Here is a 72089-nt window from a genome sequence, read left to right as displayed (position 1 = left end):
GTCCCTTCTCTGCAGATGAGTTACTAGGTCTTTTCTCGCGATCTTCTCCATCACTTTGCATGGTATACAAGCTAAGGACACTGGCCTGTAGTTCAGTGCCTCTTGTCTGTCGCCCTTTTTGTATATTGGGACTACATTAGCCGTCTTCCCTATTTCTGGTGTGTGTGTGTGTATTCACCTAACTTTACTAACGACTTCTCGCCCCTTACCGTAACTCTTTGACTCCTTCCTGTTAGGTATGTCCTTATCCATGCTAGGACCCTTTCCCCCCACCCCCGCCTGCCTCTCGAGCTTGAACAGCAGTCTCATGTGCGGTACTGTATCAAAGGTTTTTTGGCAGTCCAGAAATATGCAGTCTGCCCAACCATCTCTGTCCGGTCTCATCCTCGTTATTTTATCATAGAATTCCAGAAGGTTTTGTTAGGCACGATTTCCCTGTCCAGAACCCATGTTGATGTTTGTTCACAAACCTAATGTTCTCCAGGTGTGCAACAGTCGTAGCCTAATTATTCTTTCCAGTATTTTACAGGGGATGCTTGTCAGTGATACAGGTCTATAGTTAAGTGCCTCCTCCCTATCACCTTTCTTCAAGATCGGTACGACATTTGCCTTCTTCCAGCAACTGGGCAATTCTCCTGACATTAAGTGACTCATTAAAGATCATTGCCAGAGGCACGCTGAGGGGCTGTGCTGCTTCTTTTAGTATACACGGTGATAATTTGTCTGGTCCAACTGCTTTAGTTGCACCCTGTGTTGTCAACTGTTTCATTACCTCCTCTGCTGTCACCTCTATATCTGATAGTCTTTCATCTAGGATAATCCCTTCAAACAATGAGAGCTGCTCAGGCTTGGTAGTAAACACTCCATGAAAACTGGCATTCAGTGCCTCACAGATTTCCCTTGTCACTTTCAGTATATTCCCCCCTCTGTTTTCCTTGGCCTTGTCACTTGGTCGTTTACCGACATTTTTCTTCTTATATGGCTGTGGCAAAGCAACTTAGGTTGCTTTTCGCTTTGATCGCGATGTCGTTCTCATAGTCCCTTTCCGATATTCGTTTTATGGTAATGTAATTGTTCCTAGCTCTGTTGCATCTGATCCTGTTGTCCTCTTTCCTTTGTCTTCTGTACTTCCTCCACTCCCGCCTGCTGGCCATTTTTGCTTCCTGACACTGTCTATTAAACCATGGGTTATTATATTCCCTCTTTTTTTTCCCTTTACTGTTGCTATAAATCTCTCTTCGGCCTTCTGGCATTTCTGTATGACTAGGTCCATCATATCTTGGACTGTTTTTCCTCGAATTTCTTCCTCCTACTGCACCTCTCTCAGATAGTCCCTTATCCTCCTATAGTCCCCTTTCCTGTAGTCAACTCTCCTTTCCCAGACCTCTTGTCCCATGGTCACAAGTTTGAATTCCATTTTGTAGTCAAAGACTAGGACACAATGGTCGCTGGCCCCTAGAGGTATTTCATGTTCCAAATTCTCGATGTCTTCTACGTTCTGGGTGAAAATCAGGTCTAATAGGCTCAGTGCATTTCCTCCTCTTTCCCTTGTGTCTTCCTTTACATGTTGTGTTAGGAAATTCCTGTCTATAGCATCTACTAACTTTGCTCCCCACGTTTCGTCCCCTTCATGAGGATTTCTTGATTCCCAATTTATCTCTCCATGATTTAGGTCCCCCATGACCAGCAGCTTCGCTCTCATTCTGTGGGCTAGTGTTGCAATAGCACGCTCCTCACCAGATTTAACAGATCATTTTGCTATAACCCCCTTTGAATTGACATCAGCATTAGGGAAACCTAAACAAACTGCCCCTGGTGAGGATGATATAACTTATAACACCTTGAGCTTACTGAATGATGTCCCTAGCCACCCTCTGCTTGACCTCTATCAAATGAGTCTCTCGCAAGGTAACTTGCCCAAAGAAATGGACTCAAAGTCTCATAGTACCAATTCCTAAACCTAACTCTCAAAGATTCAGACCCATTTCCCTTACATCTTGCATGTGTAAAGTTTTGGAAAGAAATGTTCTCAATCGTGTCATGTTTCAGGTCAAAGAAAAACTGGCCCCAAACCTATATGGGTTCATGCCCAAGTGTAGCACACAAACATTCTTTGCTGAATATTTTGTAAACTCCCAGGATGGGACACAGGCAGCCTTTATTGACCTAAAGTCAGCTTTCGATGTAGCGAATGGCGAAATATATTAGAGCAACTTGCTGAATTTGGAATCAAAGGTAATCTTCCGAGTTGGATAAAGAGCTACCTATCCAACAGGCGTGCTAGTGTCCTATTTAAAGGAGTTAAAAGTACAAGAACAGATGCATTCGAACTAGGCACACCTCAAAGTGGTGTCCCTAAGCCCTATGCTCTTCAACATACTTATGCACAAACTTATCCATGACATACTCTGTACAACCTACGGAAACTGTTATATGTTATGCTGATGATATTTGTATTATGGCACACAGTAAACCAAGGCTACAAGTGTTACTTGATGCATTCTCCAAGAAAGTAGTAGAATGTGGCCCTCAAAATTTCTGTTGATAAAACAAGAGTTCTTGTTCCCCATTTTCTTCATGTTAACTATACTATTAATGGAGTGCCCATGGAGACGTGCGAGTCTTATAAATATCTTGGAGTCGAGGTTAATGATACAAATCTCGTCAGCAACCTGCGCAAAAAACTTGTTGAGCGTCTTAAACCTCTCAAAACTCTTGTTGGCAAAGGATTTGGCATTAACATAAAATATGCTCGTAGTTTTTATATTGCCTTTATATGATCTGTTGTTGATTATTATGCCCTGCATCTTCTTAATTTTTCTCCTAAACAATTACAAGGCCTAGATGTAGTACAGAATGATGCCATGCGCATCATCCTGGGTTGTCCTAGAACTGTCAGAATTGTTAACATGAGAAAGGAACTAAACTTACTTTCCATTTACGAAACAATAGTTCTACTTAGTACTATGTTTTGCGCCAAAACATTCAAAAATAATGGTCCCCCCCAGCTCTATTCAAATTAAATTGAGATCCATTCTAAACAATTCTGACTGTTCCCTCAATCCGCCGCAAAAAGCTCCCTACAGTGTGTGGCTCAGTTGTTGTGCCTATAATCTTGTTGTTGTTATCATACTCCTGCCTGGGTCTTTTACTGTTTGTAGGGGATTGTAGATTACCACGATCACAATCTTCCTCCCATCTGCTGTCAGAGTTCCATGTATGAAGCTTATGTTCTCATTGTTAACCCGATTTCTCAGGTCTTCAACTTCCATTTCTGCTTTATTAAGAGTGCCACTCCCCCTCCCTGTCTCTGTGTCCTCTCTTTTCTTATCACCTGGTACCCCTCTGGAAGGATTGCTTCTGAGATCATGTCATTTATTTTAGTTTCCACAATTGCAACTATGTCACGATCTGCCTCACTCACTCTTTCTTTTATCTCTTCTGCTTTATTAGATACCCCATCAGCATTGGTGTACCAAACCTTGAGATTCATCATGGAAACTCTTGTACTAGAGTTCGCCCTTATTCTGGGGGTCTGGGGGATCTGGGGATGTCTAGGGGGGAGTGAATGGGGGCTGGGGTGATCCGGGGGGTGTCTGGGGAATCCGGGCGGTGTTTGGGGTGATGCTGGGGGTGTCTGGGGGGTTTCCGGTGGGTGAAAGGTGTCGGGAGGGGTGCTTGGGGGCGAATTGGAACTGGGCATCTAGGAAGGTAGGTAGGAAGGTCTGGGATAGAGCCTGGGTAGGTAGGGTCTGAAGTAGGAAGGGCATACTGAGTCTGAAGATTAGGGAGGGTCTGATAGGCATAGAGGGGTTGGGAGGTAGCGTAAGGTTAGGAGTCAGTTAGAGGTTGAGAGGTTGCGGGGGAGAAGGATAGAGGGGGGTGGGGGGAAGAGGGGCAGATGGAACATGGATAATGAGAATGGGAGGGAGGTTGTATTAGTCAGAGGGAACTCAGGGATAGGTGTGAGCATTGGGGCAGAAGTGGGGAAGAGGGAAATGGAGGAAGGGGTAGGGGGGTCCCCCAGTCCTCCACGGGGGGTCCATGTGCCCCCCCCCCTCGCAAGGTGTGTGTGTGTGTGTGTGTGTGTGTGTGTGTATGTGCCCATCTAGTTGTACTCACCTAGTTGTGTCTGCAGGATCGAGCATTGACTCTTGGATCCCGCCTTTCGAGCATCGGTTGTTTACAGCAATGACTCCTGTCCCATTTCCCTATCATACCTGATTTTAAAATTATGAATAGTATTTGCTTCCACAACCTGTTCCTGAAGTGCATTCCATTTCCCACTACTCTCACGCTAAAAGAAAACTTCCTAACATCTCTGTGACTCATCTGAGTTTCAAGCTTCCATCCATGTCCCCTCGTTCTGTTACTATTCCGTGTGAACATTTCGTCTATGTCCACTCTGTCAATCCCTCTGAGTATTTTATACGTTCCTATCATGTCCCCCATCACCCTTCTTTTTTCTAGTGTCGTAAGGCACAGTTCCCTCAGGCGCTCCTCTTACCCCATCCCTCGGAACTCTGGGACGAGTCTCGTTGCAAACCTCTGAACCTTTTCCAGTTTCATTATATGCTTCTTCAGATGGGGACTCCATGATGAGGCGGCATACTCTAAGACTGGCCTCACGTAGGCAGTGTAAAGCGCCCTAAATGCCTCCTTACTTAGGTTTCTGAATGATGTTCTAACTTTTGCCAGTGTAGAGTACGCTGCTGTCGTTATCCTATTTATATGTGCCTCAGAAGATATATTAGGTGTTACGTCCACACCCAGGTCTCTTTCGCGCGTCGTCACAGGTAGGCTGTTCCCCTTCATTGTGTACTGTCCCTTTGGTCTCCTATCTCCTAGTCTCATTTCCATAACTTTACATTTGCTCGTGTTGAATTCCAGTAGCCATTTCTCTGACCATCTCTGCAACCTGTTCAGGTCTTCTTGGAGGATCCTGCAATCCTCATCTGTCACAACTCTTCTCATCAACTTTGCGTCATCCGCAAACATCGACGTGTGCGTGTGTGTGTACTCACCTATTCACCTATTTGTACTCACCTATTTGTGCTTGCAGGATCGAGCATTGACTCTTGGATCCCGCCTTTCCAGCTATCGGTTGTTTACAGCAATAACTCCTGTCCCATTTCCCTATCATACCTAGTTTTAAAAGTATGAATAGAGTTTGCTTCCACAACCTGTTCCCAAGTGCATTCCATTTTTCCACTACTCTCACGCTAAAAGAAAACTTCCTAACATCTCTGTGACTCATCTGAGTTTTCAGTTTCCACCAATGTCCCCTCGTTCTGTTACTATTACGTGTGAACATTTCATCTATTTCCACTTTGTCAATTCCCCTGAATATTTTATATGTCCCTATCATATTTCCTCTCTCCCTTCTTTTCTCTAGTGTCGTAAGGTTCAGTTCCTTCAGACGCTCTTCATATCCCATCCCTCGTAACTCTGGGACAAGCCTCGGTGCAAACCTCTGAACCTTCTCCAGTTTCTTTATGTGTTTCTTCAGGCGGGGGCTCCATGATGGCGCGGCATACTCTAAGACGGGTCTCACGTAGGCAGTGTAAAGCGCCCTAAAAGCCTCATCATTTAGGTTTCTGAATGAAGTTCTAATTTTCGCCAGTGTAGAGTACGCTGCTGTCGTTATCCTATTTATATGTGCCTCAGGAGTTAGATTAGGTGTCACATCCACTCTCAGGTCTCTTTCTCGAATCGTTACAGGTAGGCAGTTCCCCTTCATTGTGTACTGTCCCTTTGGTCTCCTATCACCTGATCCCATTTCCATAACCTTACATTTACTGGTGTTAAACTCCAGTAGCCATTTCCCTGACCATCTCTGCAACCTGTTTAAGTCCTCTTAGAGGATCCTACAGTCCTCGTCTGTCACAACTCTTCTCATTAATTTTGCGTCATCCGCAAACATTGACATGTATGATTCCACTCCTGTAAACATATCATTTACGTAAATTAGAAAGAGGATTGGTCCCAGCACCGATCCTTGAGGTACTCCACTTGTTACTGTTCGCCAGTCCGACTTTTCGCCCCTTATCATTACCCTCTGGCTCCTTCCTGTTAGGTAGTTCTTCACCCATACTAGGGCCTTTCCACTTACTCCTGCCTGCCTCTCAAGTTTGTATAGCAGTCTCATGTGCGGTACTGTATCAAAGGCCTTTCGGCAGTCGTGTGTGTGTGTGTGTGTGTGTGTGTGTGTGTGTGTGTGTGTGTGTGTGTGTGTGTGTGTGTGTGTGTGTGTGTGTGTGTGTGTGTCTGTGTGTGTGTGTGTGTGTGTGTGTGTGTGTGTGTGTGTGTGTGTGTGTGTGTGTGTGTGTGTGTGTGTGTGTGTGTGTCTGTGTGTGTGTGTGTGTGTGTGTGTCTGTGTGTGTGTGTGTGTGTGTGTTGTTAAGGCTTGCATGGTTGGCAAATTCTATTTGTTCAACAGAATACATGACGGTATACATCGCTCATTAATGTACATTCTCAAGATGTCTGATCTCTAAATGCAGTAAATATAATACTTAAGAAATTATCCTTATTTCACAATTTTATTACAATATTTGTAATAAGAAAATTTTTAAATTAAATTTATTTAAAAGTTTTTAAAATTATGACTTTTTTTCTATTTCATCCTCGGTTAAGACTGGCGGGACAAGGGGAAATTGCTATTCCTTCACACTGCGGCCAGATGGAGCGCCAGTCCTCTTCACATGATAAGTCTGCTGATGGACCACAGTGTTGAGATTAACACTGTTGACCCCGAAGGTTAGTGTTCCAGTAATGTTCATATTATCTCTAAATTGTGGGTTCAGCAGGAGACCCCCAAACATCTCTTTAATTAATCCACTGACAAAGTTAACACTAATGCTATTGGCTATTATAAGTGGATGTAGCTCGATCATTTTGGTCAATTTGTCTTGGTCATTTGTTATAATTTATCCTAGTTACCTGTTATTCTTGTGGCACTTTGCCGAGGAGATAGTTTGACAATTAATGGATGTTCGGGGCAAACTTGAGATTAATATATTGGAAAGAAAATATATAAATTTGGCAAAACGTGGCCGATATTGATTGAATATTGACCTATATGTGGGGAAAATCTTCCAACATATAGCTTACTATAATCATAAATTAATCAATAAATCTAGATAAATATTTGACATAAGGGGACTGTATCAATTGAATATAATTAGTTAGATTATTCCACTTCTACACTTTTTGGGGGTAGATCTAAAACTGCTAGATCTACCTAATAAACATTATATTGCATAATTTCAATAATAAAATTTATCAGGAAAAAAGGGTTATGGTGTTAGTAAACAAACTACAATATCATAAAAAAGTAATGATCAACACAGCTGTCAAGTAGATAATGACAAGTGCATCTAACAGTCTTCCTATATCAGTACAATCCTGTCTCAGTGTAAAGGTGTCTTGGGCATATGGTTCTCCAGTCAAGATGATCCGCTCTCGTCACCTTTATTCCACGCTGTGAAAGGCATAAAATGTAATTTCTATTGAACTACAGTTACAATAACTAATATCCATTGAAGGAATTAACCGCTTCACGGAATTATACTTACTAGGTTTATTTAATAATCCTACGTCCTAACGATTGGATAATCTATCACTGTAATTATGGCCATAGAGAATGATAAGATTGCTCATCCAACCGGACGTGGTGTCCTTGGTGCTAGGTGAAGCAGGCAGCAACGTCTGGGACTCGTTAATGCACGGATGATCCCTATATTTTGCGATGCTAAATGGCGAGTTTCTCGGAACACCAGCAGAGGTGACGCGCGCATTCCCTAGCTTCCTATCTGTGAATAATCTCGACATACAAGTCACGATATTTTACTCTGTCTTACTATTTAATAAGACATTGGCGACGTTATTTTACCTCGTAATAATGCACTTCAGGTATAAACAGACAGTTTTCCGCTGTTTATATTAATGAACCAAAGTGTCGTTATATGAACAACACATATGCATAGATGATATTCAGTTCGTGACTTTATCCTGCCAGAATCAGCTGATGGCGGCTGTGGAAAATTCTACCTAGAAAAAGGAGGTATAATTTCTTTTAATGTATTAAATAAATTTCCAGTCTAAATTACCTAGTAAATTAAACAAAGATTAGACTGGGTTTAATTCGATTTATAAAAATAGTTTGTTCTCATAGGAACTGGGTGGCCGATGCAATCGTGGCCATGAATAATAGGAAGAATTTGGCGGCACTATGCTTCTTGTTAGTAATGTTAGTCAATTTAATTTCCTAGCACAATAAATTTATCTTATCGTACTAGGGGCTAGTATTTGGGGTGTCGGAAATGTGGGACAATATAAGCATGGGAGTAAACTATCTGTTTAGTGGAGGTAACAAGTATCAACCAGTTGAGCAAGAGCTTGGGAGCCGCTAATAAGCTTCATGTGATTGTAAATCTTTGCATTTGAAAAGTTGTGGTCGCGTCAACACAGGTTTGGTAGCATGTGAAGAATGCTGTGCTAATAACAATTAATGAATAAAGTATTCTGCACTAAACAGTAATACGAAAATATAAATTTTTAGGTAAAATTTTTATTTTACCTTACGTTTGTTAGGTAAAACGTGAGGTGTTAAGATAGTGATTACTTGTGGCAGTCATGTTCACTAACTCACATTGCTATTTAAATCGAGGCAGACACCCCTATGTCCAGTGCCAAATAAATTGAGTTATCCTCAGCAGAAGCGGTGAGCTTTACTTAGGTCAAGCTGCCGCGCTGTTGCCGCGGCTGCCCTGATGACTTCATTCCTCCAACACCTGATATGTGACATGGGCCATGTTCTTAGTCTCCTGTCTCTCACTAATAATAACCTTGACGTCGCACTCACTCACTAAGGCTCCTCTGCAATGAAGTCTTCAAGTACTCTCGTTTCTATCATAGTAGTAAGAGCTGTATCCTCAGGCTGCTCCACTACCGCCAAATGTGTTGTATTCTCATAAGAGTACGTTGCCCCGCGGGACCTCCACCTTCCTCCGTAGTCTCTGAATTGTATAGCCTGCACTGTTAAACTATGCCAACATGTCCACTGTCTCCACTGGTTGTGTCAACAATTATCATATATAGTGTCACTGGAGATTAACGTGATTTCGGATTGTCTGATAAAATAATCGCAGCAATCACTGGTCTGGCTCTCGTGCTAAAAGGGTATTTGGCACTACACTTACCCGTCGTCCTGTTGAATGCTATAAATCTCTTCTTACCTTCATTTCCTTCTGTACAGCAACATATATGGCCACGACCCACTGGTTTATGGGTTGCGTCGGGACTGCCTCAAATACTTGACGGACGATCCTCACTCTTCGCGTTATACACAAACATCTAAAGGGGATGTAATCACATCCCTATTCTGACCAAGGGTGCCCTCTTGAGTTCCACTAACGACAGTCGCTCCACCTTATCACTTTTTGCTTTTCCACCCTGTCAAAAATGTTGTCAGCCTCTCCTGTTATGGTCAAAGTACTCTTAATGCTCCCTCTGGTAATGTTCAACTTCCCACACTATCACAAAACTGGCGATCTTCTCCTGGAGTGCTGGCGCCTACGTCTGCCCTTGTCCTCAGCTGTGAGACCAGTGATTCAATTCGCAAATCTGTTGTCCCGTCTTGGTGCTCGCTGATGACGTCACTGCATCACTATTGCTGATTGGCTGCTACTAGCTGCTTTACCCACTTTTGCCTCTCATTGTATAGCGACTAAGTCGGTGTCACAGCACTCGACGAAATCTCGTCCTCTTCCTCTGATCCTCGGTGCTATTTTGTGTGGCCATTCACCCGTTGCCAGTACTTTAAAACTACATTTACCCCACAGGTGTGCCTTGTGCACTTTTATTATAATTTTAAACTTTCTTTGCGCCGTCTAGTAGTTCATTCGGTGGGAATAAATCACTCTTGATGAATGTAAGGCCTTAATTTAGACGGTGATCATAATACAATATTTTCATAGTGGAAATATTTAGTCACAGTGGAACTGTGACTAAATATGACTAGTGTTTAATCTACCATACGGATAAATAGCTTATTCTCCTGTTTAGACAGTATTTATAGTAATGATGAGGACCATCATTCATATATTGAGGTAATGGACAATAAGAAAGCTGAATTTGCATACTTAATATGGGCAAACAGGGTAAATTTTGTATGTATGTTGATAACAAAACTTAAAGCCGAGTTTTCCTTAATTTATAAATTTTCATTTCTTCTATGAAATGATTAAAGCTTTCCATAACATTATATGTGATTTTGAGTTTTCTTAATTTGAGTTAAAATAACATAGAAATATGACAAAACCTAACCTACCTAACCTAACCTGAATTAGCATAACTAAGTCAGTAATTCATGCTCTTAATAATATAATATTAACACTCTAGTCACTGAGAAACAAACTGTAATTAATCATCAACTATCACTTAAACTGATAAAATAACAATGTAATCACATATCACTGAGTCACCATAATAACGAGTACTCACCCAAAAAACTTTTGTGTCATTAAGTCACAGTCACTCACACAGGCCACTTGGACACCGTTACTGGACTAGATGGTTACAATCTTAAACTGACTAGTGTATAATCTACCACACTTGAGTGGTGTGACATGCTTGAAGTGTCATGTCTGCCCCTCACTTTCTCAGCGGATCCACACACACACAGAGCTCGTTGCGAGTGTTACTCTGTTTAATCTGAGAATGGATGATTGTTGTTAATTACTAAAACATGTACGAACCATGAAAGAATCAGGATCTTGTAAGGGTTAAGGGAATGATGTTCTCAAACTTCCTCAAACTCTATCTCTCTCTCTTTTTGACATAATGTACATGATAAATGCTCCAAATTTTCCTAATGGATCAACGTCTCATATGGATCTCTAATGGATCAACGTCTCATATATATATATATATATATATATATATATATATATATATATATATATATATATATATATATATATGTCGTACCTAGTAGCCAGAACGCACTTCTCAGCCTACTATGCAAAGCCCGATTTGCCTAATAAGCCAAGTTTTCCTGAATTAATATATTTACTATAATTTTTTTCTTATGAAATGATAAAGCTACCCTTTTCACTATGTATGAGGTCAATTTATTTTTATTGGAGTTAAAATTAACGTAGATATATGACCGAACCTAACCAACCCTACCTAACCTAACCTAACCTATATATATAGGTAAGGTTAGGTTAGGTAGCCAAAAAAAGCTAGGTTAGGTTAGGTTAGGTAGGTTAGGTAGACGAAAAAACATTAATTCATGAAAACTTGGCTTATTAGGCAAATCGGGCTTTGCATAGTAGGCTGAGAAGTGAGTTCTGGCTACTAGGTACGACATATATATATATATATATATATATATATATATATATATATATATATATATATATATATATATATATATATGTCGTACCTAGTAGCCAGAACGCACTTCTCAGCCTACTATGCAAGGCCCGATTTGCCTAATAAGCCAAGTTTTCCTGAATTAATATATTTTCTCTAATTTTTTTCTTATGAAATGATAAAGCTACCCATTTCATTATGTATGAAGTCAATTTTTTTTTATTGGAGTTAAAATTAACGTAGATATATGACCGAACCTAACCAACCCTACCTAACCTAACCTAACCTATCTTTATAGGTAAGGTTAGGTTAGGTAGCCGAAAAAGGTAGGTTAGGTTAGGTTAGGTTGTCGAAAAACAATTAATTCATGAAAACTTGGCTTATTAGGCAAATCGGGCCTTGAATAGTAGGCATAGAAGTGCGTTCTGGCTATTAGGTACGACATATATATATATATATATATATATATATATATATATATATATATATATATATATATATATATATGTCGTACCTAATAGCCAGAACGCACTTCTATGCCTACTATTCAAGGCCCGATTTGCCTAATAAGCCAAGTTTTCATGAATTAATTGTTTTTCGACAACCTAACCTAACCTAACCTACCTTTTTCGGCTACCTAACCTAACCTTACCTATAAAGATAGGTTAGGTTAGGTTAGGTAGGGTTGGTTAGGTTCGGTCATATATCTACGTTATTTTTAACTCCAATAAAAAAAAATTGACCTCATACATAATGAAATGGGTAGCTTTATCATTTCATAAGAAAAAAATTAGAGAAAATATATTAATTCATGAAAACTTGGCTTATTAGGCAAATCGGGCCTTGAATAGTAGGCATAGAAGTGCGTTCTGGCTATTAGGTACGACATATATATATATATATATATATATATATATATATATATATATATATATATATGTGTGTGTGTATATCACGAAAATAAACACGTGATTAAATATGTGACAATGTCAGACCACGGAGGAAAATGAAACAGGAATTTCCTTAAGTACTTTCGTATTTTAATACATCTTCAGAAGGAGTGATTTTACAGATCGAGTGATGGGTATAAATAGGCAGGAGATAATGGTGGAGTGAGGTGAGATACGATACGTGGACACTGCAGACGGCCCATTATCCCATCTGATGCAGCCAATTGGCTCATCTGACTCGGCTCAATGGCCCATCTGATGCAGCAACCACACACAGGCACAACACATAGATAATTATAGCATAAAATAGTAAATATATACAATGAATTAGTGAGACAAATGTGTTACAATGATCCTACTTAAATCGCCCTTTAACTGATCTAATAAAAATGGATCTAAGTTATATAGACCACTGCTAATATTCAAATTACTTTCTTTTGTGATCTGTATCAAAGCGGATTCAATTATGTTTCTGTTATAAGTGCTTTTACAATTTGTTATTGAAGAAGCACTCTCCCAATCAATTTGGTGAGCATCTTCTGACAAATGAACAAACAAAGCATTAGACAATTGGCCCTGTCTTACAGAATATTTATGTTGCGATATTCTACATTTCAAATCTTTAGATCCACCATTCTCTCCTGCCTATTTATACCCATCCCTCGATCTGTAAAATCACTCCTGAAGATGTATTAATATACGAAAGTACTTAAGGAAATTCCTGTTTCATTTTCCTCCGTGGTCTGACATTGTCATATATATATATATATATATATATATATATATATATATATATATATATATATATATATATATATATATATATATATATATATATATATATATATATATGTATATATATATATATATATATATATATATATATATATATATATATCGTACCTAGTGGCCAGAACGCACTTCTCAGCCTACTATGCAAGGCCCGATTTGCCTAATAAGCCAAGTTTTCATGAATTAATATATTTTCTCTACATTTTTTCTTGTGAAATGATAAAGCTACTCATTTCATTATGTATGAGGTCAATGTTTTTTCATTGGAGTTAAAATTAACGTAGATATATGACCGAACCTAACCAACCCTACCTAACCTAACCTAACCTATCTTTATAGGTTAGGTTGGGTTATGTAGCCGAAAAAGTTAGGTTAGGTTAGGTTAGGTAGGTTAGGTAGTCGAAAAACAATTAATTCATGAAAACTTGGCTTATTAGGCAAATCGGGCCTTGCATAGTAGGCTGAGAAGTGCGTTCTTGCTACTAGGTACGGCATATATATATATATGCAAACAAGCCTGAATGGTCCCCAGGACTATATACAACTGAAAACTCACACCCCAGAAGTGACTCGAACCCATACAGCCAGGAGCAACGCAACTGATATGTACAGGGACGCCTTAATCCGCTTGACCATCACGACCGGACATAAGGAAGTGATAGCCGAAGCTATTTGAACCACTTACCCGCCGGCACTCGGATGGTGATCTTGGGCATAGCATTTTATCAAATCACCTCATTCTTTGGGGCACACGTGAGGAACACAAATGCAAACAAGCCTGAATGGTCCCCAGGACTATATACAACTGAAAACTCACACCCCAGAAGTGACTCGAACCCATACTGCCAGGAGCAGTATGGGTTCGAGTCACTTCTTTATATATATATATATATATATATATATATATATATATATATATATATATATATATATATTGTCACGTGGAGGTGGTTGTGGGCCGGGGCTCTGCTAACACTCGGCTGCTAGGGGCTCAAAAGGCCCAAATACTCAGCCCCTCCGACTCCCGGGATTCACCGGAGACTCCTTGGTCACACAGGAGAGGACCAACAATGCCCACCTCCGCAGGTCTTTGCTTCCACCACAAAAGGGGGTGCCATTGATTCACCCTGGAAGCCCTTCAGTCAAACACGGGGAAACTGCTGTTAACAGTTCCGGCCTAGACCCGTGGAGGAGTGAAGGAAGACTCAGGCTTACCTTATAACAATACCCTCCCTGAGTCTTGCCTGCCAGACAAAAAGGTTGCAGGAACTCCTTTCCTGCCTGTCTTCTCTATCTTCTCCTTAACAAGGTCGCCAGCTGGGTTATTATATCTGCACCCCAGCAATGCAGTTCAGTGGGTGTATTATATATTGTTTGTAGCCAGAAGATTGCTACTCCCATAGATCTGCTACTAGACTGTTGGCCCAGGGTACTCTCCCAGGAAGGTCTGTGTGGCTTTACCTCTCTAGCCACTACGTTAATAGTTGCCACCATTCAGGCACTGATACTGATCGGATGGCTAAGGGTACACTTTTATGTAAGTCTGTGCTGTCTTCACCACTGTCCAGGCAATAGGAAGTGCTATAGAGAACGTAGTGTTCCCTAGGTGGTACTATGACAACCTTCGTGTATGCTCATAGAGAAATATCATAAATGGAGGCACACTTAAACACAGTGATAAAATGTGCGAATTTACTGATGCAAATTACATGAACACACACACAATCACAAGTAATACATGAATATGGAAATATGGATACTAAGTCTGGAGATCGTCAGCCTCTTCTTCCACGACCTCCAACACTCCTTCAACTGGGCAGAAAGACAGGAGTCCCACACTCTCACAGGAGGGCCTCTTCACCACGTCGGCGCCTCTTCTTCACTGTCCTGCCATCAATACACACTGTCCCCTCTGACAGTCCTGGACACAAGCTGCCTTGCAGCCTATTCTACTACTAAAGTATTAACGTCCTGTTGCCACATACATAAGCAAATATTGTGGCCTAACTAGCCTACTCACACAAGGGGTAATGGGAGGGAAAATGATCTACCTTACATTCCTGGCTCACGACGCCTGTCCCTCGATGGTGTGAGGTTCCCACGCTTCCTTGGGTCGATCCTTGACGATCCAGGACGTTCCACAGGTCCTCAGGTGTCGTGGAGCCTTCGCGTCGTCGCCGTTCCAATCCCTGAGATTCAGCTGCCCCAATCCTGGTTCATCGATGGGCGCTGAGCTAATCACTATTTTTCCCACACTCGCCCCTTCCACAAGGCATTGCTCCTCGTCCTAGGCACGGTGTCGTCCTTCCAAGACCCTCAGTGGATGTGACCCGGTCACAGCTAGGCTTGCTCGCCACACCTTTTCTGACCCTCAACGTCCAGCGTCGCCGCCGAATATTTTCCAAGTTTGGCCCTCTTTCGCTCAATAATCTTGGTTCCTTTTGCTTCCCAGAAGCGCGGGGTCTCCAATATATCCGATGGGCTGCAATAGCCAGCACTAATCCACTAAGAAAGGCTTGTAGAGCCTCTAATCCTGGAGAGCAGACCGAGGTGCGTCCTATCGCTTCCAAGGTCGGGTCACTTCTGACGTTGGCGCCGCCCGGGGCACTCGGTGACGTCATGGCAGGCCCTGATTTGTCGCCCGTGACCTAAGTCAGCCAATCCGCGATCGGCTAGTGTCCCTTCCAAAAGGTCATATCTGCCTTAGGGAATACTCTTTCATTTTATAACAGGAAGCCAATTTCCATTTATTTACACCTTATAATGTAACTTCCTTCCTTTAACTGGCAGCCAGTCTGGTCGCCACATATATCGTAAGACTCCCTGAACCTCAGAGAATCAGTAGGGAGAGCTGATATGACTCTTTAAGCCGGCAAACGAAAGAAATAGGAGAGGGCACCGTAACAATATATATATATATATATATATATATATATATATATATAAATATATATATATATATATACGGAATGTGACACGAAATGGGGTGCCATGACAGACCCAGCACTCAGACCAGCCATGCCGAAAGCCAAGAAACAATCCAGTTGGGACAGCCCCATTGTAGACAAAGAAGCCACAGCTTTGCTGGAGGCAGCAACAACCCCCAGTGATCGTGCACGCCTCACAGCTGTGCAGGCTCCCCATGCAGGGGACTTCCTTCTGGCAGTCCCTATGTCTGCGACAGGCACACGTCTTGATCCGCAGGAGCTCCGTATTGCAGTCGCTCTGCGCCTTGCTGCCCCTATCCACACTGTTCACAGGTGTATTTGCGGCGAGGCAGATGCTGACGAATATGGATTGCATGGCCTGCACTGTGGAAAATCGGGTGGTTGGCACACTAGACACGACGAAGTCAACGACATCATTAAAAGAAGCCTTGCCTCTGCTCAGTGTCCAGCGGAGAGAGAGCCCCGCAACCTACTGAACCGTGACTCTGTTAGCTTTGCCGGCCGACCAGACGGAATCACACTGCGTCCGTGGAAGGGTGGCAGGCAGTTAGCATGGGACTATACTTGCGTATCCACCCTGGCAACGACATACATCACCCTCTCTGCCGGCACGGCAGGAGCCGCAGCGACACACAGAGAAAAACAAAAGTCAGTCAAGTACAGGCAATTAGATCAAAGGTACAATTTCGTTCCAATAGGGTCTGAGACCCTAGGCCCATGGGGTGAGAGTGCAAGAAGGTTTCTTAAGGATCTTGGTTCCAAGCTCATTGACACCACAAGAGACCCTAGAGCAGCAAGTTTTCTCTTTCAGCGCCTCAGTGTCGCGATCCAGAGGGGAAATGCCCGCTGCATCCTCGGTTCCTGCCCGGCGTCGGAGGAGTTCGAGGAAATCTACAGCCTCTAGGAAGCGAACTTTTTCTTGTGTCCTCTTAATGTTCATTTTTTGTATGAAATCAGATATGTAACTGTATAACCTTGCATAATAAAGTGTACATCATAATAAAAAAAAAAAGGGGGTGGTAGGAGAAGTGAACACTCTTTCGCATTCAGAGTTAAATGTCAAGTTTTTCCCTGAGTGCTCTGTGTTCCCTTCTCTGAGGCTGTGGGTCCCTATAATTACACCAGTGGTGGTACCCCCCTATATATATATATATATATATATATATATATATATATAAATATATATATATATATATATATATATATATATATAACTGAAAACTCACACCCCAGAAGTGACTCGAACCCATACTCCCAGATGCCACGCAACTGGTATGTACAAGACGCCTTAATCCACTTGACCATCACGACCGGACAAAATGAGGTGATAGCCGAGGCTATTTGAACCACCCCACCGCCGGCACTCGGATAGTAATCTTGGGCATAGCATTTTACCAAATCACCTCATTCTTTGGGGCACACGTGAGGAACACAAATGCGAACAAGCCTGAATGGTCCCCAGGACAATATGCAACTGAAAACTCACACCCCAGAAGTGACTCGAACCCATACTCCCAGATGCCACGCAACTGGTATGTACAAGACGCCTTAATCCACTTGACCATCACGACCGGACAAAATGAGGTGATAGCCGAGGCTATTTGAACCACCCCACCGCCGGCACTCGGATAGTAATCTTGGGCATAGCATTTTACCAAATCACCTCATTCTTTGGGGCACACGTGAGGAACACAAATGCGAACAAGCCTGAATGGTCCCCAGGACAATATGCAACTGAAAACTCACACCCCAGAAGTGACTCGAACCCATACTCCCAGATGCCACGCAACTGGTATGTACAAGACGCCTTAATAATGGTCAAGTGGATTAAGGCGTCTTGTACATACCAGTTGCGTGGCATCTGGGAGTATGGGTTCGAGTCACTTCTGGGGTGTGAGTTTTCAGTTGCATATTGTCCTGGGGACCATTCAGGCTTATTCGCATTTGTGTTCCTCACGTGTGCCCCAAAGAATGAGGTGATTTGGTAAAATGCTATGCCCAAGATTACTATCCGAGTGCCGGCGGTGGGGTGGTTCAAATAGCCTCGGCTATCACCTCATTTTGTCCGGTCGTGATGGTCAAGTGGATTAAGGCGTCTTGTACATACCAGTTGCGTGGCATCTGGGAGTATGGGTTCGAGTCACTTCTGGGGTGTGAGTTTTCAGTTGCATATTGTCCTGGGGACCATTCAGGCTTGTTCGCATTTGTGTTCCTCACGTGTGCCCCAAAGAATGAGGTGATTTGGTAAAATGCTATGCCCAAGATTACTATCCGAGTGCCGGCGGTGGGGTGGTTCAAATAGCCTCGGCTATCACCTCATTTTGTCCGGTCGTGATGGTCAAGTGGATTAAGGCGTCTTGTACATACCAGTTGCGTGGCATCTGGGAGTATGGGTTCGAGTCACTTCTGGGGTGTGAGTTTTCAGTTGCATATTGTCCTGGGGACCATTCAGGCTTGTTCGCATATATATATATATATATATATATATATATTTATGATCGATGTTCCCTTCGGGAATCTTAATTTTAAGATGAATAGGAAAACCAGGGATATACTGAACATCTTGTTTCAGATTCTTTACTTTAAAATGCATAACGTTTCGAATACTTCTCGTATTCATTATCAGATCTAAAAGAAAAAACAGAAATCACAATCAAATAACTGGTAAACAAACAACTCATACTGAATATAATTGCCTATCAAAGAAAGGAAAATGCTTAAAAAAACAAAACACTTAAGCGCACTTAAAGTGATCAATACAAATAAAACTTATTAACTGTCACATGTATTAAAGCTAATTTAAAAATCCATCAAACTACAAGATGAACTTTATAACTATTAAAACAAACCATTCTATCAAACTTACGTGAAGTGATCAGAAGTGAATCTTGATACCTAACACAGATACTAAACACTATAACAAATATTTATATAATGACTACAAATCTACAAAAAATGTATGTAAAATACAAACAGAATAAACGACAATTATAAAGTACTAACCAAAATCTTATAAAAACTCAAAAATTAAATAAAATTAAATACCAAAAAATTTATTATATGTCCTAAATAAAAGATTATATTAATGTACAATATCAAGACTTGAAATCAGTAAGAAAGGGCAAAGACATGGTAAACTAAACAAAATTATAATAAAATTAAACTACCAAAATGAACTAAAAATCAAATTACAGGGCCTACTGTGCACTATACAGTGTACAATTGAACAGCTGAAAGGTTGCTATTTAACAGAGGCCGCAGCTCCTTTATATATAAGGATTCCATTACTCTCAAATCTGACTGGCCATTCATACAAGTGTCCAGAATTTTAAAATCAGATTCCAGCAGAGAATGATCAAACTCATAACAATGGTTTCTAATCTCCGAAAATGCTGGTTTAGACAATGGTAATCCAGTCCTAAAAGATAATCCCCGGTGCTCAAGTATCCTAATCTTAAAGTTCCGAATGGAACTCCCGATATATCCAGCATTACAGCTGGAACAATTATACATATATACGACATTTGAGCACAAGGGGGTAGGCACTTTATCTTTAAATTTAAAATAAGAGCCTATGGTATTTGTGTTGACAAAAATAAATCTAAAGTCTACTTGTGGATAACACTGCTGCAACAGTCTCCTCAAACGACTCCTTATAGAAAAGCTAATACTGCCATAAAATGGTAATTTAATATATTTAAGATCCCTTTAAACTGTAGTAATCCTACATGATGGGTGAAACTTCTTATTTAAGAAATTCCTTATAAAGGTATAAACCATATGCAAAGGATAACCATTATTTGAAAAAAATTTCACATGAAAATTAATTTCCTGATCAAAGTTATTACAATTAGAACATAAAACAAAGGCCCTATTCAGTAGAGTGTTAATTGCATTTTTCTTAAAAATATCAGGAACAAAAGAATTAAAATTTAAACCTAAACCAGTAAAGGTTAGTTTCCTAAAAACATTAGTGTTGAACCCATTAAGGTTATTCACTTTTACATCAAGAAACGACAATGAATTATCAACTTCACACTCTGCAGTAAACCGTATATTACTATGTTGTGCATTAAGATACTCTCTAAATTTCTCAATATGACACTGGTCCCTAAACAACAAAAAAGTGTCATCTACATATCTTCTGTACAAGACTGGTTTAAAGGCCGAAGGACAATTATCAAGCCAATTTATTTTGTGAAAACTCAAAAAAGCATTAGCCAGTGCAGGACCTAAAGGAGACCCCATTGCTACTCCATCAATTTGTTTATAATAAATATTATTAAACATAAAGATGGAGTCTTTAACTGCTATTTCTAACAGCCGTCTGAATATTTTACTACAAAATCCAGACACTAAGTTAGTGTCAGCAAATAATTGACTTACACAGATATCAATGGTTTCAACAAAGGAATATTAGTAAAAAGTGATTCAACATCGAAACTGGCCATTATAGTTGGGAACTCAAAATTTAAAGAGGAAAGTTCTTTTACAAAATCCTGAGAATTTCTCACAGTAAATTCATTATGCGTTAATGGTTCTAATAGTGGAACCAGAAACTTAGCCAGTTTATAATTAAAAGTGCCAATCGCTGATAAAATAGGACGAATCGGTATACCTGTTTTATGAACTTTAGGTAATCCATATAAGATGCCAGGCTTAGAGCCAGTTGCAAGTAATTTAGTATAATCGAAAAGAGAGTCTTTCAAACTTCTTAAAACTCTATTCAGTTTATCCTCACATTTCAAAATATACGAGAATGGGTCTATATCAACCAACGTAAATTTAGAGGGGTCTTCTAACAACCTTTCCACCATATTAACATACTCTAACTTGTCCAAAACCACTATACCCCTACCTTTATCTGGCCTGGTAATGCAAATACTCCTATCGTTCTTTAAGCCATTAATACACTCCAATTTCCTTTTGTCAAAAGGAGGGAATGTAGATCTATATTTACCAAAGTCGTTAAAGACTTCATGTGCTAAGGAGGAAACAGTACTGATGATATTGGTCCAACTATAATTTGTACCAGACCTTAGGGTACAAGTTTTCAATGTGTTGCATAACCGCTCAAAACCTAAAAAATGATTAACAAATTTAGGTTTTTTACACATCAACCCGAAGTCTAACCCTAGAGAGAGAAGTTCTTTCTCAATGGGAGACAGAACTCTCTTTGAAAAATTGAAAACCACCTTATCAGGGTCCACCGAATTAAATGAAGGTATACCCAAGTTACGCAATTTCTTCTCGTGAATAAGTCTACATTTATCAACCCTTTTTTCATTATAATTTTATATTTACATTTTAAAGATGCAAAATCTTTATGTCGGGAGTTCCATTCGGAACTTTAAGATTAGGATACTTGAGCACCGGGGATTATCTTTTAGGACTGGATTACCATTGTCTACACCGGCATTTTCGGAGATTAGAAACCATTGTTATGAGTTTGATCATTCTCTGCTGGAATCTGATTTTAAAATTCTGGACACTTGTATGAATGGCCAGTCAGATTTGTGAGTAATGGAATCCTTATATATAAAGGAGCTGCGGCCTCTGTTAAATAGCAACCTTTCAGCTGTTCAATTGTACACTGTATAGTGCACAGTAGGCCCTGTAATTTGATTTTTAGTTTATTTTGGTAGTTTAATTTTGTTTAGTTTACCATGTCTTTGCCCTTTCTTACTTATTTCAAGTCATAACAATGTACATTAATATAATCTTTTATTTAGGATATATAATACATTTTTTGGTATTTAATTTTATTTAATATTTGAGTCTTTTATAAGATTTTGGTTAGTACTTTATAATTGTCGTTTATTCTGTTTGTATTTTACATACATTTTTTGTAGATTTGTAGTCATTATATAAATATTTGTTATAGTGTTTAGTATCTATGTGTTAGGTATCAAATTTCACTTCTGATCACTTCACGTAAGTTTAATGGAATGGTTTGTTTTAGTAGTTATATATTTCATCTTGTAGTTTAATGGATTTTAAATTAGTTTTAATATGTGTGACAGTTAAAAAGTTTTATTTGTATTGACCACTTTAAGTGCGCTTAAGTGTTTTGTTTTTTAAGCAATTTCCTTTCTTTGATAGGCAATTATATTCAGTATGAGTTCTTTGTTTACCAGCTATTTGATTGTGATTTCTGTTTTTTCTTTTAGATCTGATGATGAATACGAGAAGTATTCGAAACGTTATGTTTTTTAAAGTAAAGATTCTGATACAAGATGTTCAGTATATCCCTGGTTTTCCTATTCATCTTATATATATATATATATATATATATATATATATATATATATATATGAGTAGGCTGGCCGTTTTTCTGGTTTTATAGTAAATCGTCAGTTGTATCCTCTGATTTTTGTCTGTAGGGATAACGTTTCTATTAACAATATCTTTCAGGACCCTTTCCTCTGAACTTGAAACCGGCCATATACTGCAGGTATGTTGACGACATTTTTACACAGGTACCTGATGTCAGACATCTGCAGGAGCTGAAGGAGGCATTTGAGCAGAGTTCCGTGCTGCGTTTCACTTACGAGACGGAAAAGGATGGGAAGCTGCCTTTTCTAGATGTAACAGTCATGGAAAAGGGCGGAGGTTTCCACACTGCAGTCTACACAAAGGAAACAAACATAGGAATGTGCCTAAATGCCAACAGCGACTGCCCTGACAGGTACAAGAGGAGTGTTGTTAACGCATACGTCGACCGTGCTCTCAGCCACAGCTCAGAATGGAAGCAAGTCGACGAAGAACTCTGTAGGGTAAGGCAGGTTCTAGTCAATAACGGCTTCTCCAATGGTTTCATCGAAGACATCATAAGAAGGAAAGTGAAAAGCCATGCAACCTCCGAAGAGACAACTAACACAACACCTATATATATATATATATATATATATATATATATATATATATATATATATATATATATATATATATATGTATATATATGGATATATATATATGGATATATATATATGCATATATATATATGCATATATATATATATATATATGCATATATATATATATATATATATTTATATATATATATTCAAATGTAATAAGTTTTACGAAACGCGCCCGTGTCGCGTCAGACTAGAAATAAAAATGAATTTTGGAGAAGTGATTTTTGATTTACCTCCAACAGTGAAGCATAATGTACGAAAGATTGAGAAAATTCGTGTTAGAATTATTAATCTTACTTTTTCGGTCATATTTAATAAAATATATATATATATATATATATATATATATATATATATATATATATATATATATATATATATGTCGTACTTAGTAGCCAGAACGCACTTCACGGCCTACTATGCAAGGCCCGATTTGCCTAATAAGCCAAGTTTTCCTGAATTAATATATTTTCTCTAATTTTTTTCTTACGAAATGATAAAGCTACCCATTTCATTACGTATGAGGTCAATTTTTTTTTATTGGAGTTAAAATTAACGTAGATATATAACCAAACCTAACCAACCCTACCTAACCTAACCTATCTTTATAGGTTAGGTTAGGTTAGGTAGCCGAAAAAGTTAGGTTAGGTTAGGTAGGTTAGGTAGTCGAAAAACAATTAATTCATGAAAACTTGGCTTATTAGGCAAATCGGGCCTTGCATAGTAGGCATAGAAGTGCGTTCTGGCTACTAGGTACGGCATATATATATATATATATATATATATATATATATATATGTCGTACCTAGTAGCCAGAACGCACTTCTCAGCCTACAATGCAGGGCCCGATTTGCCTAATAAGCCAAGTTTCCCTAAATTAATATATTTTTTCTAACTTTGTTCTTATGAAGTGATAAAGCTACCCATTTCATTATGTATGAGGTCAAATTTTTTTTATTGGAGTTAAAATTAACGTAGATATATGACCGAACCTAACCAACCCTACCTAACCTAACCTAACCTATCTTTATAGGTTAGGTTAGGTTAGGTAGCCGAAAAAGTTAGGTTAGGTTAGGTTAGGTAGGTTAGGTTGTCGAAAAACAATTAATTCGTGAAAACTTGTCTTATTTGGCAAATCGGGCATTGCATAGTAGGCAGAGAAGTGCGTTCTGGCTACTAGGTACGACATATATATATATATATATATATATATATATATATATATGTCGTACCTAGTCGCCAGTCGCACTTCTCAGCCTACTATGCAAGGCTCGATTTGCCTAATAAGCCAAGTTTTCATGAATTAGTTGTTTTTCGACTACCTAACCTAACTTTTTCGACTACCTAACTTAACCTAACCTATAAAGATGGGTTAGGCTAGGTTAGGTAGGGTTGGTTAGGTTCGGTCATATATCTACTTTAATTTTAACTCCAATAAAAAAAAAATTGACCTCATACATAATGAAATGGGTAGCTTTATCATTTCATGAGAAAAAAATTAGAGAAAATATATTAATTCAGGAAAACTTGGCTTATTAGGCAAATCGGGCCTTGCATAGTAGGCTGAGAGGTGCGTTCTGGCTATTAGGTACGACATATATATATATATATATATATATATATATATATATATATATATATATATATATATATATATATATATATATATATATATATATATATATATATCCAATTTAATATCTTGAGCTAACCTCCAAGGATGTAGGATTTTACCCTAGTGATAGAAATCTGACCGTAGGCTACTATCATTAGTACTTTCTCAAGATTATGAGCAAGTACCCTAGTTACATTAGGAAGAATACTATAGGCTCCGCAAAATCCAACTAAACAGTCATTATGACTATTCCTCAGAAAGCAAAAAGTGAAACACAATCTTCACAGAAGATTGTGGCCAAGGAGACAACATTAACTGTATATAGTTAAATTTCATATACACGTATTTCCTACAAATGTATATTCTGTATATTAAAAACTACAAAATATCCAAAAAAACATAACACTATATGTATACCAATATTGCACATCATTTATCATATTTTCATTAGATCCCGATTTCCCCCCAAAATGCATTTATTGAAAACTGATCTGATTTCAATCAAACTTTTTGAGGAGTTGTACATGAAAAGAGTTTCATCTGGTCCAAGTCTCAGCATCGTAGCATAAATAGGAAGGGAGAAAAAAAAAATATTGTAGTAGGTGTCAAAATTATTTCAAAATGGTCAAAAACGATTATCAAACACAAGTGTCAACTGAAATCATATCTATGACTCTCAGCTATCACAATAGCATATATTAAAAAATATTAAAATTAGTTTATTAGAAAAAAATTTAAGTTAATTTTTTTTTTTTTTTTTTTTTTTTTTTTAATCGGACGATTTGCATGAAACTTATACACCTGACTGCACATAAGCCTATCTGTAAGGGTGCCAATTTTGGAGAAAACTGGTTGATGTCAACCTCAGCAACAGTTGGCAGCACTTTAGACTTTATTATTTTCTTATTTATTTTCAACTAACATAAACGTTTGAATAAGTTTTCTTTTTTTATTTAATTTACATGAAACATACACCTTATATGTAAAGTTGATGTATCTAAACTCCCAACTAATGGTTTGTTCCTAAGTTCATTTATTGATTTTACATAAGCAATACACATGACACATTTGCATATTTTTTTTTTTTTTCGGGGGGGGGGGGGGGGGGATCTTTGAATATTTGTATTAGGAAAACTAAAGATGTTTTGGAAACTCCATAAGTTACGAACCTTTATTATATGCTAATGTGTCAGAAAAGTGTCATAGAATGATTATATCTGAAAAGTGTGTTTTTTTATTCAAACTTGAAAATGTGTAAAATTCGTTGAAAACAAAATATTTCCCTTTCTATTTACGCTGCAGTACTGAAACTTGCAATAATTGCAGCGCTTTTCATATACAACTAGTCAAAAAATATTGGTTGACATTGAACAACTTTTTCAAAACCAAACTAATGCCCCCCTAATCTACCTGCATTACTGGCAAGAAATGACTGGATTTAATTAATGGGTTATCAGATAAAGAACACTTCCCTTATTGTTGACGAAGATCGCGATGATGATGGGAGTTTGTTACTCACATAACCCTGCGTCTAGTGGAATATAATTGTGTAGCTACAAGCAGTTTCCAAGCGAGATTTGTTGATGTTAAAATTAACGGCGTTTGCCTCCTTCCCGGCTTGAGAGACGTATTTCTCTCGCCAGTTCCTATAATGTCCTTTTATTGACAATGGGAGGCCAACTTTAGTTTTTTAGTAATTATATTTGATCCAGTCATATAGAATACTTTTCCTTAATTCTAATGCATAGACTGATGCTTTAAGTGATTAACATTATTATTAGCTGGTAAATTTAATTTAATTAGCTGGCAGTGATATCTCGTTTTTCTCGAGGAAAATTCCACAGCAATCTCGTTTCTTTGAATGAATTTGTTAGTACAAAAACAGCAGCAGTATTAACTGAATATTGTATTAAAGGTTTGTAAATGGTGTCGGTTCTTCTGATCTTCATCTTAAATCTTCAGAAGATGTATAAAGTAAATCTTCAGAAAACAATAATAAACATCCACATCCAACAAACTGTGGTGTGACCAGATAATGAAGCAGTACTGCAAATGGAATGCAACTATAAGAGCAAAATGTCAGTAACAACTCAAAAGTAATTACAGATTTATCATTTGGATATAAACTCTGATAGTCCCAACTAAAGAGAAACCAGCTGATAATCTATCTAGAGGATTGACATTAAGGCAAATAACTAAAGCCGTGATGTGGTTCCATGGGCTTCAGTGGATTGTCATTTACAAGTGGCCCGAACAAAAGTCACAAGTCATAGTGACCAATGTCACTGGTCTCACTTGACTTCAGTAATTGACTGTATTCAGTGCTCTAATCTGAATAAACTACTCAGTGTAACCCAAAATGTGTTTGATTTCTTGCAGAAAGTAGGTATCAAGCACAAGTAGATACATTAAGAGCACAAGGTGCTCCTAAGTACTGGGTCAAACATGCACAAGTGTAAACTTAGAGTGAGGACTATGAAACTTCTCACCAAAAAATATAAATGACTTAAGTCTCTGGATTGATCAGAACGTTCTGCATTGCAGGGGAAGATTACAGCAAACAGACGTTGATCTTGAAGTAAACAACCTCAGTTCCTCCCCCAAAATCTTTAGATAAGTAGATTGCTTGTGCTTTACTTTCACGACCACTGCGCACTCTATCATAGGGTACTAGCTTCCCTAAGGTTTCCAAACTGTTAAGCCAATTCTTAAATCCTGCAATTCTTAAATCCTTTTTGCCTGAGGTGCGATGCTCGGTGTGTCCTTTCCCTGGACCTCCACCACATCCTAGGGACCGAGAACTGCACCTTCATCCTTTTGAGACCACTGTGGTAGACATCACAAGAGCTATTATCCTAACAGGCACCAGGGATAAAGTCCCTGATAAGGCTTACATTAAGGCTGTTAAGGCCTTTATACTTGTGCCACCACTCGAGGAGCTCACCTGGAAGTGACTCCCCAATGAATGGTGAATCATTCATCCAGGCCTTCCACAGGTTTGCTGTATGTAGATCCTGCCCCAAGTTGATGATACCCGATAACGGGTCCACCTTGGTGAATGGTGAAGCATGCCTATTGTAGGTCTGGCACCACCCACTTGTTCAGACTGCCCTGAATCAATGGCAGTAATACTGGCAATTTTACCACCCAGAACACTGTGGCACGGGTGTTCTACGAGAGGATAGTAGGGACAGTGAAACGCTGTCAAAGGAAAAAACTTTGCACTACCAGAAAATAGATCTCCATGAGCTCCAATCCGTTGTCACAGAAATTAATTCCCGAGTCAATAACCGACCATTGACTTACCTTTCTGACGACAACTCACAATACGAGCCTGTTAGACCATCTCATCTGATGTATGGAGGATCTGTCACCCCTATTGCCTCCCTCACTGATGAAGAACGTAGAGATCCTTCAAACGTTGGGGAAAATGGTTTACCTCGGAGTTATAAACACCTGTCACAGGTAATCAGTCAGTCGAATGAATTTTGGACAAGGAAGAATTAACTGCTCTGCGTGAGTATCTCATTGGGGCTACCAAGCCCTATAAGCAACACATTTGCGCTGCTGAGCCACAACTACCTACCCCAGTTCTCCAGTCCTCCCCACCATTCCCCCCCTCCTGCGTCCCCGCATCCTCCCAACCATTCCCCTCGTCCTCCCCACCATTTCCCCCTCCCCCATACCCTAGTCCTGCCACCATTCCCTATTCCACCATCCCCTCATCCTCCCCACAATCTCCCACTTCCCCACCCCCTCGTCCTACCTTCCATTTCCCCCCTCCCCTGTCCCCTCTTTCATGTTCCCTTGGCCTCCCCCACCATTCTCCATTCCCCCATCCCCCTCATCCCTTACTATCCCCAACTCCCCCAGCCCCTCGTCCTCCCCACCATTACCCCTCTCCCCTGTCTGATGTTCCCATCAGAAAATTGGGAACATTAAATGATCTGATGTTTCCATCACTGAAAAAAAGGAATAACAGTTAAGAAATTTAAATGAAAAAAAATGAAAAAATATAAATATAAACAATACCCATGAAATGAATGGCATGGTAAACAACACAGCTTAATTCCAAGCCAATATCACTCAAAATAATTAAATAAAAATAAAAATATATTGAAATCTATGAAAATTCTATTTATCAGTACAATTGGAAACATTGAAATGGAATCATAACATATTTAGTATGCAGGCGATGAGTCACATATATTAGTATAATGTGTGTTGCTCTTTCGTGCAACAGATGGCACTGTTTATTTTTTTAAAGTATGGTTTTACCTGTCACAGGTGTCTCATCAATATTTATACTCAAGAAATAAACGACATGGTAAACAACACAGCTCAATTGCAACAGAATGTCACAGAAAATAATTAAATCAAAATGAAAATAAATCGAAATCTATGAAAATTTTATTTATCAATATAACTGGAAACATTAAACTGGAATCATAACATATTTAGCATAGCCTGTGTTGCTTTTACGTGCAACAGATGGTGCTGTTTTTCAAATAAACATGTTTTTACCTGTCACAGGTGTGGCATCTACATGGTAAGTATATAAAAGCATATGCGTATTCGAATGGAATGTTGTGTCAAAATTTCAAAGCAATCGGTGAAGAACTCTTGGCGATCACAGCTTGTGTTGCTCTAAGTCCAACAGATGGCGCTGTTTAAAAAAAAAAACATGTTTTTACCTGACACGGGTGTGGCATCTATATATTAAGTATGTAAAAACACGCTCCTATTCGTATGCAACGTTGTGTCAAAATTTCAAAGCAATTTGAAATTTGAATTTTAAGGAACCAATTTGAATTTTAAGGAACCAACACGGGAAAATAATATTTTAGATTTAGTGTTAACTGACAGGGAAACACAAATTAATGACATCGAAATAGGGAGTGAGCTAGGGAACAGTGATCACAAAGAAATCAGATTTAGCATAGAATGAAATAGACCTGTAGGAGAAAATTCTGTTAAAATGCCAGATTTTCGAAAAGCTGATTTTAATAGCCTAAGAAATTTTTTGGGTCAAATTGATTGGAAAGTTTTTTTTATTGGAAAGTGATACCAGTTTTTAAGAAAGGAGATAGATCACTTGCGTCTAACTATCGACCTATTAGCCTAACGTCTATTGTGGGAAAGTTACTCGAATCTATAATAGCAAATAAAATTCGTCTTCATCTTGAAAAACATAAATTAATAATTGAGTCGCAACATGGTTTTATAAATGGCCGTTCATGTTTAACAAATTTGTTATCTTTTTATTCTAGCATAGTTGAGGCAGTTTATAGTGGTAAGGATTGCGATGTTGTGTACCTTGACATTAGCAAAGCTTTTGATACAGTGCCACATGAAAGACTGATTAAAAAGATAGAGGCTAATGGTATTGGGGGTGCTATATTAAACTGGATTAGGGCATGGCTATACCAAAGGAAACAGAGAGTTAGTATAAATGGAGTCAAGTCAGAGTGGGAAAATGTTGTAAGTGGAGTGCCTCAAGGCTCTGTCCTTGGACCTCTGTTGTTTGACATGACATGAACGGCCAGTGATTGGTGTTGTGGTTGCGGGGTCGGATTGCGGGGGGGATCTGGGAGTTGTGATTGGTGGGAATTTGGGACAAGGGGATCAGTGCGTGGGTGTTCGTAATGGGGCAGGTCGGACGCTTGGATTTGTTAATCGCAGCGTTGGTGGCAGGACACCTGGTGTGGTTCTCAAGCTATGTCTTGCTCTGGTTGGGCCCCATTTGGATTGTGCAGTTCGGTTTTGGTCGCCATATTATGGAATGGATGTGGATTCACTTGGGCGTGTCCAGCGTGGGGTGACTGGGTTGGTTCCCCAGATTGGAGGTCTTTCATGTGGAGAGGGGTTGGCGGGGCTTGAGTTGCATTCACTGGAGGGGCGGGGAGTTGGGGGTGACGTGGTGGAGGTTTGCGGGTGGATGAATGGACATAGCCGGGGGGATGTTGGTGGGGTGTTGGGAGTATCAACACGGGACAGAGCACGAGGCGGTGGGTGTGAATTGGATAAGTTTAGATTTAGGAAAGACTTGGGTAAATACTGGTTCAGTAACAGGGTTGTTGATTTGTGGAACCAATTGCCGCGTAACATTGTGGAGGTGGGGTCCCTCGATTGTTTCAAGCACGGGTTGGACAAGTATATGAGTGGGATTGGGTGGTTATAGAATAGGAGCTGCCTCGTATGGGCCAATAGGCCTTCTGCAGTTTCCTTTGTTCTTATGTTCTTATGTTTATAATATATATAAATGATTTAGATTCAGGTTTGAGTAGCAACATTTGCAAATTTGCCGATGATACGAAAATCGGTAGGGAAATTAATTCGGAGGAGGACTCACTATCACTTCAAGATGATCTAGATAGGGTTTTGAAATGGTCAATGGATTGGCAGATGCAGTTTAATGCTGATAAATGTAAAGTTCTGAGGCTAGGTAATGATGATAGAGTTACAAGATACGAGCTAGATGGTGTTGAGATTGCGAAGTCGGATTGCGAAAGGGATCTGGGAGTTATGATTAGCAAGAATTTAAAACAAAAGGATCAATGCATAAATGTTCGTAATAAGGCAAATCGGACACTTGGATTTATTAATCGCAGCATTAGTAACAAGACACCTGGTGTGGTTCTCAAGCTATATCTTGCTCTAGTTAAGAACATAAGAACATAAGAACAAAGGTAACTGCAGAAGGCCTATTGGCCCATACGAGGCAGCTCCTATTCTATAACCACCCAATCCCACTCATATACTTGTCCAAACCGTGCTTGAAACAATCGAGGGACCCCACCTCCACAATGTTACGCGGCAATTGGTTCCACAAATCAACAACCCTGTTACTGAACCAGTATTTACCCAAGTCTTTCCTAAATCTAAACTTATCCAATTTATATCCATTGTTTCGTGTTCTGTCCTGTGTTGATACTTTTAATACCCTATTAATATCCCCCCGGTTATGTCCATTCATCCACTTGTAAACCTCTATCATGTCACCCCTAACTCTTCGCCTTTCCAGTGAATGCAACTTAAGCTTTGTTAATCTTTCTTCATATGAAAGATTTCTAATTTGGGGAATTAACTTAGTCATCCTACGCTGGACACGTTCAAGTGAATTTATATCCATTCTATAATATGGCGACCAAAACTGAACTGCATAATCTAAATGGGGCCTAACTAGAGCAAGATATAGCTTGAGAACCACACCAGGTGTCTTGTTACTAACGCTGCGATTAATAAATCCAAGTGTCCGATTTGCCTTATTACGAACATTTATGCATTGATCCTTTTGTTTTAAATTCTTACTAATCATAACTCCCAGATCCCTTTCGCAATCCGACTTCGCAATCACAACACCATCTAGCTCGTATCTTGTAACTCTATCATCATTACCTAACCTCAGAACTTTACATTTATCAGCATTAAACTGCATCTGCCAATCCTTTGACCATTTCAAAACCCTATCTAGATCAACTTGAAGTGATAGTGAGTCCTCCTCCGAATTAATTTCCCTACCGATTTTCGTATCATCGGCAAATTTGCAAATGTTGCTACTCAAACCTGAATCTAAATCATTTATATATATTATAAACAACAGAGGGCCCAGGACAGAGCCTTGAGGCACTCCACTTACAACATTTTCCCACTCTGACTTGATTCCATTTATACTAACTCTCTGTTTCCTTTGGTATAGCCATGCCCTAATCCAGCTTAATATAGCACCCCCAATACCATGAGACTCTATCTTTTTAATCAGTCTTTCATGTGGCACTGTATCAAAAGCTTTGCTAAAGTCAAGGTATACAACATCGCAATCCTTACCACTATCAACTGCCTCAACAATGCTAGAATAAAAAGATAACAAATTTGTTAAACATGAACGGCCATTTATAAAACCATGTTGCGACTCAATTATTAATTTATGTTTTTCAACATAAATAAACAATTTTTCGTAGTTAGGCCCCATTTAGATTTTGCAGTTCAATTTTGGTCGCCATATTATAGAAAGGATATAAATTCACTTGAACGTGTCCAGCGTAGGATGACTAAGTTAATTCCCCAAATTAGAAATCTTTCATATGAAGAAAGATTAACAAAGCTATAGTTGCATTCACTGGAAAGGCGAAGAGTTAGGGGTGACATGATAGAGGTTTACAAGTGGGTGAATGGACATAACAAAGGGGATATTAATAGGGTATTAAAAGTATCAACACAAGACAGAACACGAAACAATGGGTATAAATTGGATAAGTTTAGATTTAGGAAAGACTTGGGTAAATACTGGTTCAGTAACAGGGTTGTTGATTTGTGGAACCAATTGTCGCGTAACATTGTGGAGGTGGGGTTCCTCGATTGTTTCAAGCATGGGTTGGACATGTATATGAGTGGGATTGGGTGGTTATAAATAGGAGGTGCCTCGTATGGGCCAATAGGCCTTCTGCAGTTGCCTTTGTTCTTATGTTCTTATGTTCTTATGAAAGTCTTGGGTATGGGGTGGGGGCCGGACTTGGAGCGAGACATGAATCCAGCGATAGGTGACGTAAATGAGGATTTCAATGTGGATTCAATATATAACTTATTAAAGAATATTCTAAACAAAGCACAGGAACGTTATATTACACTAACAGTAGAAGTCTAAGAAATAAAATTAACGAATTAAATGCTCTTGTCTGCACAGAAAAAATAGATATTATTGCACTTACCGAAACGTGGATGAATGTAGAAAATAGAGAACTATTAGCTGAATATCAAATATATGGATTTAAACTATTTCACACAGATAGATATATTAGACGAGGAGGTGGAGTAGCCATATATGTTAGGGACAATTTGAAATGTAGTCTCAAAGAGGGAATCAAAACAGAGCCACACACAGAAACTATTTGGATTGAATTAAACGAAAAAGCTAATAATATTATAATAGGAGTAATATATAGGCCACCAAATTTAGACAGAATGGAAGCAAAGCATCTATGGGATGAAATATCTAGAGCATCTAGATCTAACAGTATTTATGTCATGGGTGACTTTAATTTTAGCGGAATAAACTTGTTGAACAAAACAGGGAATAGTGAAGCAGAAGATTTTCTAGAATTAATTGACGATTGCTTTCTTACGCAACACATTAAGGAACCAACACGGGAAAATAATATTTTAGATTTAGTGTTAACTAACAGGGAAACGCAAATTAATGACATCGAAATAGGGAGTGAGCTAGGGAGCAGTGATCACAAAGAAATCAGATTTAGCATAGAATGGAATAGACCAGTAGGAGAAAATTCTGTTAAAGTGCCAGATTTTCGAAAAGCTGATTTTAATAGCCTAAGAAATTTTTTGGGTCAAATTGATTGGAAAGGCTTGGGTATGGGGTGTGGGCCGGTCTTGGAGCGAGACATGAACCCAGCGATAGGTGACTTAAATGGGGATTTCGATGTGGATTCAATATATAACTTATTTAAGAATATTCTAAACAAAGCACAGGAACGTAGTATACCATACAAATTGAATAGATCGTATACTAATGACCCAAAGTGGATAACAAAGAATTTGAAGAACCTTATAGGTAAAAAGAGAGCTTGGTACAAAAGGATTAAAAATGGGGAGGTCACTTTAGAACAGGAATTCGTACAACTGGTTAGAAATGTTAAAAAAGAGATAAGGAAAGCAAAAAGAAACTATGAAGTTCGCATAGCAGGGCAAGCAAAGACAAATCCTAAAGGGTTTTTTCAGTTATATCGTACTAAGACTAGGGAAAGGATAGGTCCATTAAAAACTGAGACAGGTCAAATAACAGATAGTGATGAAGAGATGAGTAGTATTTTTAATAAATATTTTGTATCTGTATTTACTAAAGAGGAACTTAACAATATGCCTTCAGCCGAACAAGTCTATGTGGGTGGGGACGAGGACAGGTTGACGAGTTTAGCAGTTACCAGGGAGGATGTTCTTAAACAAATAGTAAAACTCAAACCAAACAAATCCCCAGGGCCGGATGAAGTGTTTGCCAGGGTGCTTAAAGAATGCAAAGAGGAGCTTTGTGACCCACTGTCAACCATATTTAATAAATCAATAGAGTCAGGCAGAGTGCCAGAGTTTTGGAAAGTTGCTAATGTGATACCAGTTTTTAAGAAAGGAGATAGATCACTTGCGTCTAACTATCGACCAATTAGCCTAACGTCTATTGTGGGAAAGTTACTCGAATCTATAATAGCAAATAAAATTCGTCTTCATCTTGAAAAACATAAATTAATAATTGAGTCGCAACATGGTTTTATAAATGGCCGTTCATGTTTAACAAATTTGTTATCTTTTTATTCTAGCATTGTTGAGGCAGTTGATAGTGGTAAGGATTGCGATGTTGTATACCTTGACTTTAGCAAAGCTTTTGATACAGTGCCACATGAAAGACTGATTAAAAAAATAGAGTCTCATGGTATTGGGGGTGTTATATTAAGCTGGATTAGGGCATGGCTATACCAAAGGAAACAGAGAGTTAGTATAAATGGAATCAAGTCAGAGTTGGAAACTGTTGAAAGTGGAGTGCCTCAAGGCTCTGTCCTGGGACCTCTGTTGTTTATAATATATATAAATGATTTAGATTCAGGTTTGAGTAGCAACATTTGCAAATTTGCCGATGATACGAAAATCGGTAGGGAAATTAATTCGGAGGAGAACATAAGAACATAAGAACATAAGAACAAAGGTAACTGCAGAAGGCCTATTGGCCCATACGAGGCAGCTCCTATTCTATAACCACCCAATCCCACTCATATACTTGTCCAACCCGTGCTTGAAACAATCGAGGGACCCCACCTCCACAATGTTACGCGGCAATTGGTTCCACAAATCAACAACCCTGTTACTGAACCAGTATTTTCCCAAGTCTTTCCTAAATCTAAACTTATCCAATTTATATCCATTGTTTCGTGTTCTGTCCTGTGTTGATACTTTTAATACCCTATTAATATCCCCCCGGTTATGTCCATTCATCCACTTGTAAACCTCTATCATGTCACCCCTAACTCTTCGCCTTTCCAGTGAATGCAACTTAAGCTTTGTTAATCTTTCTTCATATGAAAGATTTCTAATTTGGGGAATTAACTTAGTCATCCTACGCTGGACACGTTCAAGTGAATTTATATCCATTCTATAATATGGCGACCAAAACTGAACTGCATAATCTAAATGGGGCCTAACTAGAGCAAGATATAGCTTGAGAACCACACCAGGTGTCTTGTTACTAACGCTGCGATTAATAAATCCAAGTGTCCGATTTGCCTTATTACGAACATTTATGCATTGATCCTTTTGTTTTAAATTCTTACTAATCATAACTCCCAGATCCCTTTCGCAATCCGACTTTGCAATCACAACACCATCTAGCTCGTATCTTGTAACTCTATCATCATTACCTAACCTCAGAACTTTACATTTATCAGCATTAAACTGCATCTGCCAATCCTTTGACCATTTCAAAACCCTATCTAGATCAACTTGAAGTGATAGTGAGTCCTCCTCTGAATTAATTTCCCTACCGATTTTCGTATCATCGGCAAATTTGCAAATGTTGCTACTCAAACCTGAATCTAAATCATTTATATATATTATAAACAACAGAGGTCCCAGGACAGAGCCTTGAGGCACTCCACTTACAACATTTTCCCACTCTGACTTGATTCCATTTATACTAACTCTCTGTTTCCTTTGGTATAGCCATGCCCTAATCCAGCTTAATATAGCACCCCCAATACCATGAGACTCTATTTTTTTTAATCAGTCTTTCATGTGGCACTGTATCAAAAGCTTTGCTAAAGTCAAGGTATACAACATCGCAATCCTTACCACTATCAACTGCCTCAACAATGCTAGAATAAAAAGATAACAAATTTGTTAAACATGAACGGCCATTTATAAAACCATGTTGCGACTCAATTATTAATTTATGTTTTTCAAGATGAAGACGAATTTTATTTGCTATTATAGATTCGAGTAACTTTCCCACAATAGACGTTAGGCTAATTGGTCGATAGTTAGACGCAAGTGATCTATCTCCTTTCTTAAAAACTGGTATCACATTAGCAACTTTCCAAAACTCTGGCACTCTGCCTGACTCTATTGATTTGTTAAATATGGTTGACAGTGGGTCACAAAGCTCCTCTTTGCATTCTTTAAGCACCCTAGCAAACACTTCATCCGGCCCTGGGGATTTGTTTGGTTTGAGTTTTACTATTTGTTTAAGAACATCCTCCCTGGTAACTGCTAAACTCGTCAACCTGTCCTCGTCCCCACCCACATAGACTTGTTCGGCTGAAGGCATATTGTTAAGTTCCTCTTTAGTAAATACAGATACAAAATATTTATTAAAAATACTACTCATCTCTTCATCACTATCTGTTATTTGACCTGTCTCAGTTTTTAATGGACCTATCCTTTCCCTAGTCTTAGTACGATATAACTGAAAAAACCCTTTAGGATTTGTCTTTGCTTGCCCTGCTATGCGAACTTCATAGTTTCTTTTTGCTTTCCTTATCTCTTTTTTAACATTTCTAACCAGTTGTACGAATTCCTGTTCTAAAGTGACCTCCCCATTTTTAATCCTTTTGTACCAAGCTCTCTTTTTACCTATAAGGTTCTTCAAATTCTTTGTTATCCACTTTGGGTCATTAGTATACGATCTATTCAATTTGTATGGTATACTACGTTCTTGTGCTTTGTTTAGAATATTCTTAAATAAGTTATATATTGAATCCACATCGAAATCCCCATTTAAGTCACCTATCGCTGGGTTCATGTCTCGCTCCAAGACCGGCCCACACCCCATACCCAAGCCTTTCCAATCAATTTGACCCAAAAATTTTTTTAGGCTATTAAAATCAGCTTTTCGAAAATCTGGCACTTTAACAGAATTTTCTCCTACTGGTCTATTCCATTCTATGCTAAATCTGATTTCTTTGTGATCACTGCTCCCTAGCTCACTCCCTATTTCGATGTCATTAATTTGCGTTTCCCTGTTAGTTAACACTAAATCTAAAATATTATTTTCCCGTGTTGGTTCCTTAATGTGTTGCGTAAGAAAGCAATCGTCAATTAATTCAAGAAAATCTTCTGCTTCACTATTCCCTGTTTTGTTCAACCAGTTTATTCCGCTAAAATTAAAGTCACCCATGACATAAATACTGTTAGATCTAGATGCTCTAGATATTTCATCCCATAGATGCTTTGCTTCCATTCTGTCTAAATTTGGTGGCCTATATATTACTCCTATTATAATATTATTAGCTTTTTCGTTTAATTCAATCCAAATAGTTTCTGTGTGTGGCTCTGTTTTGATTCCCTCTTTGAGACTACATTTCAAATTGTCCCTAACATATATGGCTACTCCACCTCCTCGTCTAATATATCTATCTGTGTGAAATAGTTTAAATCCATATATTTGATATTCAGCTAATAGTTCTCTATTTTCTACATTCATCCACGTTTCGGTAAGTGCAATAATATCTATTTTTTCTGTGCAGACAAGAGCATTTAATTCGTTAATTTTATTTCTTAGACTTCTACTGTTAGTGTAATATACCCTAAGTGAATTGTTATTTTGCGGACCTTCTCTTTCCCTGATCGTTTTGCCAATTCCTTTCTCCCACAAACACATACTTTTATTACCTCCTTCCTCCAAATCAGTTCCCATACCTCTATCTACTAACAGTTTAAACCCAAACAAACACCTCTAACCACTTCTTCTAGCGAGTTCGCAACAGCAACAACCCCAGCTCTCGATAGATGCACCCCATCACGAGCATACATTTCATTTCTTCCATAGAAGTGTTCCCAGTTGTCTATGAAAGATATTGCATTTGATTTGCAATATCTTTCCAGCCGGCAATTGACACCAAGTGCCCTCGATATCCATTCATTTCCCACTCCCTTTCTTGGAAGAATGCCACATATGATCGGGATTCCTCCCTTGCTCCTAACTAACTCTATGGCTGTTTTATACCTCTGAATCAGTTCCTCACTCCTGACTCGACCAACATCATTTCCTCCCACGCTAATGCAAATAATGGGATTGTTCCCATTACCAGCCATAATATCATTCATGTTGTTTATAATATCACCAATGCCAGCTCCGGGATAGCAAACCCTTAACCTGTTCCCCCTATCTCTAGCACAAAACGTTCTATCCAAATACCTTATCTGGGAATCTCCCACAACTAATGTTTGCTTAGGTACTTCCTTTACTTTCTGAGGGGCCTGCGCTTCCTTTCTCTTCGTTGCTTTCCCTTTTGCGCGATCCACAGTCTCTCCACAGCACTCGTCCTCCAAAACGTCAAATGAATTTGAAGTTGCTATGGCGTTTGAAGGCGGCTTTATCAAAGTCTTCTTAAGGCCCCTGTCTTTCGCAACTCTCCAAGACGAGGTCCCTTTACTGCTGGTCTCCTCCTTCGTTACTTCTCGTTGTTTTTTAAGCTGACGCACCTCCTCCCGCAGAGAGTCCAACTCTGTCCTCAGGGCTCCCACTAGAGTCACCAGGTCCTTCACTACAACTTCCATATTGCTATGATAAAATAACAACACTCAGGAGCTCCGGTTAACACAACCTCTCACTGTGACTTCACCTGACCTAACACTCACTATCACTTCAAGTGAGGAGGACTCACTATCACTTCAAGTTGATCTAGATAGGGTTTTGAAATGGTCAAAGGATTGGCAGATGCAGTTTAATGCTGATAAATGTAAAGTTCTGAGGTTAGGTAATGATGATAGAGTTACAAGATACGAGCTAGATGGTGTTGTGATTGCGAAGTCGGATTGCGAAAGGGATCTGGGAGTTATGATTAGTAAGAATTTAAAACAAAAGTATCAATGCATAAATGTTCGTAATAAGGCAAATCGGACACTTGGATTTATTAATCGCAGCGTTAGTAACAAGACACCTGGTGTGGTTCTCAAGCTATATCTAGCTCTAGTTAGGCCCCATTTAGATTATGCAGTTCAGTTTTGGTCGCCATATTATAGAATGGATATAAATTCACTTGAACGTGTCCAGCGTAGGATGACTAAGTTAATTCCCCAAATTAGAAATCTTTCATATGAAGAAAGATTAACAAAGCTTAAGTTGCATTCACTGGAAAGGCGAAGAGTTAGGGGTGACATGATAGAGGTTTACAAGTTGATAGTTTACAAGTTACAAGCAGTTGATAGTGGTAAGGATTGCGATGTTGTATACCTTGACTTTAGCAAAGCTTTTGATACAGTGCCACATGAAAGACTGATTAAAAAAATAGAGTCTCATGGTATTGGGGGTGCTATATTAAGCTGGATTAGGGCATGGCTATACCAAAGGAAACAGAGAGTTAGTATAAATGGAATCAAGTCAGAGTGGGAAAATGTTGTAAGTGGAGTGCCTCAAGGCTCTGTCCTGGGACCTCTGTTGTTTATAATATATATAAATGATTTAGATTCAGGTTTGAGTAGCAACATTTGCAAATTTGCCGATGATACGAAAATCGGTAGGGAAATTAATTCGGAGGAGGACTCACTATCACTTCAAGTTGATCTAGATAGGGTTTTGAAATGGTCAAAGGATTGGCAGATGCAGTTTAATGCTGATAAATGTAAAGTTCTGAGGTTAGGTAATGATGATAGAGTTACAAGATACGAGCTAGATGGTGTTGTGATTGCGAAGTCGGATTGCGAAAGGGATCTGGGAGTTATGATTAGTAAGAATTTAAAACAAAAGGATCAATGCATAAATGTTCGTAATAAGGCAAATCGGACACTTGGATTTATTAATCGCAGCGTTAGTAACAAGACACCTGGTGTGGTTCTCAAGCTATATCTTGCTCTAGTTAGGCCCCATTTAGATTATGCAGTTCAGTTTTGGTCGCCATATTATAGAATGGATATAAATTCACTTGAACGTGTCCAGCGTAGGATGACTAAGTTAATTCCCCAAATTAGAAATCTTTCATATGAAGAAAGATTAACAAAGCTTAAGTTGCATTCACTGGAAAGGCGAAGAGTTAGGGGCGACATGATAGAGGTTTACAAGTGGGTGAATGGACATAACAAGGGGGATATTAATAGGGTATTAAAAGTATCAACACAGGACAGAACACGAAACAATGGGTATAAATTGGATAAGTTTAGATTTAGGAAAGACTTGGGTAAATACTGGTTCAGTAACAGGGTTGTAGATTTGTGGAACCAATTGCCGCGTAACGTGGTGGAGGTGGGGTCCCTCGATTGTTTCAAGCGCGGGTTGGACAAGTATATGAGTGGGATTGGGTGGTTATAGAATAGGAGCTGCCTCGTATGGGCCAATAGGCCTTCTGCAGTTACCTTTGTTCTTATGTTCTTATGTTCTTATGTACAAGTGGATGAATGGACATAACCGGGGGGATATTAATAGGGTATTAAAAGTATCAACACAGGACAGAACACGAAACAATGGATATAAATTGGATAAGTTTAGATTTAGGAAAGACTTGGGTAAATACTGGTTCAGTAACAGGGTTGTTGATTTGTGGAACCAATTGCCGCGTAACATTGTGGAGGTGGGGTCCCTCGATTGTTTCAAGCACGGGTTGGACAAGTATATGAGTGGGATTGGGTGGTTATAGAATAGGAGCTGCCTCGTATGGGCCAATAGGCCTTCTGCAGTTACCTTTGTTCTTATGTTCTTATGTTCTTAACGTAGTATACCATACAAATTGAATAGATCGAATACTAATGACCCAAAGTGGGTAAAAAAGAATTTGAAGAACCTTATAGGTAAAAAGAGAGCTTGGTACAAAAGAATTAAAAATGGGGAAGTCACTTTAGAACAGGAATTCGTACAACTGGTAGGAAATGTTAAAAAAGAGTTAAGGAAAGCAAAAAGAAACTATGAAGTTCGCATAGCAGGGCAAGCAAAGAAAAATCCTAAAGGTTTTTTTCAGTTATATCGTACTAAGACTAGGGAAAGGATAGGTCCATTAAAAACTGAGACAGGTCAAGTAACAGATAGTGATGAAGAGATGAGTAGTATTTTTAATAAATATTTTGTATCTGTATTTACTAAAGAGGAACTGAACAATATGCCTTCAGCCGAGTCTATGTGGGTGGGGACGAGGACAGGTTGACGAGTTTAGCAGTTACCAGGGAGGATGTTCTTAAACAAATAGTAAACTTAAACCAAACAAATCCCCAGGGCCGGATGAAGTGTTTGCCAGGGTGCTTAAAGAATGCAAAGAGAAGCTTTGTGACCCACTGTCAACCTTATTTAATAAATCAATAGAGTCAGCCAGAGTGCCAGAGTTTTGGAAAGTTGCCAATGTGATACCAGTTTTTAAGAAAGGAGATAGATCACTTGCGTCAAACTATCGGCCAATTAGCCTAACGTCTATTGTGGGAAAGTTACTTGAATCAATAATTGCAAATACAATTCGTCTCCATCTTGAAAAACATAAATTAATAAATGAGTCGCAACATGGTTTTACAAATGGCCGTTCATGTTTAACAAATTTGCTAACTTTTTACTCCAGCATAGTTGAGGCAGTTGATAGTGGTAAGGATTGTGATGTTGTGTACCTTGACTTTAGCAAAGCTTTTGATACAGTGCCACATGAAAGACTAATTAAAAAAATAGAAGCTCATGGTATTGGGGGTGCTATATTAACTTGGATTAGGGCATGGCTATTCCAAAGGAAACAGAGTTAGTATAAATGGGGTTAAGTCAGAGTGGGATAATGTTGTTAGTGGAGTACCTCAGGGCTCTGTCCTGGGACCTCTGTTGTCTATAATATATATAGATGATTTAGATTCAGGTTTGAGTAGCAACACTTGCAAATTTGCCGATGATACGAAATTCGGTAGGGAAATTAATTCGGAGGAGGACTCACTATCTCTTCAAGTTAAGAACATAAGAACATAAGAACAAAGGTAACTGCAGAAGGCCTATTGGCCCATACGAGGCAGCTCCTATTCTATAACCACCCAATCCCACTCATATACTTGTCCAACCCGTGCTTGAAACAATCGAGGGACCCCACCTCCACAATGTTACGCGGCAATTGGTTCCACAAATCAACAACCCTGTTACTGAACCAGTATTTACCCAAGTCTTTCCTAAATCTAAACTTATCCAATTTATATCCATTGTTTCGTGTTCTGTCCTGTGTTGATACTTTTAATACCCTATTAATATCCCCCCGGTTATGTCCATTCATCCACTTGTAAACCTCTATCATGTCACCCCTAACTCTTCGCCTTTCCAGTGAATGCAACTTAAGCTTTGTTAATCTTTCTTCATATGAAAGATTTCTAATTTGGGGAATTAACTTAGTCATCCTACGCTGGACACGTTCAAGTGAATTTATATCCATTCTATAATATGGCGACCAAAACTGAACTGCATAATCTAAATGGGGCCTAACTAGAGCAAGATATAGCTTGAGAACCACACCAGGTGTCTTGTTACTAACGCTGCGATTAATAAATCCAAGTGTCCGATATGCCTTATTACGAACATTTATGCATTGATCCTTTTGTTTTAAATTCTTTCTAATCATAACTCCCAGATCCCTTTCGCAATCCGACTTCGCAATCACAACACCATCTAGCTCGTATCTTGTAACTCTATCATCATTACCTAACCTCAGAACTTTACATTTATCAGCATTAAACTGCATCTGCCAATCCTTTGACCATTTCAAAACCCTATCTAGATCAACTTGAAGTGATAGTGAGTCCTCCTCCGAATTAATTTCCCTACCGATTTTCGTATCATCGGCAAATTTGCAAATGTTGCTACTCAAACCTGAATCTAAATCATTTATATATATTATAAACAACAGAGGTCCCAGGACAGAGCCTTGAGGCACTCCACTTACAACATTTTCCCACTCTGACTTGATTCCATTTATACTAACTCTCTGTTTCCTTTGGTATAGCCATGCCCTAATCCAGCTTAATATAGCACCCCCAATACCATGAGACTCTATTTTTTTAATCAGTCTTTCATGTGGCACTGTATCAAAAGCTTTGCTAAAGTCAAGGTATACAACATCGCAATCCTTACCACTATCAACTGCCTCAACAATGCTAGAATAAAAAGATAACAAATTTGTTAAACATGAACGGCCATTTATAAAACCATGTTGCGACTCAATTATTAATTTATGTTTTTCAAGATGAAGACGAATTTTATTTGCTATTATAGATTCGAGTAACTTTCCCACAATAGACGTTAGGCTAATTGGTCGATAGTTAGACGCAAGTGATCTATCTCCTTTCTTAAAAACTGGTATCACATTAGCAACTTTCCAAAACTCTGGCACTCTGCCTGACTCTATTGATTTATTAAATATGGTTGACAGTGGGTCACAAAGCTCCTCTTTGCATTCTTTAAGCACCCTAGCAAACACTTCATCCGGCCCTGGGGATTTGTTTGGTTTGAGTTTTACTATTTGTTTAAGAACATCCTCCCTGGTAACTGCTAAACTCGTCAACCTGTCCTCGTCCCCACCCACATAGACTTGTTCGGCTGAAGGCATATTGTTAAGTTCCTCTTTAGTAAATACAGATACAAAATATTTATTAAAAATACTACTCATCTCTTCATCACTATCTGTTATTTGACCTGTCTCAGTTTTTAATGGACCTATCCTTTCCCTAGTCTTAGTACGATATAACTGAAAAAACCCTTTAGGATTTGTCTTTGCTTGCCCTGCTATGCGAACTTCATAGTTTCTTTTTGCTTTCCTTATCTCTTTTTTAACATTTCTAACCAGTTGTACGAATTCCTGTTCTAAAGTGACCTCCCCATTTTTAATCCTTTTGTACCAAGCTCTCTTTTTACCTATAAGGTTCTTCAAATTCTTTGTTATCCACTTTGGGTCATTAGTATACGATCTATTCAATTTGTATGGTATACTACGTTCCTGTGCTTTGTTTAGAATATTCTTAAATAAGTTATATATTGAATCCACATCGAAATCCCCATTTAAGTCACCTATCGCTGGGTTCATGTCTCGCTCCAAGACCGGCCCACACCCCATACCCAAGCCTTTCCAATCAATTTGACCCAAAAAATTTCTTAGGCTATTAAAATCAGCTTTTCGAAAATCTGGCACTTTAACAGAATTTTCTCCTACTGGTCTATTCCATTCTATGCTAAATCTGATTTCTTTGTGATCACTGCTCCCTAGCTCACTCCCTATTTCGATGTCATTAATTTGCGTTTCCCTGTTAGTTAACACTAAATCTAAAATATTATTTTCCCGTGTTGGTTCCTTAATGTGTTGCGTAAGAAAGCAATCGTCAATTAATTCTAGAAAATCTTCTGCTTCACTATTCCCTGTTTTGTTCAACCAGTTTATTCCGCTAAAATTAAAGTCACCCATGACATAAATACTGTTAGATCTAGATGCTCTAGATATTTCATCCCATAGATGCTTTGCTTCCATTCTGTCTAAATTTGGTGGCCTATATATTACTCCTATTATAATATTATTAGCTTTTTCGTTTAATTCAATCCAAATAGTTTCTGTGTGTGGCTCTGTTTTGATTCCCTCTTTGAGACTACATTTCAAATTGTCCCTAACATATATGGCTACTCCACCTCCTCGTCTAATATATCTATCTGTGTGAAATAGTTTGAAATGGTCAAAGGATTAGCAAATGCAGTTTAATGCTGATGAATGTAAAGTTCTGAGGCTAGGTAATGATGATAGAGTTACAAGATATGAGCTAGATGGTGTTGAGATTGCGAAGTCGGATTGCGAAAGGGATCTGGGAGTTATGATTAGTAAGAATTTAAAACAAAAGGATCAATGCATGAATGTTCGTAATAAGGCGAATAGGACACTGGGATTTATTAATCGAAGCGTTAGTAACAAGACTCCTGGTGTGGTTCTTAAGCTATATCTTGCTCTGGTTAGGCCCCATTTAGATTATGCAGTTCAGTTTTGGTCGCCGTATTATAGAATGGATATAAATTCACTTGAACGTGTCCAACGTAGGATGACTAAGTTAATTCCCCAAATTAGAAATCTTAAGAACATAAGAGCATAAGAACAAAGGCAACTGCAGAAGGCCTGTTGGCCCATACGAGGCAGCTCCTATTCTATAACCACCCAATCCCACTCATATACTTGTCCAACCCGTGCTTGAAACAATCGAGGGACCCCACCTCCACAATGTTACGCGGCAATTGGTTCCACAAATCAACAACCCTGTTACTGAAACAGTATTTACCCAAGTCTTTCCTAAATCTAAACTTATCCAATTTATACCCATTGTTTCGTGTTCTGTCCTGTGTTGATACTTTTAATACCCTATTAATATCCCCCCGGTTATGTCCATTCATCCACTTGTAAACCTCTATCATGTCACCCCTAACTCTTTGCCTTTCCAGTGAATGCAACTTAAGCTTTGTTAATCTTTCTTCATATGAAAGATTTCTAATTTGGGGAATTAACTTAGTCATCCTACGCTGGACACGTTCAAGTGAATTTATATCCATTCTATAATATGGCGACCAAAACTGAACTGCATAATCTAAATGGGGCCTAACTAGAGCAAGATATAGCTTGAGAACCACACCAGGTGTCTTGTTACTAACGCTGCGATTAATAAATCCAAGTGTCCCTCGATTGTTTCAAGCACGGGTTGGACAAGTATATGAGTGGGATTGGGTGGTTATAGAATAGGAGTTGCCTCGTATGGGCCAATAGGCCTTCTGCAGTTACCTTTGTTCTTATGTTCTTATGTTCTTATGTGTCCGATTTGCCTTATTACGAACATTTATGCATTGATCCTTTTGTTTTAAATTCTTACTAATCATAACTCCCAGATCCCTTTCGCAATCCGACTTCGCAATCACAACACCATCTAGCTCGTATCTTGTAACTCTATCATCATTACCTAACCTCAGAACTTTACATTTATCAGCATTAAACTGCATCTGCCAATCCTTTGACCATTTCAAAACCCTATCTAGATCAACTTGAAGTGATAGTGAGTCCTCCTCCGAATTAATTTCCCTACCGATTTTCGTATCATCGGCAAATTTGCAAATGTTGCTACTCAAACCTGAATCTAAATCATTTATATATATTATAAACAACAGAGGTCCCAGGACAGAGCCTTGAGGCACTCCACTTACAACATTTTCCCACTCTGACTTGATTCCATTTATACTAACTCTCTGTTTCCTTTGGTATAGCCATGCCCTAATCCAGCTTAATATAGCACCCCCAATACCATGAGACTCTATCTTTTTAATCAGTCTTTCATGTGGCACTGTATCAAAAGCTTTGCTAAAGTCAAGGTATACAACATCGCAATCCTTACCACTATCAACTGCCTCAACAATGCTAGAATAAAAAGATAACAAATTTGTTAAACATGAACGGCCATTTATAAAACCATGTTGCGACTCAATTATTAATTTATGTTTTTCAAGATGAAGACGAATTTTATTTGCTATTATAGATTCGAGTAACTTTCCCACAATAGACGTTAGGCTAATTGGTCGATAGTTAGACGCAAGTGATCTATCTCCTTTCTTAAAAACTGGTATCACATTAGCAACTTTCCAAAACTCTGGCACTCTGCCTGTCTCTATTGATTTATTAAATATGGTTGACAGTGGGTCACAAAGCTCCTCTTTGCATTCTTTAAGCACCCTGGCAAACACTTCATCCGGCCCTGGGGATTTGTTTGGTTTGAGTTTTACTATTTGTTTAAGAACATCCTCCCTGGTAACTGCTAAACTCGTCAACCTGTCCTCGTCCCCACCCACATAGACTTGTTCGGCTGAAGGCATATTGTTAAGTTCCTCTTTAGTAAATACAGATACAAAATATTTATTAAAAATACTACTCATCTCTTCATCACTATCTGTTATTTGACCTGTCTCAGTTTTTAATGGACCTATCCTTTCCCTAGTCTTGGTACGATATAACTGAAAAAACCCTTTAGGATTTGTCTTTGCTTGCCCTGCTATGCGAACTTCATAGTTTCTTTTTGCTTTCCTTATCTTTTTTTTAACATTTCTAACCAGTTGTACGAATTCCTGTTCTAAAGTGACCTCCCCATTTTTAATCCTTTTGTACCAAGCTCTCTTTTTACCTATAAGGTTCTTCAAATTCTTTGTTATCCACTTTGGGTCATTAGTATTCGATCTATTCAATTTGTATGGTATACTACGTTCCTGTGCTTTGTTTAGAATTTTCTTAAATAAGTTATATATTGAATCCACATCGAAATCCCCATTTAAGTCACCTATCGCTGGGTTCATGTCTCGCTCCAAGACCGGCCCCCACCCCATACCCAAGACTTTCCAATCAATTTGACCCAAAAAATTTCTTTGGCTATTAAAATCAGCTTTTCGAAAATCTGGCACTTTAACAGAATTTTCTCCTACTGGTCTATTCCATTCTATGCTAAATCTGATTTCTTTGTGATCACTGCTCCCTAGCTCACTCCCTATTTCGATGTCATTAATTTGCGTTTCCCTGTTAGTTAACACTTTTCAATTCTTGATTTTCTAGAATTAATTGACGATTGCTTTCTTACGCAACACATTAAGGAACCAACACGGGAAAATAATATTTTAGATTTAGTGTTAACTAACAGGGAAACGCAAATTAATGACATCGAAATAGGGAGTGAGCTAGGGAGCAGTGATCACAAAGAAATCAGATTTAGCATAGAATGGAATAGACCAGTAGGAGAAAATTCTGTTAAAGTGCCAGATTTTCGAAAAGCTGATTTTAATAGCCTAAGAAATTTTTTGGGTCAAATTGATTGGAAAGGCTTGGGTATGGGGTGTGGGCCGGTCTTGGAGCGAGACATGAACCCAGCGATAGTTGACTTAAATGGGGATTTCGATGTGGATTCAATATATAACTTATTTAAGAATATTCTAAACAAAGCACAGGAACGTAGTATACCATACAAATTGAATAGATCGTATACTAATGACCCAAAGTGGATAACAAAGAATTTGAAGAACCTTATAGGTAAAAAGAGAGCTTGGTACAAAAGGATTAAAAATGGGGAGGTCACTTAAGAACAGGAATTCGTACAACTGGTTAGAAATGTTAAAAAAGAGATAAGGAAAGCAAAAAGAAACTATGAAGTTCGCATAGCAGGGCAAGCAAAGACAAATCCTAAAGGGTTTTTTCAGTTATATCGTACTAAGACTAGGGAAAGGATAGGTCCATTAAAAACTGAGACAGGTCAAATAACAGATAGTGATGAAGAGATGAGTAGTATTTTTAATAAGTATTTTGTATCTGTATTTACTAAAGAGGAACTTAACAATATGCCTTCAGCCGAACAAGTCTATGTGGGTGGGGACGAGGACAGGTTGACGAGTTTAGCAGTTACCAGGGAGGATGTTCTTAAACAAATAGTAAAACTCAAACCAAACAAATCCCCAGGGCCGGATGAAGTGTTTGCTAGGGTGCTTAAAGAATGCAAAGAGGAGCTTTGTGACCCACTGTCAACCATATTTAATAAATCAATAGAGTCAGGCAGAGTGCCAGAGTTTTGGAAAGTTGCTAATGTGATACCAGTTTTTTAGAAAGGAGATAGATCACTTGCGTCTAACTATCGACCAATTAGCCTAACGTCTATTGTGGGAAAGTTACTCGAATCCATAATAGCAAATAAAATTCGTCTTCATCTTGAAAAACATAAATTAATAATTGAGTCGCAACATGGTTTTATAAATGGCCGTTCATGTTTGACAAATTTGTTATCTTTTTATTCTAGCATTGTTGAGGCAGTTGATAGTGGTAAGGATTGCGATGTTGTGTACCTTGACTTTAGCAAAGCTTTTGATACAGTGCCACATGAAAGACTGATTAAAAAGATGGAGTCTCATGGTATTGGGGGTGCTATATTAAGCTGGATTAGGGCATGGCTATACCAAAGGAAACAGAGAGTTAGTATAAATGGAATCAAGTCAGAGTGGGAAAATGTTGTAAGTGGAGTGCCTCAAGGCTCTGTCCTGGGACCTCTGTTGTTTATAATATATATAAATGATTTAGATTCAGGTTTGAGTAGCAACATTTGCAAATTTGCCGATGATACGAAAATCGGTAGGGAAATTAATTCGGAGGAGGACTCACTATCACTTCAAGTTGATCTAGATAGGGTTTTGAAATGGTCAAAGGATTGGCAGATGCAGTTTAATGCTGATAAATGTAAAGTTCTGAGGTTAGGTAATGATGATAGAGTTACAAGATACGAGCTAGATGGTGTTGAGATTGCGAAGTCGGATTGCGAAAGGGATCTGGGAGTTATGATTAGTAAGAATTTAAAACAAAAGGATCAATGCATAAATGTTCGTAATAAGGCAAATCGGACACTTGGATTTATTAATCGCAGCGTTAGTAACAAGACACCTGGTGTGGTTCTCAAGCTATATCTTGCTCTAGTTAGGCCCCATTTAGATTATGCAGTTCAGTTTTGGTCGCCATATTATAGAATGGATATAAATTCACTTGAACGTGTCCAGCGTAGGATGACTAAGTTAATTCCCCAAATTAGAAATCTTTCATATGAAGAAAGATTAACAAAGCTTAAGTTGCATTCACTGGAAAGGCGAAGAGTTAGGGGCGACATGATAGAGGTTTACAAGTGGGTGAATGGACATAACAAGGGGGATATTAATGGGGTATTAAAAGTATCAACACGGGACAGAACACGAAACAATGGGTATAAATTGGATAAGTTTAGATTTAGGAAAGACTTGGGTAAATACTGGTTCAGTAACAGGGTTGTAGATTTGTGGAACCAATTGCCGCGTAACGTGGTGGAGGTGGGGTCCCTCGATTGTTTCAAGCGCGGGTTGGACAAGTATATGAGTGGGATTGGGTGGTTATAGAATAGGAGCTGCCTCGTATGGGCCAATAGGCCTTCTGCAGTTACCTTTGTTCTTATGTTCTTATGTTCTTATGTTCCCATTTCCTGACATAATATCATTCATGTTTCCAACAATATCACCAATTCCAGCTCCCGGATAGCAAACCCTTAATCTGTTCCCCCTATCTCTGGCAAAAAACGTTCTGTCTAAATACCTCACCTGGGAATCTCCCACAACCAAAATTCGCTTCGATACCGCCCTAACTCTCTTGTTATGCACATCATACTAGCCTAATATTTTGTTATGGTGAACACATATATACATGGGTAAATACAATGTGTGTGTGTATATAGTGTAATAACAGCAACGGGAGTTTGGTAGGAGGAGCCTTTTTGGTGAGGGAGGTGGCGACATACCCGTAACATCGTCTGCTGGCTGCTGTGGGATTTCTCATGCAGTGTATGGTGGCCACTATGCTGTTTGGACACAATACCAGCTTACTTAAGAACATAAGAACATAAGAACAAAGGTAACTGCAGAAGGCCTATTGGCCCATACGAGGCAGCTCCTATTCTATAACCACCCAATCCCACTCATATACTTGTCCAACCCGTGCTTGAAACAATCGAGGGACCCCACCTCCACAATGTTACGCGGCAATTGGTTCCACAAATCAACAACCCTGTTACTGAACCAGTATTTACCCAAGTCTTTCCTAAATCTAAACTTATCCAATTTATATCCATTGTTTCGTGTTCTGTCCTGTGTTGATACTTTTAATACCCTATTAATATCCCCCCGGTTATGTCCATTCATCCACTTGTAAACCTCTATCATGTCACCCCTAACTCTTCGCCTTTCCAGTGAATGCAACTTAAGCTTTGTTAATCTTTCTTCATATGAAAGATTTCTAATTTGGGGAATTAACTTAGTCATCCTACGCTGGACACGTTCAAGTGAATTTATATCCATTCTATAATATGGCGACCAAAACTGAACTGCATAATCTAAATGGGGCCTAACTAGAGCAAGATATAGCTTGAGAACCACACCAGGTGTCTTGTTACTAACGCTGCGATTAATAAATCCAAGTGTCCGATTTGCCTTATTACGAACATTTATAACTTGCAGAGTTATGGTGAATAAAACATGTAGATACCTATACATAACGTGTGTAGATCTATATAAATAAAAATGGAAATGTTCGTTTGTTCAAAATCGCTAATCTCCGAAAGTTCTTCACTGATTGCTTTGACATTTTCACACAACGTTCCATTCGCATCCAAGCGGGTTTTATATACATATTATATATATGTCACGTTTGTAACGAGAGAAAAAACATGCTTTTTTGAAAAACTGTGTTTTTAATTTGTTTTTCATGTGAGGGGAAATATTCGAAACCCCTTTACAAATAAGAACACAAGAACAAAGGTAACTGCAGAAGGTCTATTGGCCCATACGAGGCAGCTCCTATCTATAACCACCCAATCCCACTCATATACTTGTCCAACCCGCGCTTGAAACAATCGAGGGACCCCACCTCCACCACATTACGCGGCAATTGGTTCCACAAATCCACAACCCTGTTACTGAACCAGTATTTACCCAAGTCTTTCCTAAATCTAAACTTATCCAATTTATACCCATTGTTTCGTGTTCTGTCTTGTGTTGATATTTTTAATACCCTATTAATATCCCCCCTGTTATGTCCATTCATCCACTTGTAAACCTCTATCATGTCACCCCTAACTCTTCGCCTTTCCAGTGAATGCACCTATAGCTTTGTTAATCTTTCTTCATATGAAAGGGAGTGGGAAATGAATGGATATCGAGGGCACTTGGTGTCAATTGCCGGCTGGAAAGATATTGCAAATCAAATGCAATATCTTTCATAGACAACTGGGAACACTTCTATGGAAGAAATGAAATGTATGCTCGTGATGGGGTGCATCTATCGAGAGCTGGGGTTGTTGCTGTTGCGAACTCGTTAGAAGAAGTGGTTAGAGGTGTTTGTTTGGGTTTAAACTGTTAGTAGATAGAGGTATGGGAATTGATTTGGAGGAAGGAGGTAATAAAAGTATGTGTTTGTGGGAGAAAGGAATTGGCAAAACGATCAGGGAAAGAGAAAGTCCGCAAAATAACAATTCACTTAGGGTATATTACACTAACAGTAGAAGTCTAAGAAATAAAATTAACGAATTAAATGCTCTTGTCTGCACAGAAAGAATAGATATTATTGCACTTACCGAAACGTGGATGAATGTAGAAAATAGAGAACTATTAGCTGAATATCAAATATATGGATTTAAACTATTTCACACAGATAGATATATTAGACGAGGAGGTGGAGTAGCCATATATGTTAGGGACAATTTGAAATGTAGTCTCAAAGAGGGAATCAAAACAGAGCCACACACAGAAACTATTTGGATTGAATTAAACGAAAAAGCTAATAATATTATAATAGGAGTAATATATAGGCCACCAAATTTAGACAGAATGGAAGCAAAGCATCTATGGGATGAAATATCTAGAGCATCTAGATCTAACAGTATTTATGTCATGGGTGACTTTAATTTTAGCGGAATAAACTGGTTGAACAAAACAGGGAATAGTGAAGCAGAAGATTTTCTAGAATTAATTGACGATTGCTTTCTTACGCAACACATTAAGGAACCAACACGGGAAAATAATATTTTAGATTTAGTGTTAGAACATAAGAACATAAGAACAAAGATAACTGCAGAAGGCCTATTGGCCCATACGAGGCAGCTCCTATTCTATAACCACCCAATCCCACTCATATACTTGTCCAACCCGTGCTTGAAACAATCGAGGGACCCCACCTCCACAAAGTTACGCGGCAATTGGTTCCACAAATCAACAACCCTGTTACTGAACCAGTATTTACCCAAGTCTTTCCTAAATCTAAACTTATCCAATTTATATCCATTGTTTCGTGTTCTGTCCTGTGTTGATACTTTTAATACCCTATTAATATCCCCCCGGTTATGTCCATTCATCCACTTGTAAACCTCTATCATGTCACCCCTAACTCTTCGCCTTTCCAGTGAATGCAACTTAAGCTTTGTTAATCTTTCTTCATATGAAAGATTTCTAATTTGGGGAATTAACTTAGTCATCCTACGCTGGACACGTTCAAGTGAATTTATATCCATTCTATAATATGGCGACCAAAACTGAACTGCATAATCTAAATGGGGCCTAACTAGAGCAAGATATAGCTTGAGAACCACACCAGGTGTCTTGTTACTAACGCTGCGATTAATAAATCCAAGTGTCCGATTTGCCTTATTACGAACATTTATGCATTGATCCTTTTGTTTTAAATTCTTACTAATCATAACTCCCAGATCCCTTTCGCAATCCGACTTCGCAATCACAACACCATCTAGCTCGTATCTTGTAACTCTATCATCATTACCTAACCTCAGAACTTTACATTTATCAGCATTAAACTGCATCTGCCAATCCTTTGACCATTTCAAAACCCAATCTAGATCAACTTGAAGTGATAGTGAGTCCTCCTCCGAATTAATTTCCCTACCGATTTTCGTATCATCGGCAAATTTGCAAATGTTGCTACTCAAACCTGAATCTAAATCATTTATATATATTATAAACAACAGAGGTCCCAGGACAGAGCCTTGAGGCACTCCACTTACAACATTTTCCCACTCTGACTTGATTCCATTTATACTAACTCTCTGTTTCCTTTGGTATAGCCATGCCCTAATCCAGCTTAATATAGCACCCCCAATACCATGAGACTCTATTTTTTTAATCAGTCTTTCATGTGGCACTGTATCAAAAGCTTTGCTAAAGTCAAGGTATACAACATCGCAATCCTTACCACTATCAACTGCCTCAACAATGCTAGAATAAAAAGATAACAAATTTGTTAAACATGAACTTGGATTTATTAATCGCAGCGTTAGTAACAAGACACCTGGTGTGGTTCTCAAGCTATATCTTGCTCTAGTTAGGCCCCATTTAGATTATGCAGTTCAGTTTTGGTCGCCATATTATAGAATGGATATAAATTCACTTGAACGTGTCCAGCGTAGGATGACTAAGTTAATTCCCCAAATTAGAAATCTTTCATATGAAGAAAGATTAACAAAGCTTAAGTTGCATTCACTGGAAAGGCGAAGAGTTAGGGGCGACATGATAGAGGTTTACAAGTGGGTGAATGGACATAACAAGGGGGATATTAATAGGGTATTAAAAGTATCAACACAGGACAGAACACGAAACAATGGGTATAAATTGGATAAGTTTAGATTTAGGAAAGACTTGGGTAAATACTGGTTCAGTAACAGGGTTGTAGATTTGTGGAACCAATTGCCGCGTAACGTGGTGGAGGTGGGGTCCCTCGATTGTTTCAAGCGCGGGTTGGACAAGTATATGAGTGGGATTGGGTGGTTATAGAATAGGAGCTGCCTCGTATGGGCCAATAGGCCTTCTGCAGTTACCTTTGTTCTTATGTTCTTATGTTCTTATGAACGGCCATTTATAAAACCATGTTGCGACTCAATTATTAATTTATGTTTTTCAAGATGAAGACGAATTTTATTTGCTATTATAGATTCGAGTAACTTTCCCACAATAGACGTTAGGCAGTGATCACAAAGAAATCAGATTTAGCATAGAATGGAATAGACCAGTAGGAGAAAATTCTGTTAAAGTGCCAGATTTTCGAAAAGCTGATTTTAATAGCCTAAGAAATTTTTTGGGTCAAATTGATTGGAAAGGCTTGGGTATGGGGTGTGGGCCGGTCTTGGAGCGAGACATGAACCCAGCGATAGGTGACTTAAATGGGGATTTCGATGTGGATTCAATATATAACTTATTTAAGAATATTCTAAACAAAGCACAGGAACGTAGTATACCATACAAATTGAATAGATCGTATACTAATGACCCAAAGTGGATAACAAAGAATTTGAAGAACCTTATAGGTAAAAAGAGAGCTTGGTACAAAAGGATTAAAAATGGGGAGGTCACTTTAGAACAGGAATTCGTACAACTGGTTAGAAATGTTAAAAAAGAGATAAGGAAAGCAAAAAGAAACTATGAAGTTCGCATAGCAGGGCAAGCAAAGACAAATCCTAAAGGGTTTTTTCAGTTATATCGTACTAAGACTAGGGAAAGGATAGGTCCATTAAAAACTGAGACAGGTCAAATAACAGATAGTGATGAAGAGATGAGTAGTATTTTTAATAAATATTTTGTATCTGTATTTACTAAAGAGGAACTTAACAATATGCCTTCAGCCGAACAAGTCTATGTGGGTGGGGACGAGGACAGGTTGACGAGTTTAGCAGTTACCAGGGAGGATGTTCTTAAACAAATAGTAAAACTCAAACCAAACAAATCCCCAGGGCCGGATGAAGTGTTTGCTAGGGTGCTTAAAGAATGCAAAGAGGAGCTTTGTGACCCACTGTCAACCATATTTAATAAATCAATAGAGTCAGGCAGAGTGCCAGAGTTTTGGAAAGTTGCTAATGTGATACCAGTTTTTAAGAAAGGAGATAGATCACTTGCGTCTAACTATCGACCAATTAGCCTAACGTCTATTGTGGGAAAGTTACTCGAATCTATAATAGCAAATAAAATTCGTCTTCATCTTGAAAAACATAAATTAATAATTGAGTCGCAACATGGTTTTATAAATGGCCGTTCATGTTTAACAAATTTGTTATCTTTTTATTCTAGCATTGTTGAGGCAGTTGATAGTGGTAAGGATTGCGATGTTGTATACCTTGACTTTAGCAAAGCTTTTGATACAGTGCCACATGAAAGACTGATTAAAAAAATAGAGTCTCATGGTATTGGGGGTGCTATATTAAGCTGGATTAGGGCATGGCTATACCAAAGGAAACAGAGAGTTAGTATAAATGGAATCAAGTCAGAGTGGGAAAATGTTGTAAGTGGAGTGCCTCAAGGCTCTGTCCTGGGACCTCTGTTGTTTATAATATATATAAATGATTTAGATTCAGGTTTGAGTAGCAACATTTGCAAATTTGCCGATGATACGAAAATCGGTAGGGAAATTAATTCGGAGGAGGACTCACTATCACTTCAAGTTGATCTAGATAGGGTTTTGAAATGGTCAAAGGATTGGCAGATGCAGTTTAATGCTGATAAATGTAAAGTTCTGAGGTTAGGTAATGATGATAGAGTTACAAGATACGAGCTAGATGGTGTTGTGATTGCGAAGTCGGATTGCGAAAGGGATCTGGGAGTTATGATTAGTAAGAATTTAAAACAAAAGGATCAATGCATAAATGTTCGTAATAAGGCAAATCGGACACTTGGATTTATTAATCGCAGCGTTAGTAACAAGACACCTGGTGTGGTTCTCAAGCTATATCTTGCTCTAGTTAGGCCCCATTTAGATTATGCAGTTCAGTTTTGGTCGCCATATTATAGAATGGATATAAATTCACTTGAACGTGTCCAGCGTAGGATGACTAAGTTAATTCCCCAAATTAGAAATCTTTCATATGAAGAAAGATTAACAAAGCTTAAGTTGCATTCACTGGAAAGGCGAAGAGTTAGGGGTGACATGATAGAGGTTTACAAGTGGATGAATGGACATAACCGGGGGGATATTAATAGGGTATTAAAAGTATCAACACAGGACAGAACACGAAACAATGGATATAAATTGGATAAGTTTAGATTTAGGAAAGACTTGGGTAAATACTGGTTCAGTAACAGGGTTGTTGATTTGTGGAACCAATTGCCGCGTAACATTGTGGAGGTGGGGTCCCTCGATTGTTTCAAGCACGGGTTGGACAAGTATATGAGTGGGATTGGGTGGTTATAGAATAGGAGCTGCCTCGTATGGGCCAATAGGCCTTCTGCAGTTACCTTTGTTCTTATGTTCTTATGTTCTTATGTAGACGCAAGTGATCTATCTCCTTTCTTAAAAACTGGTATCACATTAGCAACTTTCCAAAACTCTGGCACTCTGCCTGACTCTATTGATTTATTAAATATGGTTGACAGTGGGTCACAAAGCTCCTCTTTGCATTCTTTAAGCACCCTGGCAAACACTTCATCCGGCCCTGGGGATTTGTTTGGTTTGAGTTTTACTATTTGTTTAAGAACATCCTCCCTGGTAACTGCTAAACTCGTCAACCTGTCCTCGTCCCCACCCACATAGACTTGTTCGGCTGAAGGCATATTGTTAAGTTCCTCTTTAGTAAATACAGATACAAAATATTTATTAAAAATACTACTCATCTCTTCATCACTATCTGTTATTTGACCTGTCTCAGTTTTTAATGGACCTATCCTTTCCCTAGTCTTAGTACGATATAACTGAAAAAACCCTTTAGGATTTGTCTTTGCTTGCCCTGCTATGCGAACTTCATAGTTTCTTTTTGCTTTCCTTATCTCTTTTTTAACATTTCTAACCAGTTGTACGAATTCCTGTTCTAAAGTGACCTCCCCATTTTTAATCCTTTTGTACCAAGCTCTCTTTTTACCTATAAGGTTCTTCAAATTCTTTGTTATCCACTTTGGGTCATTAGTATTCGATCTATTCAATTTGTATGGTATACTACGTTCCTGTGCTTTGTTTAGAATATTCTTAAATAAGTTATATATTGAATCCACATCGAAATCCCCATTTAAGTCACCTATCGCTGGGTTCATGTCTCGCTCCAAGACCGGCCCCCACCCCATACCCAAGACTTTCCAATCAATTTGACCCAAAAAATTTCTTAGGCTATTAAAATCAGCTTTTCGAAAATCTGGCACTTTAACAGAATTTTCTCCTACTGGTCTATTCCATTCTATGCTAAATCTGATTTCTTTGTGATCACTGCTCCCTAGCTCACTCCCTATTTCGATGTCATTAATTTGCATTTCCCTGTTAGTTAACACTAAATCTAAAATATTATTTTCCCGTGTTGGTTCCTTAATGTGTTGCGTAAGAAAGCAATCGTCAATTAATTCTAGAAAATCTTCTGCTTCACTATTCCCTGTTTTGTTCAACCAGTTTATTCCGCTAAAATTAAAGTCACCCATGACATAAATACTGTTAGATCTAGATGCTCTAGATATTTCATCCCATAGGTGCTTTGCTTCCATTCTGTCTAAATTTGGTGGCCTATATATTACTCCTATTATAATATTATTTGCTTTTTCGTTTAATTCTATCCAAATAGTTTCTGTGTGTGGCTCTGTTTTGATTCCCTCTTTGAGACTACATTTCAAATTGTCCCTAACATATATGGCTACTCCACCTCCTCGTCTAATATATCTATCTGAGTGAAATAGTTTAAATCCATATATTTGATATTCAGCTAATAGTTCTCTATTTTCTACATTCATCCACGTTTCGGTAAGTGCAATAATATCTATTTTTTCTGTGCAGACAAGAGCATTTAATTCGTTAATTTTATTTCTTAGACTTCTGCTGTTAGTGTAATATACCCTAAGTGAATTGTTATTTTGCGGACCTTCTCTTTCCCTGATCGTTTTGCCAATTCCTTTCTCCCACAAACACATACTTTTATTACCTCCTTCCTCCAAATCAATTCCCATACCTCTATCTACTAACAGTTTAAACCCAAACAAACACCTCTAACCACTTCTTCCAACGAGTTCGCAACAGCAACAACCCCAGCTCTCGATAGATGCACCCCATCACGAGCATACATTTCATTTTTTCCATAGAAGTGTTCCCAGTTGTCTATGAAAGATATTGCATTTGATTTGCAATATCTTTCCAGCCGGCAATTGACACCAAGTGCCCTCGATATCCATTCATTTCCCACTCCCTTTCTTGGAAGAATGCCACATATGATCGGGATTCCTCCCTTGCTCCTAACTAACTCTATGGCTGTTTTATACCTCTGAATCAGTTCCTCACTCCTGACTCGACCAACATCATTTCCTCCCACGCTAATGCAAATAATGGGATTGTTCCCATTACCAGCCATAATATCATTCATGTTGTTTATAATATCACCAATGTTTGAAGTGTTTGCTAGGGTGCTTAAAGAATGCAAAGAGGAGCTTTGTGACCCACTGTCAACCATATTTAATAAATCAATAGAGTCAGGCAGAGTGCCAGAGTTTTGGAAAGTTGCTAATGTGATACCAGTTTTTAAGAAAGGAGATAGATCACTTGCGTCTAACTATCGACCAATTAGCCTAACGTCTATTGTGGGAAAGTTACTCGAATCTATAATAGCAAATAAAATTCGTCTTCATCTTGAAAAACATAAATTAATAATTGAGTCGCAACATGGTTTTATAAATGGCCGTTCATGTTTAACAAATTTGTTATCTTTTTATTCTAGCATTGTTGAGGCAGTTGATAGTGGTAAGGATTGCGATGTTGTATACCTTGACTTTAGCAAAGCTTTTGATACAGTGCCACATGAAAGACTGATTAAAAAAATAGAGTCTCATGGTATTGGGGGTGCTATATTAAGCTGGATTAGGGCATGGCTATACCAAAGGAAACAGAGAGTTAGTATAAATGGAATCAAGTCAGAGTGGGAAAATGTTGTAAGTGGAGTGCCTCAAGGCTCTGTCCTGGGACCTCTGTTGTTTATAATATATATAAATGATTTAGATTCAGGTTTGAGTAGCAACATTTGCAAATTTGCCGATGATACGAAAATCGGTAGGGAAATTAATTCGGAGGAGGACTCACTATCACTTCAAGTTGATCTAGATAGGGTTTTGAAATGGTCAAAGGATTGGCAGATGCAGTTTAATGCTGATAAATGTAAAGTTCTGAGGTTAGGTAATGATGATAGAGTTACAAGATACGAGCTAGATGGTGTTGTGATTGCGAAGTCGGATTGCGAAAGGGATCTGGGAGTTATGATTAGTAAGAATTTAAAACAAAAGGATCAATGCATAAATGTTCGTAATAAGGCAAATCGGACACTTGGATTTATTAATCGCAGCGTTAGTAACAAGACACCTGGTGTGGTTCTCAAGCTATATCTTGCTCTAGTTAGGCCCCATTTAGATTATGCAGTTCAGTTTTGGTCGCCATATTATAGAATGGATATAAATTCACTTGAACGTGTCCAGCGTAGGATGACTAAGTTAATTCCCCAAATTAGAAATCTTTCATATGAAGAAAGATTAACAAAGCTTAAGTTGCATTCACTGGAAAGGCGAAGAGTTAGGGGTGACATGATAGAGGTTTACAAGTGGATGAATGGACATAACCGGGGGGATATTAATAGGGTATTAAAAGTATCAACACAGGACAGAACACGAAACAATGGATATAAATTGGATAAGTTTAGATTTAGGAAAGACTTGGGTAAATACTGGTTCAGTAACAGGGTTGTTGATTTGTGGAACCAATTGCCGCGTAACATTGTGGAGGTGGGGTCCCTCGATTGTTTCAAGCACGGGTTGGACAAGTATATGAGTGGGATTGGGTGGTTATAGAATAGGAGCTGCCTCGTATGGGCCAATAGGCCTTCTGCAGTTACCTTTGTTCTTATGTTCTTATGTTCTTATGTTCAATGCCAGCTCCGGGATAGCAAACCCTTAACCTGTTCCCCCTATCTCTAGCACAAAACGTTCTATCCAAATACCTTATCTGGGAATCTCCCACAACTAATGTTGGCTTAGGTACTTCCTTTACTTTCTGAGGGGCCTGCGCTTCCTTTCTCTTCGTTGCTTTCCCTTTTGCGCGATCCACAGTCTCTCCACAGCACTCGTCCTCCAAAACGTCAAATGAATTTGAAGTTGCTATGGCGTTTGAAGGCGGCTTTATCAAAGTCTTCTTAAGGCCCCTGTCTTTCGCAACTCTCCAAGACGAGGTCCCTTTACTGCTGGTCTCCTCCTTCGTTACTTCTCGTTGTTTTTTAAGCTGACGCACCTCCTCCCGCAGAGAGTCCAACTCTGTCCTCAGGGCTCCCACTAGAGTCACCAGGTCCTTCACTACAACTTCCATATTGCTATGATAATATAACAACACTGATTTTTGCCGATGATACGAAAATCGGTAGGGAAATTAATTCGGAGGAGGACTCACTATCACTTCAAGTTGATCTAGATAGGGTTTTGAAATGGTCAAAGGATTGGCAGATGCAGTTTAATGCTGATAAATGTAAAGTTCTGAGGTTAGGTAATGATGATAGAGTTACAAGATACGAGCTAGATGGTGTTGTGATTGCGAAGTCGGATTGCGAAAGGGATCTGGGAGTTATGATTAGTAAGAATTTAAAACAAAAGGATCAATGCATAAATGTTCGTAATAAGGCAAATCGGACACTTGGATTTATTAATCGCAGCGTTAGTAACAAGACACCTGGTGTGGTTCTCAAGCTATATCTTGCTCTAGTTAGGCCCCATTTAGATTATGCAGTTCAGTTTTGGTCGCCATATTATAGAATGGATATAAATTCACTTGAACGTGTCCAGCGTAGGATGACTAAGTTAATTCCCCAAATTAGAAATCTTTCATATGAAGAAAGATTAACAAAGCTTAAGTTGCATTCACTGGAAAGGCGAAGAGTTAGGGGTGACATGATAGAGGTTTACAAGTGGATGAATGGACATAACCGGGGGGATATTAATAGGGTATTAAAAGTATCAACACAGGATAGAACACGAAACAATGGGTATAAATTGGATAAGTTTAGATTTAGGAGAGACTTGGGTAAATACTGGTTCAGTAACAGGGTTGTTGATTTGTGGAACCAATTGCCGCGTAACATTGTGGAGGTGGGGTCCCTCGATTGTTTCAAGCACGGGTTGGACAAGTATATGAGTGGGATTGGGTGGTTATAGAATAGGAGCTGCCTCGTATGGGCCAATAGGCCTTCTGCAGTTACCTTTGTTCTTATGTTCTTATGTTCTTATATATATATATATATATATATATATATGTATATATATATATATATATATATATATATATCTGGTATTATTTAGCCACGATAGTATTACAGAAGAGCCCGAGTGTGATAATGACTGTGTACAATGTTCAAATATATATATATATATATATATATATATATATATATATATATATATATATATATATATATATATATATATGCGAACAAGCCTGAATGGTCCCCAGGACAAGATTACTATCCGAGTGCCGGCGGTGGGGGTGGTTCAAATAGCCTCGGCTATCACCTCATTATGTCCGGTCGTGATGGTCAAGTGGATTAAGGCGTCTTGTACATACCAGTTGCGTTGCTTCTGGGAGTATGGGTTCGAGTCACTTCTGGGGTGTGAGTTTTCAGTTATATATATATATATATATATATATATATATATATATATATATATATATATATAACTGATTAGAACTTGCGTTTCCCTGATTTTATATCTACATTTGAGTGAGGTGGGAAGGGTGATGTGGCATTACATTTGAGTAAGGTGGGAAGGATGATGTGGCATTAGAGGATATTAATAGGGTATTAAAAGTATCAACACAAGACAGAACACGAAACAATGGATATTGAATAGAAGTGTTTGTAGAAAGCCTATTGGTCCATATTTCTTGATGCTTCTATATTGGAGCGGAGTCTTGAGGTGGGTAGAATATAGTTGTGCAATAATTGGCTGTTGATTGCTGGTGTTGACTTCTTGATGTGTAGTGCCTCGCAAACGTCTAGCCGCCTGCTATCGCTGTATCTATCGATGATTTCTGTGTTGTTTACTTGGATTTCTCTGGCGATGGTTTGGTTATGGGAAGAGATTTTTTTTTTTTTTTTTTTTTTTTTTTTTTTTTTTTTTTTTTTTTTTTTTTTTTTTTTTTTTTTTTTTTTTTTTTTTTTTTTTTTTAGACGCGACACGGGCGCGTTTCGTAAAACTTATTACATTTTCAAAGACTTCACAAATACACAACTGATTAGAACTTGCGTTTCCCTGATTTTATATCTACATTTGAGTGAGGTGGGAAGGGTGATGTGGCATTACATTTGAGTAAGGTGGGAAGGATGATGTGGCATTAGAGGATATTAATAGGGTATTAAAAGTATCAACACAAGACAGAACACGAAACAATGGATATTGAATAGAAGTGTTTGTAGAAAGCCTATTGGTCCATATTTCTTGATGCTTCTATATTGGAGCGGAGTCTTGAGGTGGGTAGAATATAGTTGTGCAATAATTGGCTGTTGATTGCTGGTGTTGACTTCTTGATGTGTAGTGCCTCGCAAACGTCTAGCCGCCTGCTATCGCTGTATCTATCGATGATTTCTGTGTTGTTTACTAGGATTTCTCTGGCGATGGTTTGGTTATGGGAAGAGAATGTCATTAATTGTGTTTCATAAATGTCATGAAAGTTAATGAATCTATCGAACAAAGGCTCCGCTCTTACATTAGTTAAGAACATAAGAATGAAGGCCTATTGGCCCATACAATCCAGATCCTTTTTATAACAAACTATATGGTATACTATATCTCTTCCCATAACCAAACCATCGCCAGAGAAATCCTAGTAAACAACACAGAAATCATCGATAGATACAGCGATAGCAGGCGGCTAGACGTTTGCGAGGCACTACACATCAAGAAGTCAACACCAGCAATCAACAGCCAATTATTGCACAACTATATTCTACCCACCTCAAGACTCCGCTCCAATATAGAAGCATCAAGAAATATGGACCAATAGGCTTTCTACAAACACTTCTATTCAATATCCATTGTTTCGTGTTCTGTCTTGTGTTGATACTTTTAATACCCTATTAATATCCTCTAATGCCACATCATCCTTCCCACCTTACTCAAATGTAATGCCACATCACCCTTCCCACCTCACTCAAATGTATATATATATATATATATATATATATATAATTGACATTATTAGGTGATGCTGTGGTCACAAGCTTAACAGCAGTGCTGTTGTGACCTCATGCTGCGTGCGCCAGCATTGATTGCTCCCTCAGTACTTAGGCTCGCACACACGGGAACGTTGCCTACGATTTTTTTAATTGGCGCCTGTTTACAAGAGTCTTCAGGAAGCTGATGTGAACCCCATGTAGCCGCGGGAGTGTTGAATCATACGCTAAAACTAAAAATACCTGGAGGCGCGTTGTTCACCCCCCCGCCCCCTCGGTGCGCAGTTCAGTGGATTTCTAACTAGTACTGGGTTAGACAATACTGTTCATTACTATTTAATGTTGTGCAAACCTTAAGTAGGGTGAATTTATTATTTCACACAATTGTGTACTTATATTTTATTACATAGTTACTGTACATCTTTGAGTGTTACTAGGTGTCATAGCAATTATATTATCAGTTTATATTATCATAGCAATATGGAAGTTGTAGTGAAGGACCTGGTGACTCTAGTGGGAGCCCTGAGGACAGAGTTGGACTCTCTGCGGGAGGAGGTGCGTCAGCTTAAAAAACAACGAGAAGTAACGAAGGAGGAGACCAGCAGTAAAGGGACCTCGTCTTGGAGAGTTGCGAAAGACAGGGGCCTTAAGAAGACTTTGATAAAGCCGCCTTCAAACGCCATAGCAACTTCAAATTCATTTGACGTTTTGGAGGACGAGTGCTGTGGAGAGACTGTGGATCGCGCAAAAGGGAAAGCAACGAAGAGAAAGGAAGCGCAGGCCCCTCAGAAAGTAAAGGAAGTACCTAAGCAAACATTAGTTGTGGGAGATTCCCAGATAAGGTATTTGGATAGAACGTTTTGTGCTAGAGATAGGGGGAACAGGTTAAGGGTTTGCTATCCCGGAGCTGGCATTGGTGATATTATAAACAACATGAATGATATTATGGCTGGTAATGGGAACAATCCCATTATTTGCATTAGCGTGGGAGGAAATGATGTTGGTCGAGTCAGGAGTGAGGAACTGATTCAGAGGTATAAAACAGCCATAGAGTTAGTTAGGAGCAAGGGAGGAATCCCGATCATATGTGGCATTCTTCCAAGAAAGGGAGTGGGAAATGAATGGATATCGAGGGCACTTGGTGTCAATTGCCGGCTGGAAAGATATTGCAAATCAAATGCAATATCTTTCATAGACAACTGGGAACACTTCTATGGAAGAAATGAAATGTATGCTCGTGATGGGGTGCATCTATCGAGAGCTGGGGTTGTTGCTGTTGCGAACTCGCTAGAAGAAGTGGTTAGAGGTGTTTGTTTGGGTTTAAACTGTTAGTAGATAGAGGTATGGGAATTGATTTGGAGGAAGGAGGTAATAAAAGTATGTGTTTGTGGGAGAAAGGAATTGGCAAAACGATCAGGGAAAGAGAAGGTCCGCAAAATAACAATTCACTTAGGGTATATTACACTAACAGTAGAAGTCTAAGAAATAAAATTAACGAATTAAATGCTCTTGTCTGCACAGAAAAAATAGATATTATTGCACTTACCGAAACGTGGATGAATGTAGAAAATAGAGAACTATTAGCTGAATACCAAATATATGGATTTAAACTATTTCACACAGATAGATATATTAGACGAGGAGGTGGAGTAGCCATATATGTTAGGGACAATTTGAAATGTAGTCTCAAAGAGGGAATCAAAACAGAGCCACACACAGAAACTATTTGGATTGAATTAAACGAAAAAGCTAATAATATTATAATAGGAGTAATATATAGGCCACCAAATTTAGACAGAATGGAAGCAAAGCATCTATGGGATGAAATATCTAGAGCATCTAGATCTAACAGTATTTATGTCATGGGTGACTTTAATTTTAGCGGAATAAACTGGTTGAACAAAACAGGGAATAGTGAAGCAGAAGATTTTCTAGAATTAATTGACGATTGCTTTCTTACGCAACACATTAAGGAACCAACACGGGAAAATAATATTTTAGATTTAGTGTTAACTAACAGGGAAACGCAAATTAATGACATCGAAATAGGGAGTGAGCTAGGGAGCAGTGATCACAAAGAAATCAGATTTAGCATAGAATGGAATAGACCAGTAGGAGAAAATTCTGTTAAAGTGCCAGATTTTCGAAAAGCTGATTTTAATAGCCTAAGAAATTTTTTGGGTCAAATTGATTGGAAAGGCTTGGGTATGGGGTGTGGGCCGGTCTTGGAGCGAGACATGAACCCAGCGATAGGTGACTTAAATGGGGATTTCGATGTGGATTCAATATATAACTTATTTAAGAATATTCTAAACAAAGCACAGGAAGGTAGTATACCATACAAATTGAATAGATCGTATACTAATGACCCAAAGTGGATAACAAAGAATTTGAAGAACCTTATAGGTAAAAAGAGAGCTTGGTACAAAAGGATTAAAAATGGGGAGGTCACTTTAGAACAGGAATTCGTACAACTGGTTAGAAATGTTAAAAAAGAGATAAGGAAAGCAAAAAGAAACTATGAAGTTCGCATAGCAGGGCAAGCAAAGACAAATCCTAAAGGGTTTTTTTCAGTTATATCGTACTAAGACTAGGGAAAGGATAGGTCCATTAAAAACTGAGACAGGTCAAATAACAGATAGTGATGAAGAGATGAGTAGTATTTTTAATAAATATTTTGTATCTGTATTTACTAAAGAGGAACTTAACAATATGCCTTCAGCCGAACAAGTCTATGTGGGTGGGGACGAGGACAGGTTGACGAGTTTAGCAGTTACCAGGGAGGATGTTCTTAAACAAATAGTAAAACTCAAACCAAACAAATCCCCAGGGCCGGATGAAGTGTTTGCTAGGGTGCTTAAAGAATGCAAAGAGGAGCTTTGTGACCCACTGTCAACCATATTTAATAAATCAATAGAGTCAGGCAGAGTGCCAGAGTTTTGGAAAGTTGCTAATGTGATACCAGTTTTTAAGAAAGGAGATAGATCACTTGCGTCTAACTATCGACCAATTAGCCTAACGTCTATTGTGGGAAAGTTACTCGAATCTATAATAGCAAATAAAATTCGTCTTCATCTTGAAAAACATAAATTAATAATTGAGTCGCAACATGGTTTTATAAATGGCCGTTCATGTTTAACAAATTTGTTATCTTTTTATTCTAGCATTGTTGAGGCAGTTGATAGTGGTAAGGATTGCGATGTTGTATACCTTGACTTTAGCAAAGCTTTTGATACAGTGCCACATGAAAGACTGATTAAAAAAATAGAGTCTCATGGTATTGGGGGTGCTATATTAAGCTGGATTAGGGCATGGCTATACCAAAGGAAACAGAGAGTTAGTATAAATGGAATCAAGTCAGAGTGGGAAAATGTTGTAAGTGGAGTGCCTCAAGGCTCTGTCCTGGGACCTCTGTTGTTTATAATATATATAAATGATTTAGATTCAGGTTTGAGTAGCAACATTTGCAAATTTGCCGATGATACGAAAATCGGTAGGGAAATTAATTCGGAGGAGGACTCACTATCACTTCAAGTTGATCTAGATAGGGTTTTGAAATGGTCAAAGGATTGGCAGATGCAGTTTAATGCTGATAAATGTAAAGTTCTGAGGTTAGGTAATGATGATAGAGTTACAAGATACGAGCTAGATGGTGTTGTGATTGCGAAGTCGGATTGCGAAAGGGATCTGGGAGTTATGATTAGTAAGAATTTAAAACAAAAGGATCAATGCATAAATGTTCGTAATAAGGCAAATCGGACACTTGGATTTATTAATCGCAGCGTTAGTAACAAGACACCTGGTGTGGTTCTCAAGCTATATCTTGCTCTAGTTAGGCCCCATTTAGATTATGCAGTTCAGTTTTGGTCGCCATATTATAGAATGGATATAAATTCACTTGAACGTGTCCAGCGTAGGATGACTAAGTTAATTCCCCAAATTAGAAATCTTTCATATGAAGAAAGATTAACAAAGCTTAAGTTGCATTCACTGGAAAGGCGAAGAGTTAGGGGTGACATGATAGAGGTTTACAAGTGGATGAATGGACATAACCGGGGGGATATTAATAGGGTATTAAAAGTATCAACACAGGACAGAACACGAAACAATGGATATAAATTGGATAAGTTTAGATTTAGGAAAGACTTGGGTAAATACTGGTTCAGTAACAGGGTTGTTGATTTGTGGAACCAATTGCCGCGTAACATTGTGGAGGTGGGGTCCCTCGATTGTTTCAAGCACGGGTTGGACAAGTATATGAGTGGGATTGGGTGGTTATAGAATAGGAGCTGCCTCGTATGGTCCAATAGGCCTTCTGCAGTTACCTTTGTTCTTATGTTCTTATGTTTCACTATACCAACTGATGGTGATAAAGAAGAGCTAACTGGACTTACAACCGTAGTGGCATTAAAGAATCACTCAAATCATAGCTATTTACCATTAGGTAGGTAAGCTAACCTCTATACGAAGTAAATTACAATCAGCCTAACCAAGAAATCAAATATTAGGCTATTAATAACCGTACCTGCTTCACATATATGAGCAAGAATCATAGATGTCTATAATTAGCAATATAAGCCCTATAAGGCTTCAACCCATAGCCAACATGGCTACCAAGAAATTCAAACAGGTACAAGAATTTATTATGTTGTACATAGGTGCACTCCATGTCAGTAATACTGACCTAGACGAAATAGATCTAATCATATCTGACGTAGTTAACTATGAAGACAAAATTCAGGCCAGATTAAATTACTATAATGTGATGCTTGCAACAGAAAATGTTCCTGTTGGATTAGAACATCCTTACAGTATACCCACACTACAGCAAGCAACAAGCTCATCAGATGAAATAAATGAGCTATCTCAAGATGAGGATATTCCTCTAATCAAGTCTGACCCTTACAGAGGATCAATAATTAAAGTTAAACATTCATTTTCTACTAGATCCTCTAATACAATTTCACCCAATGACTCATTAACAGAATCTTAACAGTTTTCAGATATTATATCCATATATTCCATGGATTCTGAGATTTCAATCCATGAGGCTACTGAATTGACAAGCTTCCAAGAAGAATCTGGAGAAACTAGTGAAGCTGATACAGGGGATGAAGCTGCAGCTGAAGCTGAAATTAAAGCTGAAGCCTGAACTGAAAGCAGAAGTTGTATTAAAAGCTGAAGCTGAAATTGAAACTGAGGCTAGGCAAGAAGCATTAAACCAAGTTAGTGATAGTCTTAATCACTCAAACCAGTCTCTTATATTGAGGTTTTCTTAAGGTAATTTCGGGGCTTAACGTCCCAGCGGCCCTGTCCTAGACCAGGCCTCCTTTTTGATACACATTTACAGGAAGCAGCCCGTTGCAGCTGTCTAACTCTCAGGTACCTAAATATTGCTAGGTAACACGGACATCAGAGTGAAAAAAACTTTTTGCCCATTTGTATCTGCCTCCACTGGGGATCGAAACCGGAACCACAGGACTCACAGGAACCACAGGAACCACAGGAGTGGACACCCACAAGGGGTGTCCACTCAGCTGTCAGGCACCTCTTGAGGTAATGCCGAATGTGTTAGCATCAATCAAGCTATCCAGCTCTTTAGAGAAAGTGCTGAGAATGAGAAAGGTATCATAAATCTTGTACATCAACTATTGGACTTATCTCAAGCAGATCAATCAGTTGATTCCTTGCAAACATTTATTTTAAAACTCGAGTCACTGTTAAAATTCTTTAGCACTGAAGTGGATCAACCCGCTGCTGAGTGGATGACTAAAATTGTCATCCAAAGAAAATTGTCTAGCGAAGTGCTAAATGAATTATACTCATATCAGAATAATACCGTCCTGACAATGCAAGATATGTTACAGGTTTGCATATTATAGTAAATAATAATCAAGCAAACTAGGCAAAAATCGACGTGTTTCGGCCCGTCCTGGACCATTCTCGTCGTCGTCCCTTCATTTTCTAGTGTGTGGATTGGTCAACATACTTCAGCCACGTTATTGTGACTCATCGCCTGCATAGGCACTTAATGCCACCACTGAATCAACAAAAATTGTACCCACATTAAATTCCTTAACTGAAACTCCTAAAGTGGCCCAGTCGTTAGGTAATAAGGGTACTAATAATCAATGTAATACTAACAGGTCAAACACTGATTTATCAGTGAGACCTATGAGTACTATAAGTACTCCCAAGAGCCCAATAAGTGCACCCAAGAACCCAATAACTACTCCCAAGAGTACAATAAGTACTCACAAAAAATAAACTAATAATTACATGCAAACAACAAAGCCTTCAAAACCTGTAGACAATGTTTCACCTAAACCGGTGAACCTTAAGCATGCTGTAGGCTGGGGGTTGTGTTTGTTTTGCCATCAAAAAATATTCTTTATATAAATGTATAAATTATCCTAGTAGAGACATCCGAATCAGATGACTCAAACAGTTACACAATGTACCAGGTGTCTCAAACACATAATACTAAAAGCTGTAAGACCCCACTGAACACATGCAATAGGTGTAGAAGGGGACAGCATCATGCTGCACTGTGCAAATTTATTAAATCAAATTATACAAATCACAAGGTAAGAGTTAGAAATCTCACACAAGTTCAGTGTTGCAAGGTGTGAGATGTTTACATCATACAATAACCAGCATCTCAAGAGTAAATGCAATATTGTCCACAGCCCAACTCCAAGTCAAGAATAAATGGACCAAGATCACCATTGGTGGCTTATTCTACAAGGGACCCAGAAAACTTTCATTACACAGAAAGCGGCAGAGGCACTTAAATTAAAACCAATCACACAGGTGAAACTAAACTTGTCAGGGTTCATGATAAGTAGAGGACCACGAGAATATACAGAAGTACAACCGCTCATACGCCTAGGTGGTTATGTCAGGTGTTATGATCCCAGGTAGCTGAAAAACGAGTCTAGCCCTGAGGGTTATTCTGCCAGGCCTGACCTAACTAAGAGATCAAAGAAGTAAGTAAGTAATTATCAAAAGAAGGCACCAAACCGGGAAGGCTATGTAGCACCATCAAATGTGCGGAATAATCAGAGGGCGCTAAATATCACCAATGATGCCAATACGAGAACAAAAACGCATAAGGCGAACAATATCAAAAGTATCCGAGTCACCAAGAATTCCATTGAGGGACAGGCGACCATGAGGGGCGGTCAGAAAGAAAGACACACGCTCGTCCTGGAAGTCAGGACATTCAAGAAGGACATGCACGACCGTAAGAGGGATAATGCAATTAGGACAATAAGGAGCAGGGCGGCGCTCCATCAAGTGACCATGGGTTAAGCGAGTATGGCCAATACGCAACCTCGCCAGAGCTGTTTCCCATCGCCGGTTACGGTGGCAGGACAGCCACGAGGAAACACAACATTTAAGAGTACGAAGTTTGTTACCAGTAACAGACGACCAAGAAGCCTGCCAACGGGTAAGAATGGAGGAATGGATAACCGGGTTAAAGTTGGAATATGGAATACCTTTACGAGAGATGGGACATGAGCGGACAGCTTCCTTGGCAGCAGCATCCGCACGCTCATTTAAAGACACACCAATATGGCTGGGAACCCAACAAAACTCAACCGACTTAAATTTTCTGTGGACAAGAAACAGCCAATGCTGGATCTCGACAACTACTGGATGAACCGGATTAAAGGACCCGAGAGCCATGAGGGCACTACGCGAGTCAACAACAACTACAAAGGAAGACTGACAATGAGAAAGCAGGAGACGAAGAGCATAGAGAATAGCATAAAGCTCCGCTGTAAAGA

This window comes from Procambarus clarkii, chromosome 24 (genome assembly GCF_040958095.1).
Source record: "Procambarus clarkii isolate CNS0578487 chromosome 24, FALCON_Pclarkii_2.0, whole genome shotgun sequence".
Classification (NCBI taxonomy): domain Eukaryota; kingdom Metazoa; phylum Arthropoda; class Malacostraca; order Decapoda; family Cambaridae; genus Procambarus; species Procambarus clarkii.
The sequence above is the reverse complement of the archived record's forward strand: the minus strand, read 5'-3'. Positions refer to the sequence as shown.